The following is a 72,089-nucleotide window of genomic DNA, read 5'->3' as shown; positions in this document are numbered from 1 at the left end:
AGTTTATTTGGTTGATGTTAGAGTTGGTTATGTAGGAGATGTTGATCATTAGTTATTTTTGATCATGGGATTTATTAGGTTATGGCTCCTTTAAGCATAGCTTCTCTCTCACTTATTCCCAAATTTATCCTACCCTTTTACCCTAGCCTTACATTACAAGCTTTAAAGACCTTCTGACCTTTGTGCATAGAATTGTATGAATGTGAAAGTGTTGTTTATCAATGCAAGTTATGATTTGGCATATTTCGAGTCGACTAGTAGGATTGAGCGTTCATTGTTTTTATACACACGAGAGTGTGAGTTGGGAAGGCATTGTTCACATTAAAGGGGTGGTTGGAGAGCGATCGAGTACATCTTTTACTCGCCACATAAATGAGAGTTGAGTGTGTGAGCACTAGTCTTGAATTCTATATGCTCTTGTGGTTTGCTCTGTTTGACAATTGTTAGGGAAGAAAGGTAATTGGATGGATTTGATTGGTTGACTCTGAAGCGTGTTTATTTGATTTACTCTGGATCGTTTGTGCTTGATTTTACTTTTGGGGTGAAGCATATTTATTGGTTCATTGATGAGATATTTGCTTAGGGACAAGCAAAGGTTTGGCTTGGGGGAGTTTGATGTGTCCATTTTATATAGTATTTTACCCCCGTCCCTTGGTCATAATTAGTAGTGTTTTTGGCTCTTTGGAGCCACTTTTATTACTAATTGGTGTTTTCCAGTGTTTTCGTAGATTTTGTTGACTTTTGCAGGGATTTATGCTTTTGGAGTATTTTCCCGAGATATTTTGGAGCAATCACGAGCATTGGAGAAACACGACCAGATTTTATAGCCCAGGGCCGGTTAGAGCCATCGAACCGGTGATTAAGGGCTCGGTATAGGTGATACCGGGGCATTTGGACCAAGTATGCAAGACCCAAAGAGGAAACCCAGATTGGCCCGAAGAATATGAGCCCAATCAAAGTCCAAATATTGGCCCAAATGAGCCGCCCGGCCAAAAAGGCTGGCGCCCGGAGGCGCGCCCGGACGGGCGGGAGAAACGCCCGGTGACGCGCCCGACCGGGCGCGAGATTGCTATTAGAGATAAAAAAAAAAAGGCGCGACCGATCGGGCGCGTGTATTTTTAGGGGACGATTAGCGTCGTTTTAATTTGTTTTAGTTTAGGATTTTTATACGGAGTATAAATACTCCTCCGTAATACGATTTTAGGACTTCTTCTTCTTCTCTTAATCTTCTTCCTTAGTCTTTCTCCCTCTACTTAGACTTCTCTCTCTAAACTTTTGTTCTTAATTCTTTCATTAATTCCATATTTATTTCGGTAACGATTTCTCTTCCCATAATCTTAGTTATTTATTTTATTCCTTTGATCATGATTTATTCTATTACTTTGATTAGTTTAATTTTTAATATGTGTGAGTATTTTAATTTCTAGGGTTTATGGGGATCTAATAAATAATATGAAAGGGTAATTTATTGTTGTTGATTTTCAATGCTAGATTAATTTCCTATTGATTGGATTAATGCTCTGTGACTAGATTAGGCCTATCTTTTATACATGAGTTTGACAATATTGATTCAAGAATCGAGAGATGAGAATTAATGTTTAGGTCTAGTTTCAATAGGCAAGTTAATTTATAAATGGTTAAGTCAAGATTCGAGAGATGAGATTTAATACCGGTAAATTAATTGTGTGATTGTAATAAGTAGCGAGAGCCCTTTACAATCTGGTTAATTGATGCATTGATGATTGACTATTATTTTGTTTATTCACAGAGCCCTTCACATATTTTGCACTAAGCTTCCCTTTCTTGTCGAATCGCATCACACCTTTTGTTGGAGAAACCTTTAGAAATACTTTGTCCCCAACATTAAACTCATCATCTCTCCTCTTCAAGTCAGCATAACTCTTCTGTCTATCTTGTGTTGCCTTGATACGCGAGTGGATTAGTCTCACCTTGCCCACCATATCCTCAATGAAATCTGTACCCAAAGTAACCCGTTCACTGTAACCATTCCAGCAAACTGGGCTTCTGCACTTCCTTCCATACAATGCTTCAAAATGTGCCATCTTGATGCTTGCATGGTAATTTTTATTGTAGGAGAATTCAATCAAAGGTAGGTGATCCTCCCAATTTCCTTGGAAATCTAAAGCACAAGCTCGCAACATGTCCTCCATGGTTTGGTTTGTTCTCTCAGTCTGACCATCGGTTGCAGGGTGAAAGGCAGTACTCATCTTCAATACTGTCCAAAGGTTCTCTTGCACTTTTTGCCAAAACTTTGATAGAAACCTCGAGTCTCTATCTGACACTATGTCCTTGGGAACTCCGTGCAACCGAACTACATTCTTCACATAGACGCTTGCTAGCTGCTTCTTTTTCCAGGTTTCTTTGATAGGAATGAACATCGCTGACTTAGTAAGTCTGTCTACAATCACCCAAATCGTGTCATTCCCAGTACGAGTCTTTGGTAAGCCTGTCACAAATTCCATGGATATGGAATCCCACTTCCAACCTGGTATTTCTAATGGTTGTACCTTTCCCATGGGTCTTTTGTGGTCTATCTTCACTTTCTGGCACGTCAGACATTTGGATACAAACTCAGCCACTTCTCTCTTCATATTCGGCCACCAATAGAACTCCTTCAAATCCTTATACAACTTATCGCCCCCAGGGTGAACTGAATATGGTGTATTATGGCACTCCTCCATGATTTTCCTTTTAATATCCTCACACTTCTGTGGTATGCACCGTCTCTCCTTGTATCTCAAGCTCCCATCCTCATGAATCTTGAATTCAGTCTCCGCACCACTAGTCACATGATCCCTAATCTTCTGAAACGACTCATCCTCCAGTTGCTTTCCTTTAATCTCCTCAAATATGGAAGGTTGGATGGTTAAAGCACCCAGTAATCCCTCTAACTCTCCTTTGTTAATAAACTCAAGGTTTAATCTCCTTATATCTTCACACAACTCATTGGCCACAATCAAAGCATTGACATTATGACTCGACTTTCTACTAAGGGCATCCGCAACTACATTCGCCTTTCCCTCGTGATATTGGATGTGGACATGGTAGTCTGTAAGATACTCCAACCATCTACGTTGCCGCATGTTCAAGTGATCTTGGGTAAAGATGTACTTTAGACTTTTATGGTCCGTGAAGATCTTACAAGAAACACCGTAAAGGTAGTGCCTCCAAATCTTCAAAGCGAATACAACAGCTGCAAGTTCCAAGTCATGGGTAGGGTAGTTGACTTCATGTTTCTTCATTTGTCTCAATGCGTATGCGATCACCCTTCCATTCTGTTGTAGGACACATCCCAGACCATGCTTCGAGGCATCACTATACACTTGATCTTCGCAGGATCTACGGATACACCCTCCTTCGAAATGTAATGCCCCAAAAAATGCCACTTTCTCCAACCAGAACTTACACTTGGAAAACTTAGCATACACCTTGTTCTTTCTAAGAGTTTCAAGGGTAGTTCTCAAGTGCTCAGCATGTTCTTCCTCATTCTTCGAATACACCAAAATGTCATCAATAAACACAACTACAAACTTATCCAAATACTCATGAAACACTCGGTTCATCAAGTCCGTAAATATGGCTGGTGCATTGGTTAACCCAAAAGGCATGACTGTAAACTCGTAATGTCCATACCTAGTTCTAAAGGCTGTTTTTGGAATGTCTTTATCTGCAACCTTCAACTGATGGTACCCCGACCTCAAGTCAATCTTCAAAAACACGCTTGCCCCCTTCAGTTGGTCAAACAAGTCATCTATCCTAGGTAGAGGGTACTTATTCTTTACAATCACATTATTCAACTCTCTAAAATCAATACATAGCCTCAAACTTCTATCCTTCTTTTTCACAAATAGCACAGGTGCTCCCCAAGGTGATGCACTGGGCCTAATGAACCCCTTGCCTAACAACTCCTGCAATTGAGCCTTTAGTTCACTCATCTCAGTCGGTGCCATTCTATACGGTGCTTTGGAGATAGGTGCAGCTCCTGGAACTAAGTCAATGGTAAACTCAACTTCCCTCTTAGGTGGCATTCCCGAAATCTCTTCTGGAAAGACATCTAAAAACTCATTCACAGTGGGCACATCCTCCATCCGCCTATTCTCACTCATCCTCAAATCTCGAACACAGCAAAAGTACAATGGACATCCCTTATTCACTAGCTTCTTCACCTTCATCGCAGAAATGATCCCAAAACCTTTAGGCTTCCCTAACCGTCTATAGGACACTTTCTTACCCAAAGGATCACTCAGTTGTACCCTCTGCATCTCAGAGTCTATCTTAGCCTTGTATAAACTTAGCCAATCCATCCCCAGAATTACATTTAAGTCCCCTAGGTTAAACTCAATAAGGTCTGAAGGAAAGATAGCTTCTCCTATTTTCAAAGGCAAGCCTTTGAATATTTTATTACAATGAACAAGTTTGCCCGTAGGTAGACTGACTGACACATCAACATGACTCGATTCAGTTAATTTTAACTTGCGCACAACAGAAGTAGAAATGAAAGAATAAGCTGCTCCAGAGTCAAATACAGTGTTGACAGAGATATATTGGATAGAAAAAGTACCAGTAACTACATCCGAGGACCTCTCAGCTTCTCCCTTGCTCATCACAGACAAGCGGCCGGAAGTGTTGTTTCTTGCCTGATACCCATTGTTGTTGTTGCCTGAGTTGTTGCTGTTGCCATTGCCATTGCCAGACCTGTTGTTATTATTGCTACCATTCCCAAACTTCCCATTTTGACCATTTCCCCTATTCCCCTGGTTGTTGAAATTGTTAGGCCTCTGCTGGGTGTTCTCACCATTCCCACTATTTCCCTGTTGTCTCTGTTTGGTGTAACACTCATACTCCCTGTGTCCCTTTTTTGTTGCAGAACCTGCAGGTCACCAAATTCCCATCACAGTCTTTCCCAGGGTGGTTCCTTCTACACTTCTTACAGCGGTAGGTTCTCTCCCCATTGTTAGCATTGGAAGAACTGCTAACATTCTAGTTACCCCTATCAAACGAGTTCCCATTCCTAGACCTCTTAAAATTACCCTGGTTCTCAGATTTCCCAAAATCCTTCCTTTTCTCCCCAACTTTAGCACTCGCACTAGCAGTCCTAGTATTCAGATGGTACAGATGGGCAGCTCTCTCATACACCTTGTCAAGGGTTTTGAAAACTTTTCCGGCTAGGTCCTTCTGTAACTCGTCAGTCAACCCCTGCTCAAACCTCTGAGCCTTCAGCTCTTCAGTTGGTACTACCTCAGGAGAAAACCTAGAAAGGGTCATAAACTTATTATAGTACTCAGAGATTGACATGTCTCCCATTGCCAGGCTTATGAACTCCTGAGCCTTCTGTTTCTTCAGGAATGGGGGTAAAACTTGTCCCTCGAGGAGGTCTTAAACACTTCCCACCCAAAGTTAGGTTTGGCCCTAACGGTCACAGCATTGTCTCTCCACCATATATCAGCCTCGTCCTTAAGGTACATAGCGGTCTTTCCACTTTCATACCCTCAGGACAGTTGAGTGCCACGAACAACTTATCAAACTCTCGAATCCATTTTTCTAGGAAAGTAGGGTCAGCACCTCCCCTAAAAACTGGTGGTCTAACCTGGGCCAGCTTCTTAAACATTTCAGCTTGGGGGTCGACTTGGTCTCCCCGGTTTTGGATCACATTTTCAGCCAACAAACGAATAGCATTAGCTAAGGCAGCGTTCTCAGCCATTCTAGCTCTACGCCTGAAATAAAATAAATATGCACTCCATTTTAAACGAAACCCAAATACTATTCACACATATTCATTGAATCAAAATATTACATTTGTCACATAAATTGGTTCAAAAGGGTACCTTGAGATTGCACCCCCTTGTCCCAAGCAAAACCACACAATATAAGCACGATTCATACGCAGGATCAAATGAATTTAAGAAGAAAAAAAATTCCATCCCGCAACACTCTTATTAAGTTTGATTATAGACAAAGAGATTTCCCCAAAAAGTATATGATTACAAAAATTAAACTTGCTCTTGCTCACAAATAAAAGTGAAATGAAGCTCTTGAAAATAAAATATCGACTTCTTATTATAACTTATATAAAGGTATCAATCCCAAATAAAGACTCTGTAGCACTAGCTACTTATTAAAATTAATCATCCAAACCAAATTATAATGAGGTTCTAATAACTATTATCAATGGCAAATGCCTTATTCATGCTAACTCCACCCTAACAAAAATAATCCTCAAGGTATCACATTACTGTTCTTATCTCTCTTCTCATTGTAATTATTAACATCAAAATCAAAATCATTTTCATCATCTGAGTCTTCAATAATAATTGACTTGTAGAGCGGAATTGGATTTCTAGTAGCTCTCTTCCCAGCATTTGGATCATCTTCAGGTGGTGGTTGTAACCATTCAAGCTCATCTTCATCTGGAAATTCAATAAGAGTATAATCATGGAACATTCTTTGGTAGGTTTTAATCTTATGCTTCTTATTCTTTGCTGTTTTAAACTCATGTAAGTACTCGTAATCTTTCTCATCTGGATTAGTTGGCGTCATAATCTTTTCAAACCTCTCCACAGTATCGTCACTTCGAGTATCACTCTCATCCTCAGACACAACAATGGGGTTGTCCCTAATATCATTACTCACGCTTTCAGACGTGATTACTGAGTCGCTCATCCTTTTTCTACGTTAACCCAACGCAACGAACATTCAAAAAGCATAACACAAGCACATCATAAAAATAAATCAATTAGAACATAATTATAACATGTTAAATAAATAAGAAAATAACACTTCATGTGATAATTAAATACAAGAAAAAAAATATGTATGATGTATGCATGCATTCCCTTCTTAAGTCTACCCAAAACTCACCAAGTAGAAAAAATAAATTTCAAATTTGTTTTAAATAAAATGGTTTAAAACATACTTAGTTTCAAATGAATAAAATAAAAAAAAAATTTGTCATTAAAATTCAAAATTTAAATCATTGAATAGGCGCCTAAGTCATACTAAGCTAATTGGCTTTAGTGGTAATTAAATCTAACCTAAGCTCTGATACCACTTTGTAACACCCCAATAATTCTCTCTTAAAAACCTGTGAGAAACCTGTATATAACCTAAACAATTTCAAGAGAATTTCTGGTGTGCTACCGCCACGTGTTCAAACGTTAAGGCTATCTCAGAAATTAGCAGCGGAAAACCAAAACAGTTTTAAATAAACCTCAAAACAAAGGAATTAAATTAAAATAAGTATTACAAGTTGGAACCATTAAGACCCTTATTCAAAACTCAATAAAAGTAGTAAGTGATTAAATTCAGTGTTTAAATAAATTCAAACCCAAAGGAATTAGTGTCAAATAAAATCGAATTAAAATAAATTCAAACTTGCAAAAGAAATGAAATGCAAACAACCAACTCTCTACTCAAGATCCCACAACCCTGATGAATGTTGCATGTGTAAGAACCTGTGGTTATTCTGCTCCCCAATATTACAAGTGTAAAAATTGGATCGTCATAGGGTCATTGAAAGGCGAAGGCCATGACCAAAGAAAGACACACACAAAGCACGCAGTAAGCAAAGCTGAGTACATACAAGCTGCGAAAACAAATTAAGAAAATACCTAACATGCTACTAATATTCAAGCACAAGCATCATTAAATATAGACTCAATTCATGACTCGATTATTAAATTTATTAAGACCTCACTAATTAATATTAACTGACTCATTTATTTATTTCATTGGATTTAGCAATAAACAAGGTTGTCCAACCCATGTCCCATTTGGAACATCAATAAAGAAAAACCCCATGCCTCCTTTCGGAAACATCAATAAACATCCAACGACCACGGGCGCGACTCCGTGACCGTAGTTAGTATGAGATCTCACCTAACTCCTAGTTTTAGAAAAATAATATTTGAAATAGGAGACTCATAGATCAGACGGCCTCGATAAAAGTACACGGCTAATACCCCCATGTACCCCAACCCCCTGATTGTCATTACTCTAGATGTGAACCATTCCAGAGTTTTATTGCTCATCCATCTTGCACTTTACGTGATTTACAGGTTTAGACTCGGTGATGACTCATATACATACCAATACAAACATCCCAAAAGCAATTCAATCAAACATGGCAAATTCTCAATTTAGATTCTTGATTTATTAGTGACAAACAACATTTATTAATTATTCTATTACTACCTCGGTGTATAAACACCTTGAGTGCATAAGGCACCCCAAAACCTTAACCTCGTCTTACAAGACTTGAATTTCTCCTTTACTCATCCTGTTTACATAATCATGAACGAGTAATAATTTGATCTTTACACCAATCACATACCTTTGCCTTTAAGCGCACCTTGCATAATTAAAGCACAAATAATACTTGCATTATAAACTAGTGCACATCATTTGAAATTCACAATGTATAACCAGACAATTTAACCCAGTCAATCCTATACATGAAACTAAGTTCTCGATCCATCCTTAAACATGCACCTACAAGCAAGGTTTCGTAACTTGTACGTACCTTGTGTAAACAATCCGGTTGGCCACTTTAAAACTAGAAGTCGCCTTCTACAAAGTCCTCTCCTAAACCAAACAATTAGAAATAAATCAATACCAAAGCAATTAAAATTACAGCAATACTAAACTACTTTAAAACCTCTTAAATCATCAAAATAAAGCCTTTAAATTGTCCCCAAAAATCAAAGTTAGTAATATAACATCCCAACTTTAAGTTTATATGTTAGAATTATGAAAATATAGTGTTTTATATCAAATTACAGCAACTTTAAAGTGGGTAAATAAATCTGGAAATTTGTTTTAAATATATAAAATAACCTCATAAGCATAATTACTTGAATTAGTCATTATATAGCAAGTTAGTGTGTTAAAAACCCAAGGAAATATCAATGCAATGCAATTAGAGGCTTCAAAATAAAAGGTATGAAATCTGAAAATTATTTTTAAAGTTAGAATATAAAGTTCAAAGCTTTTTCAATCACAAAATACTCACAATAATTATTTTATAGGTTTAGAAGCATAAAAACATGAAATTAACACTACTTGTTCATAAAAATTGAAACTTTAATAAATCTGAAATTTTATTTATGATTAAGATAATTATATTTTAATGTAATTTAAACATAGTATGATTTGATGACTTGACTAATACGTTATCAAGCCCTAAAACATGAAAAATCAATACTTTAAACCCTAAATTCATACATATACCAAATCTGAAATTATCTACAATGATTTAAACATGTCAAAACTCATAAATTCATAATCTTTTGCAACCCAAGTATAATATTAACCCATAATAACAATCCTTTAGCATAAAAATTAAACAAAGATTGTAACTTTAAATCAATTTAATAAAATAAAAAGAAGTAAAGAAAAGGGAAGAAGAAGAAGAAGAAGAGGCGAACTGCAGGGGAGGCGTGACCGTGCAGGCGGCCGGAGGTTGGGGTGTGCAGGCGGCCGGTGGTTCGGGTGGTTGGTGCGGCGGCAGAAGCTTCAAGGAGTTTTTTTTTTTCTCTGTTTGCTGCGTGAATGAAGGAGAAGGAGGAAGAAGTGAAGCTGCTCTTTTTTTTCACGTGAGAAGGGGGAGAAGGGTAAGGGTTTTTGAGGGTTTTATTTGGGCTTTGGGTTTCCTAATTAGACTAGGAGTAATATTTGGGTTTTGGCTATAATGTTAAAATTGTTTGTAAATTAGTTAAAACATATTAGTTTACTTAAATCTTTTCATAAAAATTAACTTATTTAATGAAACTGACATAAAAATATTTGTAAGAATAATATATAAATAAATTATAATTAAGTTAAAAATATGGGGGATTACAAGTCATCCCTATACATGATACTAAATTCTCGATCTGTCCTTAAACATGTACCTAAAAGCAAGGTTTTGTAACTCGTATGTACCTTGAATAAACGAATTGGTAGGTCACTTTACTAACTATAAATCACCTTCAATAAAGTCCTCTCCTAAACCAAACAATAAGATCTCAATCAATACCCAAGCAATCAAATTTACAGCAATACTAACTTACTTTAAAACCTTCAAAATCCAATCAAACAACACTTTAAAACCTTCCCTTTAACTAAAATAAAAAGCTTATATATAGTTCTTTAAATTTTCTTCATAAAAAACCTTAAAATATACTCTTATACATGAAATTACAGCAAGTTTAAAGTTTAATAAAAATCTGAAAATTATTTTAAAACCCCTAATAATCTCCCTTTTTAATGGGTGATTAAACCCTTTTAATAAAACATCAAAAGTAGTACATAGAAACTATTTCCAGCACTTTAGATTAATTAATTAATTAAAAACACTTCAAAACTTTATCAACACATCACTTTTATACTCAATTAAAAGTCTCCTAGGAAATAATCACTTCCTAAAAAAACAACCAACAATTAATATTACTAACCCAAGTAATTTCTAACAATATAATATGATGAAAAACCTCTTAAAACTTCAATAAAAACATATATTTATGCTTAATTAACTTTAAACATAATTAATTTTATTAATCAAACTCAAGGATAAAATTTTAAGCATAAAAAACTTCGTTAGAAATAAAAAAAACCGCCTGAAAATCATATTTAGAGGCTGAATTTGGCAACGAGAGGGTGGTGTTCACTACCATAGGTAATGAGTCTTTTTTAAAATGTTGTTTTCACATGGAAAACACTACTTTTTTTAATCAAAATCGGATGAGTTCAGAACCTGATCGGGATTAAAACGGGATTAATATTAACGAACGAAAATCTAAAAATTAAAACACGAATTTATGTGTTCAAAATAATCTTGAATTAAGTTAAACTAATCATTAGTTATAATCACCAAAATTTCAAATCATCATTGCTATAAAAGCCCTAAATCAATTGTTCATAAAAACCCTAAAATCATGATTTTCAATAATTAAAAACCCTAGGTTATAAAATTTACAAAATCTGAAAATTATGACATTTATAAAATCTGAAATTATAAATTTTAATAATCAAAATAAAATTTGATACTAATTAAATTAATTTTAAACAATAAAATCAAAACCCATAAATCAATAATTATAATTACACAAATTAATAAAATAAAGGAGAAAGAAAATAAGACTAACCTTTTTTTGTGAAAATTTTTTGGGGATTCATGGGGTATTTATAGGAGATAATTGCAGGGTAAATAGGAAGATTGGGCCTCATAAAAAATAATGGGTCAATTAAGTAAACAAATAGGTTACGCTTGTTTGATTGGACATAAATTGTAGAATAAAGGTGCATAAAATAGTTTGTTCAAATAATTTTCTACCCAGATTAATAATTTGAAACTTTTAAAATTAAATTCCAGAAAATAACAAATAAATAGTATAAATAAAATAAAATTTCATTTATAAAGTATTTTTAAAAAAATACGGGGGATTGCAGCAATTGTTGTTGGTAATGGTAACAGGATTCCTATTTATAATTATGGTCATATTACATCTCACAAATGTTCTCCAAAAGCCCTAAATCTTATTATAATTCTATTAGAAAGTTTAGTACTAATAACAATGTCTCTGTTATTAAGTTTATCTTTTTGGATTTTTTGTGAAGAATTTACAAACGGGGAGCAAAATACTGAGGTGTAATAGTCATGGAGATCTTCATCCATTCACCGCAAATTTTCAAGCTTCTTCAACTTCAACTCCTTCACCATTTGCAACTTTATCTCCTAGTGCATGGAATTCCCGTCTAGGTCATCTCATAAATGCAATTCTTAGCTCTTTATGTTGAGACATCATTTTAATTGGGTAGATTATTCGTACTTGACTTTGATATGCTTTTACCCCACCTTCTTTTTGGCATCATGCCTTGAAAATGCCGACATACCTTCACAATATCTTGCCTACAAAACTCTTTGACTATAAATCTCCAACTCAAATTCTATATCAAAAGCATCCTGATTATTCACATTTTAGGGACCTAAATTGTTTGTGTTACCCTCTTTTCTGTCCTCAAAGTTTCACATACACCAATCCAGTTCCACCTATGTGTCTTTCTTAGGTGTTCTTCCAATCATCGGAGTTATAAATCTTTTGATATATCGAGTCGAAAAATTATAATAGTCAAGCATGTTTGGTTTGGTGAGTCGGTTTTCCCATTCTCTAAGCTTCATTCTCTTACTTCTCACACATAGTATTTTCTCAATGACCAATCCAGTCATGTTGAAAATCCTATGTTGAGACAACAACTAACCTCATATTTGACATCAATTCCAAGCCCTCCTCCTTCTCCATCTGCAAGCACACAACATGCTCCATAATCCCCTTTGTGGCAATGCCTCCCAACCCGTGGGCAGCCTGTGGAGCACACTACACTAACCCATTGGGTACCAGCAGCTCTGCACTCCTCTCCTTGCACCAGTTTCTCATATTGAAACAACCAATTCTTACATAACACCATCTTAATACATCATACCCTACTTTACAAATCCTCTCAAACCCTCAAATGACTCCATACTCACGTACCAAGTAAGATTTGATTCTAATGAGAAAATTTACATCTCATAACTATGAGACTTTAGGATGGAGATTCCCTTTATACCGTACTCCCAAAGGTCCTACTTCGTGGAAAATCCTTAGCTACACTCTAGTGTAACTAAGCTAGCTGCAACAGGTTTAAATATGAACATATAGTACAAAAAAAAATGAGCATACATATTTTTCTCTTCCTTATATTTTAACTATATCTCTCTTCTTCTTTCTTAGCTCAATTAATTTCCTCTCTCTTCTGGTTTATTCTCAATTCAAAATTTCTCTCTCCTCTTTTTTCCCTTTCCTTATAAGTTTACTTTAATACTTCCCTTCAATCTTTAAAGTTCTTTGTCCTACTCTGGATATTCTTCAATTCGTCACCACTGTAGCATTCTCCATCATTATCATCTTCGTCGCAATTATGAATCTTGAGGCAATTTAATTTAATATTTTTTTTTGTGTGTGTTTATGAATATGCATGTGAATGTTGTAAAATTGTTGATTTCAATCAATTTTGCATTTGTGATTAAAAATCTATCATGTTATTGATCAATAATTATTGTCTCTATGATAAATCAAGATTAGATTTATGGTGGATATTCAAATTTTAGAGCTAAAATAATTACAACTGAACTTGTGTATAATTTCTGTAAAAAAAATGAACACGGGGTACTTTAAAATTGAACAAGTTTGTACAAAATGAACATTTAGTAGACTGAAATTGAACATTTAGTAGGATAAAAATGAACATTTAGTACATAAAAATGAACATATTTTAACGATTTATTTTAGCTTTATTTTTCGTAAATTTATTATATACAACGAATTTGAACCTACATGAATATATGAAATTATGTTCATTATAATATATTAAATGTTCATATTATTATTTTACGTGTTCATTTTTTTTACGTTTTTTATACTAAATTATCATTTAATTAATGTTCTCATATATTTTTATGAAATGTTCATTTTATTTGGTATGGTCTAGCTATTTTATGATTGTATGTTGATGTTCATTTCTAATATGCTAAATGTTCATTTCTTTCTTTGACATGTTTACTTTTTATTACTAAATGTTCGTTTTGTTTACGCGTTCATTTTTTATTACTAAATATTCCTTTTTTTACATATTCATTTTTTTTACTATTTTCGTTTTTAAGGTCGTGGTCTAGCAAATATCTGATTATATGATAATCATGTTCATTTTTAATAAATAATCATTTTGTTTAATCACATGTTCACTTTTTAATATTACATGTTTATTTTTTTCACATGTTCATTTTTTATTATGAGATGTTCTTTTTTTCATGTTAATTTTATAGAGCGTGGAGTTGATTTGGGTAGGTCACAAATATATTATCTGGGTTATTTGATTTGCGCCGCACATTTGGGCCTTTCCTTGTTGCAGCTATAATAGCTACATTAGTATGTATCCAAGACTTATTCCTACTTCATATCCCACTAACCTAAATTGAGTGGACCTATATGATATTCCAACCTAATAGAAAAAATATATATATATCCAAAATAACCAAATCTTACAAAAACCGTCTCAATACATTGTATCCTCAAACCGTTCACAAAATTAGAGGCAGAGATACTAAGAACATAATATGACCTCAAAACAGAAGAAAATTTAGAGGCCAACCAAGTTCCACCACATACAGTGTCCTTCTAAAAAGCTGAAAAACATAAACTAAAGCTATAAGTAGAGATTATCCATAGTATGACAACATCAAAATCAAGTTGCTCGCATAGCAGCAATGGCAGCCTGTTCTTCTTCATATATCATCCTAGATCTTTCTGGGCACACCATATGAAGGGTGTGACCAACACTCATATCCAGACCAAAGGCAGCAAGTTCGTGAGCTAATGCATTGTTGTTTCTTTTAACATGCGTGATATCAAAGACATCAAAATATTTGATGATTTCCTCAATGTCCCTGATCACAGCAGCCAATTCATGGTTGATGTTTTTCCCAAAGGAGTTGAGCATGACCTGTAGAGACAATGCATCCACCACAAGCTCAACCTCTTTCATTTGCAGCCTCTTAACCATTGCAAGTCCCTCCCTAACCGCACGCAACTTAGAAGCAAATGCTGTAACAACATTATATTTGCTTGAAAATCCCATGATCCATGTACCATCATCCTTCCTCACAACACCTCCTCCTACAGCAACATTAATAGAGACCCAAGCACCATTCGTGTTGATCTTAACCCATCCTTGAGGTGGAGGGTTCCAAGTCTTTTATATCGTCAAGTTGCTTGGTAAACCAAAATCTATAGCTTTGCCCTGCATAATATGATTAGTACATTGATAATCCATAATAAATCTACTAAAAACTACTCTTGATCTGAACATTTTAAGATCAAAAACTGCAATGTTTCTATGCTTCCATATATGCCAAAGAGCAATAGTAAATGTCATTTTCCAATTCCTATTAAAAGCAAGATTAAAATTCAGCCAATCCATCCAATCCAAACTATAGAAAATATGGAAACTAAACCCAGATGGCAGGGGGATTTTAGCAAATATGTCTTTCCATAGAATGGATGAAGAAAAGCAGTCCCTAAATAAATGAAAATGTGACTCACTATAAAGATTACAACGAGCACATATAGGTGAAATAACAGGGAGAATGACAACCAATTTTTCAACACATAGGCAAAATGTTATGCACTATATTCCAGAGAAGCATCCTGTATTTTGCTGGGACAGATATTTTCCAAAGAGACTTCCAAGACTTGAAAAAAGAAAAATTGACATAAGAGGGAGCAGAAATAGAATGATAGGCAGATTTGATGGTGAATTCACCTAGTTTAGAAAGCTGGCCAACAAATGAAGTCTTCACAGTCCGAAAATATAGAGAAATGGGTAGCTAGAATTTCATAAATCAAGGAGAAGGGTAATAAACTCTTTATTTCATCAAGAAACCACTCACCATTCACAATGATATCCTTAACCAACCAATGAGCCTTAGAAGGTGGAACTATACAGTTCATTAGAAGGTAGATAGGAGCAGAACTTACCCAATGGTGATACCATAAAGAAGTTGTGGCCCCATTCTCAATACCAATTTTCAATCCTGAGGCTAGAAGGTGTCTACCCTTGAGGATATCCCTACAAATTTGAGAATGAATAGGCTTAGAATTACAGTCAAAGAAAGCAGAATTCTTCAAGTATTTCTCATTAAAAATCCTTACCCAAAGTTTAGATGGATTATTCAAAAGAATCCAACCTAATTTTTCCATAAAATAGACATTCCAGTCCCTAAGCCTCCTAATCCCCAACCCACCTACAACAAGGGGCATAGTAAAAAATTTCCATCCAAGTCTAGGCCTATAGTGCACATTATCAACCTTATTCCAGAGAAATTTCCTACATCTTTGCTCAATCCTATCCAAGGCAGAAAAAGGAATAAGATTCGTTTGCATATGATAAACCAGATAAGAACTTAAAACAAATTTAATCAAGGTGTCCCTCCTTGCCAAATTCAAGAGTTTAGCCTGCCACCCTTTGATTCTATCCATAGTTTTATCCAAAAGTCGAAAACAATGAGAAACTTTAAGCTTATTAGGACTTATCTCAATTCCTAAATATTTTCCAAAAGAAGTTGAACATTTGAAACCAAAGAATTGTGCAGTATTGGATCTAACAACATGATTCATCTTGGAGGGAAAAATCATAGATGATTTAGATTGATTAATTCTCAAACCAGACAAGTCACCAAATTGATTAAGAATACTCATCATTTCTTTAACATTCTCAATGGAAGAATTCCCAAACAAGAAAACATCATCAGCATAGAAGATATGGGAAATTAAAATCGAAGGGGTAAGCTTGATTGGTTTCTAGAGGCCGTTTTTGACATGGTTCTCAATCATGATAGACAATCTCTCAAGGCACTAAACAAAGATGTATGAGGAAAGGGGATCCCCTTACCTAATACCACGGCTAGGGGTAAAGAATTCACAAATCTCACCATTCCATAAAACCGCAATTCTTGGTGAACATATGCAATTTAGAATCAGCGTACTTAAGGTGACCGGAAACCCAAAGAAATTCAAAGTATCCTCAATAAAAGTCCATTCAAGACTGTCATAAGCTTTGGTGAGATCCAGTTTAAGAGCACAAATATTCTTTCCTTTTTTTGCCTTTTTAAAGGTGTGAGCAATCTCCTTAACCACTATAATATTATCCTCAATACCATGACCAGGAATAAAGCTTGATTGAAGAGGATTAATAATATTGGCAAGGAAAGTCTTAATTCCATTTGAAATCAATTTTGTGATTAATTTATAGCTAGTGTTGCACAAATCAATGGATCTAAATTCTGAAATTTTAGAAGGATTTTCTATTTTCGGGATTAAAGCAATATAAGAACAGTTGACATCCTTAGGAACCTCACTAGATTTAAAACACTCAGTAACAAAATCATGAATAGAATGACCTAAATCAGACCCAAAGTGCTGGTAAAATCTAGGCTGCACTCCATCCGGCCCTGGACACTTCATAGGGTTCATACTAAATATGCATTCCTTTACTTCATCAAAGGTAGGACATCGTGACATATCAACCCTATTAGAATCAGTTAGAATAAAATTGGCTTCAAAATTGAGATTGATGGAAAAAGATTGCACACGTAACTTAAAAATATTCATGAAATATTTAGTAGCTAAATCTTTTAATTCATTACAATCATTATTCAATTATCATTGTTATCTTTTAATGCCAAAATTTTACCTTTACTCTTTTTTATCTTAGCTAAAATATGAAAATATTTTGTGTTATGATCAGCATATTTTCGCCAATTAATTCCTGCTTTTTGTGCCCATATTATTCTTTCCTTTTTATGAATACTCTCCAGTTCCATTAGTCCAATCATGCACATGATAATAATAATATAAGTAATTTAATCCTTGGGCTATCATGTGTTACACCATGTGGCCAAATCACTAATAAGTCCAATATCACATCAACCCAATATTTGTACATTACCACTTTTGCCGTTTTGCGCGCTTTCATTATTACTGCTACTCGTTTTTATTTCCTTGTTTTATTTATATATATTATATTATATATACGTAGTATATATATTACCTTCGCAAATGCTAAGTGATTGATTGACTCTACTTCAATACTGTCTGACAAACGGCTAAAGTTGATTTGCAGAGAGAAATCTCAGTCACGAACTCCGCAATTCGACGACGTTAATCCAAGGTAAAGGTTTAATCGTTGTCTTTTTCTATCAATGGTTGAAAGTTTTTTGTTGTTTTTTGTTTTTGTGTAATGGGTTGATTGTTTTATTATTTATTTATTTTATTTTATTTTATTGATTTTTGATATTATGATTTAGATCTGTGTTTGGTTTTCTTGAATTATTGGTTTTTGTTTTCTACTAGAATTTGGGATTTTGGTAGAATTTTGAAGTGAAATTGAGTTTGATTTTTGTGTTTTGGTTTTGAATTTGATTCAATTGTAACGGTCGTTGATTTTGGAAAATCAGAATTTTTTTTTTTTTTTTTTTAATTTGATTGAACGTGTTACATTTGTTATGAGAAGTTTATGATTTTTGCTGAATTTTGATTTTTTGGTCGAGTTTGTATGAAGTTCAATTTTGTAAGTTAGAGGATTTAGGAAAAGGAATTACAAACGTTTAGTATAATTTGATGTTAAATTTTGTGATTAGGGTGTATTAAATTTTCTGATTTTTAAAAAAAAATTATTGATCGTCATATATATGGTGGAATGAGAAGTTTTTGATTTTTTCTGAATTTTGATATTTTGTTATGGTTTTTTTAATGAGGTTGAATTGAGGAAAAGATATCAGGAATATTTGATATAATTTAATGTTAAAATTTTCTGATTAGGGTGTTTTTTGATATAAGGTTGTTTGATTAGGGTGGATTGGTGGAATGATGAAGAACTCATTGTCTGATCATTGCTTTAATTACATTGAGAGTGATGAAGAAAATGAAGAAAAAGTATCAAACCTTGATGAAGATGAGGGTAGTTATTCAGATTGTTCGTCGCATTCGTCCATGGAAATCCAGCAGCAAAGCAAACCCAATTCATATACTACTTCTTGGCCTCAGAGTTATAGGTAATATTTTGTGTAAATTTATCATAAATAATTTAAGTCCCGTGCATTGCACATGATCATTTTCAGACCTATATACGTAGTACATATTTTTTAAATTTTTTTAACAATAATTAATTCTCAATTTTATCAGATCTAATTTTTGTTTTACAAGTTTAAGTTGTATGTACTACACTACTACCTATACTCTATATTAGATGGCATATTTGAATGTTTATACTAATCACGTAATCTACTTGACTATCTATGGTGATTTATCCTCAAAGAAAATAACAGTTTTATGAGATTTATTAGATTCATCTCAATCTCAGATACAAAATTTCTTAGCATATTCTAAAGGATTTTTTCAAGGCATAAGAATAATAAATATATAATAACAATACACAAAAAAAAAGGGATTTTGGCGGGAAGAAACACCAGAAAATGACATGTGTCATTCCTAGTGTTTATTTTGGTTTTATTTTATTGATTTATAGACCTTTGGAGACTGAAAGATCAATACAGAAGTCAAAATGGGGAGTAATCTAGAATTACCCTGCCTTTTGTTTTACTGTGAGGGTTATGAATATGATTTTAATTGATTTGTCTAATGTGATGCTTATGTGTCCTTGTAATTGATTTTCAGGCAGTCCATTGATTTGTATAGTAGTGTGCCATCTCCAAATATTGGATTTCTGGGCAATTCTCCTTTGTCAAGGTTTGGTAGTTCATTTCTGTCTTCATCATTAATTCAGAGGCATGCTTCTGACGTAACAAAACCTCTCCTACCAACAACAGCGGATGGCCAGCACCACCATCAAAAGCATAGCTCTCTCTCTGCTCTTCCTCCTGTCCCATCAAGGAAGTCTTCTTCTTTGAAGAAGGCAGATTCTGAGTACAAACCGTCTATCATATCACATGAGTTTCATGCTACTCCTGATAGCACATTTGGACAAGCTGTAATAAATGGTGAGTACTTCAATTGCATTGCCATCTGAGTTCATTTATTCACTTGTCTTTTTCTTAGTCTGTGTATGTGTATGCTGATGAAAATATCTAGGCATGGCTTATATGAGGATGAACTTGATTTTTTCTGTTTAATATCTAGGCGTGGCTTATATCATTGATGGTCAAAGGAGTTTGTGTGAATAGTGTAAATTTTTTAACGTTGCAGGTTAATAAAGAATGGAGGAAGTATATTTTTAAAGTTTAAAGTTGGAATTAACTCTAAGAGGATTTGTGTTGCGATTCATGTTAGACTTTTGATCCAACTCTTACTGATTAGGGGATTTTGCTCCCACCAATCGGAATGCGCCACGTGGGCCAATCAGGTCCTGCCAAGTGTCCCCCAGTTGGACATCTCAGGGCTTGCCACGTGGCACACGCTTATTCGTCCACCCTGGACTTATTATGTCATGACACGTGGCATACTCCATGCCTAATGGAGAAGCCGGTCACCTAGGCCCAACTTCCGAGGCAAGCCCAATCAGCCCAAGGTTAACCTAAACCTAGATTGGCACGTTTCCCGAGGTTATAAATACCTCCCTTAATCCTCATTAAGGGGGAGGACGCGAACAACGCAGATTACACACATTAAACACTCTCACCTAGAGAGACCCAATCACTTTAATTTCCGCATTAATTACTCCTTAATCAAGTACTAACTTGACCGTCGGAGGCGGATCTCCAACCATCCGGAGCATCCGTTTGTTTTGCAGGTACAGGCGTCCGGTTCCAGTCTCGGAATTGTAACTCTCCCGCAGGACATCAGAAAACCCCGAAACATTTTGGCGCCGTCTGTGGGGAGAGTACTTCTGAGATGGCATCCGCGTCTGTACCGACTCCTGAAGAGAGGCATCCCCTAGACGACCCTCAAGTTCAGTCGGACCGCGATACTGAGAATGAATTTGAAGTTGAAGCTCACACAGCTTCAGACGGGACCCTAAGGGCCCGACGTACCCGTCATACCGAAAGGAGGGAGCGGGAACATCTTCAAACTGGAAGTGAGCCAGCAGGCGCACCGCCTGTTCGGCAGCAGCCGACTGATGGGTCTGCTCCCATCACAAGGAACGAACTCATGACCTTCATGAGGGACTTCAAGGGAGAAATTCAAGAGTTGATCAACAAGAAGCCGCCTGCTCTGGACAAGGAGCAGTCGGCTAAGAAACCCTCCACTTCACGGAAGAGGAAGCCAGTTCAAGGGCAAGAGGCGACCCCTCATCCTAAATCTAGGAAGTGGGAGCCACCTGCCCTTGATTTCACAAAATACCGTTTTCCTACTCCAGGAAATAGGAAAGCTGTTCGTCATATTCAGGCGGACGGGTCGAGAAAAACATACACAGACGCTCGGCTACTGCTAGAGCAGAAGAAGAGTGACCGATTGTCAGAGTCGGCCTCTACTTCATACTTCCAAGACAGTCTGCGAAATACCTCGATGAGGCATACTCAGCCGTATCATGAGAGTCAGTCAGGCGGCACCTCCCGTCAGTCCGGCTTTCATAGCGATCAGGCGGTACCAAACTTACCGTTTGTACCGCAACAACAGTATTTTTTACAGCCACCTCCGTTTGGTGGACATGGAGCAAAAAATGTCCAACCTATGGACTGACAGCTACGGTTGCTTAGTCTTGGTGAACAGCCGTCGGCCTTCTCCAAGGAAATTACTGAAGCCGCTCAGCCGGCCAAAGTGAAAAATGTATTAGTAGGCGCCTATGACGGCACTACTAACCCAGAAGACCATCTGATGGCATTCACCAACCTGATGTACCTTCAAGGGTTGGATGATCCTACTTGGTGCAAGTGTTTCCTAGCGACTCTCAAAGGAATCGCACAACAATGGTTCGGCAACCTGCCGACTGGTTGTGTAAATAACTTCAAGACGCTTGCTTACTTATTCACCTCCAACTTCGCCATGAACATCCCTGCGAAGAAGACGACCCTTGATTTAGGAACAATTCAGCAGGGCGAGAAGGAGGGGCTTCGTTCTTACATCAGGCGGTTTAACCTGATGAGAATACAGATTCAAGGGTTACCGGATGGAAGTAGCCTATACTGACTTTTTCAGAGGTCTCAAAGACGGGTCGACCTTCAAATTTGATTTGGTCCGAAAGAGGGTGACGACTCTTCAAGAGGCCTTGATTGAAGCGGAAGCCTATATACAGGCGACTGATCTTTGTAGTACGGTAAAACAGTCAGACGGGAGAAGGTCCGACAAAAGAGAAGGACGACAGAAACAGTCGTCAAACAAAGACGAGAAGAGAAAAGAGGTCTGGGCGGCTGATTCCTCTAAACAGCCGGCCCAGAAAAAGAAAAAAGAATTCAAACCATACTCCCCAAAGTATGCGTTTAACAAGGATAGCCAATTTATCTTAAAGGAAATCAAGGGATGGATCTCAATTGAGAAGCCGGTCCCCATGAAGGGTTCTGCAAACAACCGGAACCAGGAAAAATTCTGTGATTATCATGAAGATGTTGGTCATCACACCAATGAATGCATCAGTCTCATGCGGTATCTGGACCGCCTGGCTGAGCAAGGTGATATTGACACTTATGTCAAGAAATCTACGGGGAACACTTCCTCGAAAAAGCAGTCGGCCAAAAAGAATCAACAGGCCGACAGCTCCGATACAGATGATGCAGTCGTCTACACCATTGCAGGCGGCTTCTCAGGAGGCGGCCCTACTATTAGGGGCAACAAAGACAATATCAGACAGTTAGATGTAAATTCCGTTCACCAAGAACGGCCCTCCAAATATTCATTTCCTGAGATTTTCATCACTGAAGAAGATCTAGGAGGGGTAAGAGGGCCGCATGACGACCCTATCGTTATTGAATGTAAAGTGGCCAACCAGAGAGTTGGCCGAATCCTCATAGATACCAGAAGCTCCTCAGATCTCATCAGTAGCAAATGTCTGTCGAAACTAAAATATCAGACTGATTGCATACATCCGGCATCCCACCCTTTAGTAGGGTTTGGAGGAGGAGTCGTCCACCCAGTGGGACGAGTGGATTTACCCATCCGCCTGGGCGAAAAAGGGGAAGGACGACACATGGTAGTCCGGTTCCTGGTGGTAGAAGAACTCTCGGCCTACAACATGATTCTGGGACGACCAACCCTGAATAATTCCAAGGCTGTTATAATCCCATCTCTTATGTTGCTCAAGTTTGAGAGGGATAATGGAACAGTCGGGTCCCTAAGGGGAGATCAGAGGATGGCCCAAGAGTGCTATCTCTCGGATGTCAAGCCCACTGTTATGGCCACTGAATCGAGAGGTGGAATAATAGACCTTGACAATGTCAAGGAGAGTGCGCCTGTTCAAGAAGCAGGCGGCAAGAAGAGAAAGGCATCCCAGACAGGGGCCGCAAGAAAAGATAGAAAATAACAATCATTGGCAGAGGAGCGGTCGGATGAATTCCGCCCTCAGCCAGCTGGTGAGCATACGGACCTGATCTTAGATGACTCGCGTCCTGACAGAACCATCAAGGTTGGGACGACTGCTCTAAGGGACCTGGGTGACGACTTGCACAAACTATTGAAAGAATACTAGGACATCTTTGCATTCGAAGTCCATGAAATGCGAGGCATTAATCTGGCGGTACATAAACTGGCCATGGATTCGAAAAAGAAGCCGGTACGGCAGAAGAAGCGGAACCATGGCGAAGAAAGAAGTCAGGCGGCAGCCGCCGAAGTTAAAAAATTACTTGATGCAGGGTTCATTCGGCAATGTTACTTCCCAGACTGGGTTGCAAATGTGGTGCTTGTTAAAAAGCCGAATGGCACCTGGCGAATGTGTGTAGACTACACAGACTTAAACAAGGCGTGCCCCAAAGACAGTTACCCTCTGCCTAAAATTGATAACCTGGTCGACTCAACAGCCGGCCATGCTTTGATGAGCTTTATGGACGCCTACTCTGGTTTCCATCAAATTCCTTTATGGAAGAAAGATCAGGAGAAGACGGCCTTCGTCACTGATCAGGGGTTATACTGTTACACGGTCATGCCGTTTGGTCTTAAGAATGCCCCAGCCACTTTCCAACGAATGATAAAAACTGTGTTCTTTGATCAGATTGGGAGAAATGTCGAGGCATATATTGATGATATGATTGTCAAGTCTAAACTTCAGAAAGATCATCTGTCGGACCTCCGAGAAACTTTCGCCACACTCAGGCGGCACCATGTCATGCTCAATCCCAGGAAATGTTTCTTTGGAGTTGAGTCTGGGAAATTTCTCGGATTCCTTATCAATCAGAGAGGAATAAAGGCGAATCCTGAGAAGGTGCAGGCGGTCATCGACATGCAGTCGCCTCGTACCATCCGAGAGGTTCAGAAGTTAACAGGTTGTCTGGCGGCCTTGGGAAGATTTCTAAGCCGATCAGGCGACAAATGCCTATACTTTTTCAGGCAATTAAGAAAAAGGCAAGGTTTGAATGGGGGCCGGATGCTGAGGCGGCCTTCCAGAAATTGAAAGTTCACTTGCATTCCTTGTCGAGGCTGGTCAGCCCTTTGCCCAAAGAAGTACTCTACATGTACCTGGCCGTCTCTGATCATGCGTTAAGCGCTGTTCTCCTTGCTGAAAGAGACGGCTGTCAGCTCCCGGTCTACTTTGTCAGTCACGTACTGAAAAAATGCCGAGTTGAGGTATCCCTTAGTGGAGAAATTTGGTCTTGCACTCTTCATGGCTGTTAAAAAATTGAAGTCCTACTTTTTGGCACATGCAGTCGTCGTGTACAAACTTACAAAATATATCATCTTTCATTTGCATTATTCATTCCAAGGCTATCAAAGGTTTCATTAGACACTCAGGCGGCACCATGTCATGCTCAATCCCAGGAAATGTTTCTTTGGAGTTGAGTCTGGGAAATTTATCGGATTCCTTATCAATCAGAGAGGAATAAAGGCGAATCCTGAGAAGGTGCAGGCGGTCATCGACATGCAGTCGCCTCGTACCATCCGAGAGGTTCAGAAGTTAACAGGTTGTCTGGCGGTCTTGGGAAGATTTCTAAGCCGATCAGGCGACAAATGCCTATACTTTTTCCAGGCAATTAAGAAAAAGGCAAGGTTTGAATGGGGGCCGGATGCTGAGGCGGCCTTCCAAAAATTGAAAGTTCACTTGCATTCCTTGCCGAGGCTGGTAGCCCTTTGCCCAAAGAAGTACTCTACATGTACCTGGCCGTCTCTGATCATGCGTTAAACGCTGTTCTCCTTGCTGAAAGAGACGGCTGTCAGCTCCCGGTCTACTTTGTCAGTCACGTACTGAAAAATGCCGAGTTGAGGTATCCCTTAGTGGAGAAATTTGGTCTTGCACTCTTCATGGCTGTTAAAAAATTGAAGCCCTACTTTTTGGCACATGCAGTCGTCGTGTATACAGACCAACCTATCAAGTGGCCACTGACCATCATGGAGTCGTCAGGCCAAATGATCAAATGGGCCATAGAAATACAGAGCCTCGAAGTTACCTTCGAGCCTAGAAAAGCAGTGAAGGGGCAAGCCTTTGCTGACTTTATTGTTAAGATGACTCGTCCTCCTGACTCTCAAGTTCCAGACCAAGTCTGGAAGGTATATGTGGATGGAAGCTCTACTTCAAATGGTTGTGGAGCAGGCGTCATATGTCTACGAGTATGCTCTACGCTTCAGTTTTCAGGCCTCAAACAGTTCTTGATTCAACACACTTCCACTGAAGTGTCCGAGTAGATACTCTTATTTTCTCTCGAACCATGAGGCAGAATATGAAGCTTTACTAGCCGGAATCCGCATGTGCAAGGCGGCAGGGGCAAGAAAAATAGACGCCTGTTCCGATTCACAATTGATAGTGAGTCAGTACAATGGCGAATACGAAGCAACCCATCCGGCCATGATCAAGTATTTACAGGCGGTCCGACAAGCAGTCGACTCCCTTGAGGATTTCCATCTGACCCAAGTGCCGAGATCAGAAAACAACCAGGCGGATGCACTTTCAAAATTAGCATCATCCGCCTCCTGTGATACTCCTCGAACTGTTTTTTGGGAAGTAATGGAGAAGAGAAGCATCGAGGAAGACCCTATTGGAATCCTAGACAGAAGCTCAACCTGGATGGATCCAATCAGGGCATATCTGACAAACGGTACCCTGCCGGATGATCATCAACAGGCGGCAGCACTGAAAAAACGAGCAACCAGTTTTGAAATAATAAAGGGAGAACTTCACAAAAGGGGGTACCTTCAACCCTTCTTAAAGTGTGTTACTCCAGAAAAGGGACGAGAGATACTAGACGATCTTCACTCTGGTTACTGTGCTTCCCATATAGGCGGTAGGACGCTTGCTCAACGGGCAAGGCGGCAGGGCTACTTTTGGCCTACTTTAGAAGCAGATGCAATGGAGATGGTGAAAAAATGTGACAAGTGCCAAAGGTTTGGCAAGCTAATTCACCGTCCGGCTACTGACCTCACTACCATTCATAGCCCACTACCGTTTGCTAAGTGGGGCATGGATATTCTGGGTCCATATACGCCTGCTACAGGCGGAAGGAGGTACATACTTGTTGCCGTCGACTACTTCACTAAATGGGTAGAGGCGGAGGCTGTAAAGGGAATCAAGACGAAGGATGTAATTTCATTCATTTGGAAAAATGTCATCACTCGGTTCGGGGTTCCCATGTCTATGGTTTTTGATAATGGTCCCCAATTTGAGACGCCTGTTCTCAAAAGCTGGTTGGGTGACCAAGGAATTGCACACTACTTTGCATCTGTCGGCCGTCCACAAGCAAACGGCCAGGTAGAAGCCTTTAATAAAATCATCTCAGACAGTCTCAAGAAAACGATTGAACGAGCAGGCGGCCTATGGGCGGATGAATTACCACATGTTCTCTGGGCCATTAGGACGACTGAAAAAGGGGCGACTGGAGAAACTCCATTCCTCCTAACTTATGGTGCGGAAGCTGTTCTTCCAATAGAACACTACGAGCCGACTCTTCGAGTAATGCTATATGACGAAGAGGCAAACTGGGAAGCCATGCGCCTGGCATTAGACTCACTTCCTGAAAGGAGGGGCAATGCTGTCTTGCGCCATAAAATTTACCGCCTGAGAATGACTAGATCATACAACAAAAAAGTACACAGGCGTCCACTCAAACTGGGGGACTTTGTACTTAGAAAAATGGAAGCAGTTGGAAGGGCTAATGAGTCTGGCAAACTAACTCCCAACTGGGAAGGACCCTACCGAATCTGTGAAGAGGTCAGGGACGGTACCTACCGTCTGGAAACACCAGACGGCCAACCGTTGCCTCGAACTTGGAATGCAGATAATCTTAAGAAATATTTCTTTTGAATGATATAAATAGTCAAGGGCTACTTAATAAAAGTTTGCATACTTAATATTCAATTTTTACTTAAGAGGGGCTTGCCTACTGACAAACAGGGGCTACTCTCCATGTTTAATTTTTATTCTTACTTATGAGGGGCAGGCCACCTATACATTTACAGTCGCCTACTCTCCATTGAGTATTTTACTTTATCATCAGAGGGGCATGCCGTCTGTACCTTTACAGTCGGCTACTCTCCATTGGGTATTTTACTCTATCTTCAGAGGGGCATGCCGCCTGTACCTTTACAGTCGGCTACTCTCCATTGAATATTTTACTCTATCACCATAGGGGCATGCCGCCTGTACCTTTACAGTCGGCTACTCTCCATTTATAGTCGGCTACTCTCCATAGAAGAGGGCCGACTGGTTCCAAAGCACACAGCCACCCTTATACTTAGCTAAAAATGATCAGGGCCTGGCCGACCCTGTGCCTAAACAGGCGGCTACCCTCCTCTTACTTAGCACCTGCGTTCACCAAGAACTAACCAAGGCCACAAGCCGAATGATCAGTCCAGGCGCCAAACTAATACGACCTGTCCCAACATCATAGCAGGCGTCCGGCGGCATCCCTCCGGATGAAATTCGTCGCAGAGAGCAGCTCCCTTTTGGGTGGAACATTGCTCTATAAACTAATTACACGGCACCTATACGACTGTCCCCAAGGGCAACCACGTAGCCGTTTTTGAGACAAGGATAACTCTATCACTAACCAAACCAGTGGTAGCAGTTGACATCTGAGTCAGTTGACCGCCTGTATTACTGGGATAAATGCAGGGGGTACCTCTTGAGTTAATAGCCAACAAACATTGGCGAATCAAAAGGTTCAGCCGGCCTCCGCCGCCTGGTGCCTTTACTACTCAAGCAGGAGTGACGGCGACTGAGTAACACCAAAGTTAACTCATAGTCACTCTCTCAAACTTAGTATGGAGCCTAAAAGGTATGAGTCGTCCGCCTGTTTTTAGCAAACAGGGGCTCTCAACCACTACTCCTGCTAGGTTAACAACCTATGAGTTAAAAGCCAACAAACATTGGCGAATAAAGGGGAATAACCGGTACCCACCGCTTGATACCTCTACTACTCAGTTACTTGGCGACTAGGTAACAATCATGTTTACTTGGTCACTCCTTAAAAATTTAGTATGAAACTAAAAAGGTGTTCATACAGCACCTGTTCACACTAGATTAAATATGGCGGGGAACAGTCGGCCTAGACGGCCTAAAGTCTCTAGCCTAAAAGCAAGACAAGTAGGAAACCACTTTCCTACTTGGTTAACTTTACAAATGACAGGACCGCCTGCCTAAAGGGGATCCAGTCTTTAAAATGGTTCGAATACCGATTGGATAAATGGCCGACTGATCGTCTAGCCTGGAAACAGACAACCAGTCGTCCAGGGGCATAGGCGGCGTGACTAACTATCCGTACCTGTCTGCAACTATCGGCCATGTAAAACAGTCGGTATAGTGTACAATTGGATATCAGAATATTCAATACTTAAACAAATTTGAAGCAAAACAAAAATATTCATTAAAAAGAAGCCGGTCATTAAAGACCGGCAAAATATTCAGAGCCCCGGCCCCCTGGCCGGGTAAATACAAACAAACGGCACGCAGGCCGGGGAAAGAAGACATAAAGCTTATGAAGGGGGCAGATCTTCAATATTAGCAGCTGCCGCCTGGTCAACACTCTTTTTGCTAGACTCGGCTTCAGCTGCATCCTTCTTTGATGTATTACCCCCAAGCGGCACAAGCGCCACCACCGGCTGCTCCTCCTCCTCCAGTGCCTCTTCCTCAGCAGCCGCCAGGATCTCTTGATTATATCTATTAGAACACTGGCGGTACGTTTTTTCCCAGGAGGCAAAGTCGGCATTGGGGAAGAGGCGGCCCCAAGTCATGCGCTGGATTTGAGCAGAGTCTTCCATCATCTCCCGGACCAGCTCTTTCTTTTCTTGCTCGGCCTTTTCCGAGATCTCCTGAGTAAGACTCTTCTTCTGGGTCACCAGGCGTACCTTTACGCTCCCCAAGGATTTCTCCAAGGTTTCGTATGAGGACATCTTTTGGCGAAGAGGTCTCAGCTCGGCCTTGAGGTTGTTGATGGTCGCCTCCAGCTCGCTATTCCTCTTCTGGGCCGCCTCTAACTGAGCCCGGATAGCGGCGGTAGCCTGCGCCTGATAATAAAGAATATCAATGGTCAGAACTTCATTTTGGGCAATTTGAAACATTGCCTTATCACAGTCAGAGGCGACCATAGCTTTTGCAGCCTTTACCTCTTTGTTCTTCCGGTCAAACGGCTTGCGAAGGCCGTTCACTCGGAGCAGGGCCTAAGTAAAAAGGGGAACAGGCGTCAGTTTCCAAACAAAAAAGAAAACAGGCGTCCTGAAATTCAAATACTCAAAAATATGCTAAGTGTACCTCAGCAAGGACCCCTACAATCCCGTCTAGGTCAAGGGTGCCGACACCCCTGACCGCCTCCCTTTCAGTTGGAGGAACGGTTTTGATCATAGACTTGGCCACTTCGACCAAGTCAGGCTCCTGAGGGCCGGCTGCATCAAGCATAAACAAACGGATTAGACCTAGTAAAGGAGGGAGCAAGTCTAAAATTTACAAGGACAATTTCATACTTCTAGGTGGCCCAGCTGGAGTTTTAGAAGAAGTGGCCGGCTGTTTCTCAGCCGCCGCATGTTTCCTGGCAGAACCAGGAGAGCTCGCAACAGTCGTCCTCCGGGCCTTGGGGTCCGGCTGTTGGGAAGAAGAAGCTCTTGGAGCGCCCGTCTAAAAAAGAAGAAAAGAGTCAGTATATGCATAAACACAACTCCAAAAAGAGGATGAAAGGTTCGAAGCCCACCAAGGGTGCCCCCTTGTTGGGGGAGTCGGTTGAAGACTGTTGCATGATGGAGGCCCGCAACATGGCCGCCGCAGTCTTGGAGGCGGTAATTTTGCTCATGGCGTCCGCTGCGAAAACAAATAGCAAAGTTAATAAAAGTCATAACAAGAAATGCACGGAACAACAGAGTATTCGACAGGCCGGCTACCTCTTGAGCACCGAGTGTTGAGGCCACAGGCGGCCAAAAAGTACTCGTCGTAGAGCCATTTGAAGCTCGGGACGCAGTGCAGGGGTACTTGCTCTCGTACCCCTGAAGTAGAGTTCACCTTCGACTCTACTTTGAAGAGTCCTTTATCTAGGATCTCTTTCTTAGCCTTGGGGGAACAGGCGGCATGCTTCGGCCGCCTGCAAGAAGGGGCAGATTCCTGTTCCACCTGTTGAAGCGCTTGTTCAGCTCTGTGTCTGAACTCTCAATGATAAGGAAGGTGCTCCGCCAGTCCTTCCATTTGTTTGCTTTACCTCTCGTCATGAGGTAGCCCCTGTGGCTCGTCAATTGATACCAGCCGGTACCGCCTGCCTTAGGGGTCCGGCTGAGGTAGTTCATGTGGGCGAAAGCCTCGAAGTTCGGCTTCACCCCGTGCAGTTCGCACCCGGCCACATAGCCGAGTACGTTGACCCAGGAGTTCGGGGCTAACTGCCATAACCCCAACTCATACCCATCCAAGATCCGCTGAACAGCCGGATGTAGTGGGAAGCGCAGCCCAGCCTTGATGGCCGCCTCGTAGCAGCCAAAGCAGGCGCCATCATAACTGGTACCAGCCGGCCAGACGACTGTGTCTTCTGGATCCGGCACGAACACTAAAAAGCCGGGGCCCATTGTGTGGTTTGCGATAAAGCTCTCCACTTTCTCTTGCATGGCCGTGATCCGGCCCCGAGGTACCGTGCAGTAGTAGGGGGTATTTTGCTCTCAGTGAGAGGCGGATGGCTCCGCCCAATCGTCCCCCTTCTCAACTGCGTGAGAAAGCCTCGCCTCTTGTAGGCGACTGTTTTTCTCTTCTGTGTCCAGAGAAGCATGGCCAGAAGAGCTAGACTCGGAATCGTCCTCTGACGAATCCGAAGAGGACGACTTCTCCCCTCTCCCGGAGGGGCCCGCCTCCTCTCCTTTAAAAGGAGCAGGAGAGAATGTAGAATTGTCAACTGTAAAATGGGAAGGGGTCACTTTGACTCCTCCCTCAGAACTGCCGGCTTTCAAGCCGCTTTGTTTCACTTCCACATCTGGCGCCTGGTCAGATGTTTCACTAATTGGCACCCTGTGGGAGGAGCCGTCTGAGTTTGAGATCCTGGCAGTCTTTTTTGTTCTGGCCATCATGCTCTGCATAGACACAGATACAGTCGGACTTTGTATAAAGGGCAAAGATGGGTCCAGAAAAGGGCAGGCGGCACTCCTAGTCCTAGATTCAGCCGTCCCCGGTGACCGGCTGATCACTAACCTAGGTCGTGTCGTGTGCTTCCGTGGTGCCATTTCAAAAAAGAATAAAGTAAAGAGAAAATTAAGAGTAAGAGAACCGACGGTTACCTGAACGAGTGACGATTGATGAAGTTCTGAAAATCCTTTGCAGTCGGCTTGTCAGAGCAGGCGGTAGGCAGAAAGGGTCCAAAATGTCAGAGCAAGTTCAGGGGTCCGAATGTTCTCTCACAAAGTTTTCAAGTGTGAAAATGACCGAAGTCAACACTCCTTTATATAGGCGAAGTGAGAAGGCGAAGGGTCACTTCCAGAATTCAAAATTTTGGCGGGAGAATCTCTCGGCCTCTCGCCGAGTGACACCTGTAGCAGGCCGTCGCCTGTTACAGGGCGATACGTGTCACAGGTAACACGTGACGAGTCACGTGCCACCTATGAGGGGCAAATGATTAGGGGATTTTGCTCCCACCAATCGGAATGCGCCACGTTGGCCAATCAGGTCCTGCCAAGTGTCCCCCAGTTGGACATCTCAGGGCTTGCCACGTGGCACACGCTTATTCGTCCACCCTGGACTTATTATGTCATGACACGTGGCATACTCCATGCCTAATGGAGAAGCCGGTCACCTAGGCCCAACTTCCGAGGGAAGCCCAATCAGCCCAAGGTTAACCTAAACCTAGATTGGCACGTTTCCCGAGGTTATAAATACCTCCCTTAATCCTCATTAAGGGGGAGGACGCGAACAACGCAGATTACACACATTAAACACTCTCACCTAGAGAGACCCAACCACTTTAATTTCCGCATTAATTACTCCTTAATCAAGTACTAACTTGACCGTCGGAGGCGGATCTCCAACCATCCGGAGCATCCGTTTGTTTTGCAGGTACAGGCGTCCGGTTCCAGTCTCGGAATTGTAACTCTCCCGCAGGACATCAGAAAACCCCGAAACACTTACAATGCTTAGACTATGTGATCTAATTTGCTTATAACTTGTTTTTAGGTATAATCTATCATTGGTACCATTGGTAATGTTGTTGTCAGGTCTGTCAATATTAATTAGATATCAAATCTTTGGTAGGATCTTGATTCTTTTCCTTATTCTGACAAATCCTGTTGGGATGCTTTAAAATTGTTTTGAAATTTATTTAAACACTTATTTCTACAACTAATAGACGTGGTTGTCAAATTTGGCAATTTTTCTTTGTATGGTCACGAGATTTGTATAAATCCTCGGTTATAAAAGTCTTGCTATCTTCTGCTTACAAACATTGATGAACCTTAACCAAATACTGAAGGCTGCACATCTTCTAGTCAACTCTATTCTTGATGGTTTTCCTATGCAGGTAAGGTGATAAGATCTGAAGAGTAATAGTCTTTTAAGATTTTCACGTACTTTATTGTCACAAACTATATAAAATGTGCGAATCAAATGTTATATGTTTGAAATACTATTGAAAGTCATTTATTCTGATACTTTAGGATAGTTATTCTAAAGAATCAAGAGATGTAATAATTATTTCTTACAATGTATACGCTGTTGAGGTACATATAGATCCTTCTAACAGTATGTTTATAGAACATGATTATCATATTGGGTAAAGCTTTATTGGTGGTGACTTCAATGAATCTTATTTATCATTAGCTCTGTTGAAGATTTTTAGGCATATATTCAAGCTGTATACCTGGGATATTAAAGAGCCAGTAGTCCTTTTCTTTCATGTATTTCAATCTTTTTTCTGTTGAAGTGCTTTATTTGCATTCAGTTGGTTGAAGAGTATAGATCTTATTTATGTTTCCCACTTTGACGATCTAACCTTTAAACAAAATCACCTTAATAGCAAATACTTAAGAAAGTTAATAACTTGAGGGTATAACGATGTTTTACAGGTGTGAATGTTTTATGTGGGGTAGGAATACTTTCTGCTCCTTATGCTGTTAAGCAGGGAGGATGGCTTAGCCTTTCCATACTACTTGTCTTTGCTATTCTCTCTTTCTACACTGGACTTCTTTTACGTCATTGCTTGGACAGTGCTCCTGGATTGCAGACCTATCCAGACATTGGTCAAGCTGCATTTGGCAGAACAGGAAGAATTGTAATCTCGGTATTAATCTTTTTCCAGTCTCTTTCCTTTTTGAACTATTGCAACACAAATGATCCGTGAATATACCAATGTGGATGCATGGAGAATTTTCTTTAAGAACATATTTTCTTGTTAGTGATGATTAAAATCGCAAAATGGAGCAGTAAACACAGCTAACTTTGAATCGCAACTAACAACTAGACTTGTTAAGAATAGACCTAAGTTGACTAAATCCTTAAAAATATAAAATCAGAAAATAACAGGAATTCAAGAAAGATGAATTAAGAGCTCAATGTCATGCAATAACTTCTTTGGTTATTGGCAAAGCAACCCAACTACCATGCATCACTCAACAAAACCTCAATGCTAAGCTCATTGAGGCTTTAACCAAAAAAAAAATAAAATTGAGGCTTTCTCCACGCTTGACACTACCTTGTGCCCAACAACACACAAGCAAGCACACACCTTTGTTATAGCTAATTATTCAATTCATTTCAAAAAAATATTATGATATTTTCTGACTGTTTTCCTTACATTTCTGGCATGCAGATTATATTATACATGGAATTATATGTAAGTACAGCTGTTCAACCACAATTCTTTATTATCCTCCTTAAAATATAAGTTGCACATATTTTTATTCGCTGCTAGCTTTTACTCATATTGTCTTCTGATTGATGTTGCTATCCATCATGGTTAGGTATTCCTAAATTTTCTGTAGTAAAGTATTTTATCTATCCTAGTTACAAGTAAAACTACTTACTTTGAACTTATGAATTGTGTGTCTACTTAAAACTCATACAAAGCAATTAAATGTATGGGTTAACTAAAAAATTGAATTTGATTTTTCTTTTACTTTTTAGTATGCTAGTGGATTTAAAATTGTAGAGTAATCCCTCTGTACAAATTTAATTGTTCCTCTTTGACTTTCATGTTTGCCTATATGAAAATTTGACAATTTATATTTTAATATACATATACAAGTAAAAAATTATAAAAAGTTGATGGATTAAAATTATATATTGAGACAAATCTAATAACATTTTACACAATAACATTTGTTTATATATATTAGTAGAGTTATTATTGTCAAGAGTTGTAAATGGTCAAAAAGTTAACATGAATTATTAATTGTGGGTGGAGGGAGTATTTTGTATGGGTGAGGACGGGGTTGGGTTTCTTTGTTTGCATGGAGTTCCAATGAGTAGAAGTGGAAAGCTTATTATATATATGTGTTTGGTTCTATCGAAGAGATTTGATGCATAATTGTATTTATTTTTGTACAGGCATGTTGTGTTGAGTATATAATATTGGAGAGTGATAACTTAGCATCAATATTCCCAAATGCACATTTGAATCTGTTTGGTTGTGAGCTGGGTTCCCACCTCCTATTTGCATTAGCAGCCACTCTTGCTGTGCTTCCTACATGTTGGCTGCGTGATCTTAGCCTTCTGAGCTACATATCAGGTTAGATGTTAACCATATCATTTTTTTTTTTTATAAAATGTTTATACTATTTTTGAAGTCCATGCAGTGAACATGTTATAAACGATATGATTATGTCTGAGTTATCAATCATAATTAGGCCTATATATAAACAATAGATCTCTATTGATCATTTGCTCTTAGCCTTGATATTTATAAAGCGAATTTTATGTATCTATGTCAGTAGTGGTTGGGTGTCATGCTGTCTATATACCATGTTTGGTTAAGTGTTGAATTAGTAACTTCCTTAGATTAAAGGATAAAAAGAGAAACAAATCCATTCATTAATGAATTGTATAGCAAAAACTATGTTTTTTTGTATCAATGATTAACATGTGGTTTACCTTTTTCAATATGTCTAAATATACTTTCAAATGGGAATGTGTATAATAAAAGAAATGAAACTTGCTTTGGCAGTTTGGAAGTAAGACTCCTAATTGCTATAGGAGCTATATGGCTCTGTATCAGTTATGGTTTTATATTAGTCTCATAACATTAAAATATATTTCTCTTCCATGCAAACTTGACTTCTTTAGTGCCTGATGTGTCCTCAAATGATTGTCATGCATTAAAAAAAAAAAAAAAGTAATAAAAAATATGAAGTAAAGATTAATATCTTCGCTAAAAACCTTGTTCACTTCAACTTTAAAAAATATTCACTAAATATAATTTTAATTCAATAAAGAATAAGTTAATTTGAGTTCAATAAAAATAAGTTCACTTTTGTAAAAATCAGTAACTTCAAAGAAGAAATATAATAGAGAACCAATAAAATTAAGGAAAATTTGACAAAAATAATCAAGTTAACTTTGCCTCATTCACCAAAAAATAATCCCAGCTTTCGATTATTTTTTAATAATTTGAACTTTAGTATCAATTTGCTTTTAATAGTCCCAAGAGCAGGTTATTTTTTTAAAAAAAATTTTAATGTACATGTGTCACTACATAATTGGTCAAAAAAGTTAAAATTTCATTTAATTACTAATTAAATCTTTATTAATAATCCTTACTACCTATTGAAAAAAAAAGCTAATTTCCTAAAAAAAAATATTAACTTTGCTAATTAAAAAAAAACCACCACAGCACTGCAGCACCACCACAGCACTACCAGCGCCACCACCGCCCAGCCCGGTGACCCGTCAACCGCACCGCCTCTAGACCCACTCCCCTGCGCCGCCCCCGCAGTTGACCTTCCCACTAAACCACCAAAGACCCACCACGAAACCCCCTCCCTTACCCCCAAAATTAAAAAAATAACCCTTTCTTAGCGCTCAAACCGCCCATCGCTCCTCCCCCAACCCTCAAAACCTCTATTCGCTAAGGTTTCGGGGGTGGGCAAGGTGGAATTCGGGGATTTTTGCTGGTGGGTAAGGTTTTTTTAGGGATTTTGTGGTTGTGGGATTTCAAGGGTTTTGGTGTGCTGAAAGGGAATGCAGGTTGTTGCTAGCGCAGGGGAGGGGGTGGGGGTCCTGGGCTGCGCGGGAGTATGCTGCCGGAGGATGTCTGCAGCTGTCGGGGGTGGCTGGAGCTGCGAGGGAGGGGTGGTGGGTTTTAGTTGATTAATTGAAGTTTTTTTAATTTTAAATTTTGTTTTATTTTTTTTTACAATTTCTTTTTTTTTTAATTATCTTTTTGACCAATCCCGTCTTGGCACGTGTTTGATAACTTGTTATAACAAGTTTTAACTTGTTATCTTTTTAATGGTCGGGACCATTAAAAATAAACTGATATTAAAGTTCGGATTATTTTGGGCGAATGCGGCAAAGTTGGGATTATTCTTGTCAATTTTTCCTAAAATTTATTTCAATGCATTAAAATTAATTTCAGTAAAAGTAAAAGTAACTTAAGTTAGGTAAAAATAATTTAAGTTAACAAAATTAATTTCAGTTCAATAAAAATAATTTAAGTTGGTGAATTGAATAGGGCCTAATTCTCTTTATATCTCATGTGATGCGGGATTTCCATCAACTCTATCTCCTTCTATTAGATTTCTTCATACATTTCTACTACCTATCAAAATACTACACTATTACTCTTAATTTGCGCACCTATGAGCATTTGTGAACATTTAGGCTTGCATTACTTGAAGTCTACCTTTTATTTTAAAATATTGTTGGATGATTTTTATATTTCCTCCGTTCTCTTTTAACTGCAACGTGGAGGGGATGGACGGTCTTTGAGAGAGGAGAGAGATAGAGAGTAATAAAAGGAAAACCCATCTAATGAGGAGAGGATAGAGAATATCTATTCAAAATTTGGAAAATAAGGTTGTCTCAATACCTTCTTAAAGATTTTGTGCCCATGTTATTTGGTCACAACCCTGCATCTCTTGTCTAAGCATCTAATCAAAACTATGAAGTGAACATTTCTTAATAAACTAATGTCTCCTAATGCTGCGATATGTGCTTGTGACATATTGATTTGTTCATTCCAGAAAAATATCACCGTTTCTTTTCTTCTTGGCTAGATCCACACTCAATATGCCTCTAATATCGAATTGGAAGGCCTTTGCTTGGTTTTTTTTTTTAGTCATCTTGTTTTTTTTAGTAAGTTGGTTTATTGATCTTTTAATATTTGTATGGAAACAGGTATCTAGGGATGAAGGAGGACTATGTATACTGGGATGCCTTTATGATGTCTATTAACTTATGAAGTTGCCGATGTATTAAGTGTGGATCCATCAAACTTATTCACTATTTACTATTTCATGGTTTTCAGTTGGCGGAGTCATTGCATCAGTATTGGTAGTCCTATGCTTGTTTTGGGTTGGCTTGGTAGATCAAGTTGGTTTTGTTGGCAAAGGATCACAACTAAATCTATCAACTCTTCCTGTTGCAATTGGTCTTTATGGATATTGCTACTCAGGACATGCTGTTTTCCCTAACATTTATACTTCCATGGCAAATCGAAGCCAATATCCCGCTTTTCTTCTAACCAGGTAACTTTCATTGACTGAGACTTTTGCTTACATTTATGACCTGCTCAATTTATGTTAGCAGATTGATTGGATGAGGACCAGGCAAGCGCTTGTGTGGACTTTTAGATCAATGCAGCTATTTAGTGGTTTCCTCTGTTTTTTAATCTAATTTTAATTTTAATTTTAATTTTAATTTTAATTTTAATTTTAATTTTAATTTTAGTGCATGATAGCAAACAAGAAATTGAATTTCAGCTTCGCATAATTCATGAAACACTAGTTAACTGAAGTTAGAATAATTAAATATCATCAATTGCTAGCTGTTACATGATCACAGAAGCTATTATTGTCTTTTACTATATTCGTTATGCTTAAGAATGTACAGTTCCCATCTTCTAATCCATTGTCATTGTTTTCTTTACTTGGCGATTTTGTACTCATTCAACCTTTTACATCTTTAAGTTTTTCTTCTTCTTTTTTTTTTTTTTTTTTTTTGGGGGGGGGGGGTCTTATTAGTACTGATAAATCAGTGTATTCTAATGTTAGAATTAATTATGGTATTTGGATTGAAAGTCCAGATATAAGGATTTGAGAACTCACAATTAATTACATTCTTTCTAGGTATAATATAATTGAATGTATCCTGCTAGAGTTTAGATAGAAAGCTTTGAATATTATTTTAGGACCTTAAACACACAATATTCTTAATATAGTGTACTCTTTGCATGAATTTCAAAGAATATCCCCCATCCATGGACGTTTAGTTAGTGTTGGTCGAGTCAAGTGCAAATTTAATTTAGGATATTGCAATTAAATGCTTTTCATTGTGTTCATTAATAAATGTTTTTTTTTAATTTTTTATATAATATATATATATAAATAATATTATTTGGCAGTGTTCGCTTCATTTTGGCTTCAGTACCTTAGACTTCATTCCTTTCACTTGAAAAAACTTCGTCTGAATTTTTCTAAATTTATCAAAACTTATCTGAACTTTTGTGAACTTCTTCGAACTTAATTTTAGATTAGTTTTGGGCAACCTTTATTTGAATTTTGTGGATTTTATCCAAATTTTTCATAATTTGTTAATTCTTATCCTTTAACTTATTATTTTGAGGTGATAAGAACAAAGTCCTGATGATGCAAGCATGATAAGCTAACTGTAATAAAATTCCTCATCAAACATTTATGGTGGTCTTATTGATGGTGACCATATGCATTGTTTGCAAGATGTACTTGTGTGACATCATGACTTAATCTTCTTTGTGATGTAAGTGCAAATGTCTCTATGAGTTTCAGCATGTAAATGTCTTATTATATTTGTGGTCATGTGAGAATCAATTTCAATTGTTTTGTAGTAGTATATTGTTGGGCCAACAGATCTGCATCAAGTGGGGTGCAATGGAGTTTAGTCTAGCCACTGTTGTTTGCTGTAATAGTGGCCACATTGAGCCAAATTATGTTTTATGTCGATTGAATAGGATTGATGTATGTAATTAGACTAACCAAGAGACTTTATGGCTGATGCAGCTTTATGATCACTACTTTAATGTGTGCTGGAGCTGCTGTTGTTGGATACCTGATGTTTGGAGAATCAACAGAGTCACAGTTCACCCTTAACATGCCCTCAAATTTGGTTGCATCTAAGGTGGCCATTTGGACTACGGTATGGGATTTATGCACTCTATCTGTATTTCTGTTACTGATGTAGTTTCGAAAGAGGACTAGAAACACATAATGGAAGGATCTAATCATGTGATTCACCAAATTATTATTCTATGCTTAGGTATATAGTAACAAAATCTTTAATTATAAGAAATTTTGAAGCAAATAAGATATTTACGTGAATCACTTTTTTCCTAGTCTTTTTTACAAAATAAATTCTGTTTTGTGATACTTATGTAATAGTCCTTCATGTAAAACTATTATATAATTTAATAATTGACATTATTATGTCCACAAGCTATGCACATAATTGAATAGAGGAAATGAATAAGTGAGGGTGAAGGATAGTGGGTTAAGATATAATAGAGACAAGAAATTAAACGAGGGAGATTGGGAAATAGGCATTTAACAACCTATTGATGGTATATAAAAGTCCAGAAAAATAAAAAAATAAAATAAAAAGAAACTTAAACTTCAGAACAAAGTTCAGTTTTTCTGGATTTGAGACGTGGTAGATAAGCAGCCTAGGTGAGGACCACATTGACCCCAAATGACCCTATGAGAAAGCCAATGAAATTTGTCTAAAATAAAAATACAACATTTCAGGTTCCCCCAACTCCAACCAACAGAAGCAAATTAAAATACAACGTTTCAGGTTCTTTTGTACAAAAGTGATTCCTAAAAATTGATCCTTCGAAATTTTGCTTCATTTTCTCGATCCAATAGATTGGTCACTAGGAGCATCTTCCCGGTACAGAAGGATAAACCCAATAATGAATACTAAATGTCTTGATAATCTGGCCTAGAGGCACATACTTTCAACCTTGAATCTTAGGCAGGTATATCAAGAGTTGCTGACAGCTGATTTGCCTACTAGTATGTGAAGACTATGATGGATCTAGCCATCTTTATTCTTCAACAGAGTCATTAAGTTGCTGTTAGGTAAAATTCTCTAATTGAATGAACTAGTCGACCAAAAGATCTGAACACCATCAGCCAATTCTGTAAAACATAAAACATCAAATTTCATGCAAGAAAGGAAGAAAATGTTTGAGAGGAATCTCATTTTATATGAAATCAATCTCCGAACCATATGAACAAAAACAAACAGATACAAACGGAAGATGCATTTCATAAAGAAATCGCAATGAAATTTGTCTAATATAGCTGTATTTTAAACATGTTTAAACAGCTACAAGTGTTACACAGATCTGAGAATAGACTTGTGGAGATGGTGAAAGGGGGGGGGGGGGGTGGGCGGGCAGAGTCGAAAATTTTGTTTCTCTCTTGCTTTCCAAAGAGTCAAACTAAATTATATGCTGTACTGAAAGATCCATCTTAAGTGGCTGGTATATTTTGTGGAGAAGGATAGTTGTTTATTAGTATTTGTGCATTGAACACTCATTCATCTCTGTTTAGAGATGAAGCAGCTTTTTCCATTTTTGGAGTGCTCAGTGGCCAGATGGCATACTTGTATTTTTTTTCAACTGATGCTAATAGAAGATACATTGTCACTCTTGGCTCATTTTTCTTCACTTGTCACGACATCCTGCCCCTCAATCAATATTGGTCCCATCATTGGGAATTTAGCAGTGAGTGTAATTTTAGTATTCTATTACATACGCTTCGTTCATTTCTTCAGTGTGTTTGAAATTGTTATAATGCTACATTAAAAACTCCATTAAACTTTCCGAATCTTAATATATTACTCTATATTTTTTAATCTGCAATCTATGCAATTAAATCTATGCAATTGATCGTAAGGGATGGAGGAGGAAGATTTTTGTCGATGACTACACGGAATAATCACTTTTGGTTCATGTAGCCGATCCGACACCACTTATGGGATTAAGGCTTTGATTGATTGAATCTATGCAATTAAAGTTTGAGTCATTTTATCTGGGGAGAGGAAGTACATAGATTAGTATAGTGACAAAAAATAAATTTCCTTAGTTGTCCAACAGGATTGGTGGATGTAGAAAATCTATGCATGGCCTTAATAGTTAAACTTTACTTAGATACATATTTCACTACCTTACTCAATTTTTCAATAGCAGTGCTACAGTTTAATTCTGGGAAGTTTAATATTATTATCCTTTTTCTATTCACCTATTGATTCTGATGTCCTAATCAACATTCTTTTTACATATTTATTTTTATTAATTATTGTCGTTATACTGTAAATTATTCCTCAATAAGAGTATTGACAGTGTTTCCTATTCTTATTGCAGGTGGTCAATCCATTTACAAAATATCCTTTGCTTTTGCTATTTAAAATTTAGCATAGTGTTTTACCCTACGGAAAGAGACATCTTTCATGGTTATTTTCTTAATTATAGCCACATACGCTTTGACCATGTCACCCGTGGCTATGTGTCTGGAGGAGTTGATACCATCTCGCCACCAAAAATCTCATATATACCCAATCCTTATCAGAACTGCTCTGGTGATATCAACCTTATTGGTTGGTCTCACTATACCCTTTTTTGGTAATGTTCTGCCCACTGAAGTTATATAGTTTCTGTATAAGATCATTGTTGCTCTGTTTCCAAAAAATATCATGAAATAAAATGGAAATTCAGTTATTTAGGAATCTTTATCTACTGGTAATTATCTTCCGGGGATAATTTTGCTTCTCTTTATACAACAATATTGCAGGTCTTGTAATGGCATTGATTGGATCCTTACTAACAATGCTTGTGGTAAGCCCTTTTACAAACTTTTTTATTTTCTTTTGTGATGCTTTATTTCGATCAATCTTTAGGACTCTTCCAAATTATAACAATAAAAATCCTTTATATGTGTCATATGTCATTTTTGAACTTCTTTTTCTTTGTTCTTTTAGCTTGTTCCATATTTGGAGGTCATTTAATGAGAGTTGGACTCTTAGTTGTATGAGAGTGGGAATCTTAGTTGGAGAGAGGAAAAAATATTTTGAAAGTGAGAATCACGGGTATCTTAAGATAGTAATATTTATGCTCTATATTAAGGACTAAACAGAATAATCACTTTTGGTTCATGTAGCCGACCCCACTTATGGGATAAAGTCTTTGATTGATTGATTGATTGATTAAAGACTAAAGGAGAGGAACATAATAAAAATATGCTCACAAACCTAAACAAACGTGAAGAGTGTTGGTAGTAGATATTCGTGTTTGATGTTCAGCGAATGAAAAAATATGACTACAATATGCACATTACGAGTTCATACAATTTTTACAACCTATTAATGTCTCACAAGTTTTATCATTTGTTCCCTGTCATGTATAATTATTAATTAACTGTAGGTATGAATATGTCAAATTTTAATGTTACATAATAAAGCATTAAAATCAAACTTATTTGCATCACACGGGCTTGATAACTAGTTTTTATAATTGTTGATCATAATGCGCATACTGTAATATTTCTCCATGAAAGAAGGAATAGTGGACAATCAAATGGTTAGTACCATGCCATATAGATTGAATAAAAAATTAACACAAAAATGCATCAAATGATTAGCAATTGTAGGTTTCATGTTTTGCTCAGATTATTTACTAATAGATATTTTTGGCAGACTCTAATATTGCCTTGCGCATGCTTCCTAAGCATCTTGTGGGAAAAGGTGACTTACCTTCAGGTATGTTTAATCATTAGTTTGCTTCCAGTATTTGATGATTAAGTTTCATGATTGTATAAATAACTTGATGTAAAGTTCTGGCTCCTGTCCTGCTCAATTTCTATCTTCACTGTTAAGATTTTTTTATTTTATTTATTTATTATTATTGTTATTGTTATTATATAGAGCTTTCATGTAGTCTGCCTTTCCTAAATAAATTTGAACCCAGAAAATAATTAATTTCTTCTATTGGGTGTTTTATAATAACGGTTGTTTACTTGACTACCCAAAATCTGTATATTTAACTTCCCAAATCTCTATGTTAGATTTTCAGAGACATTGGACCTGTATAATAATAATTTACTAGTATAAACAATGAACAAAATCACGTTAACAAATAACAAGCATAAGTACAGGTACAAAATGGAATGACTTCTAATTGGCTACACAAAAAAGTAGTCTTTCTTACTGTTTCAATCCGACCATCAAAATTTGAAGGATCAATCTTGTCATTTGTCTAACTAGGTATAGATCAATCAGTTCAGTTTCAAAAATCTTATGAATCATTGAAACATTGGTTCTCTGGTACTACAATGAACAACTTTTGCTCTGGTATTTTTAGAATTGTTCTGAAAAGATTTTGAAAAATATAAAGGTGTGTGGGACTTCATCCCCTCTCTACATCTATTTGTGTACATTCTTTATGTTCCTTAATTCAACCATTTTAAATCCATGTAATAAATATAAGCCTATAGATATATTAATTTGCTTACGAACTTTCTCAATCATTGGAACGGGGGGTTTTAGGTACATATATTGTTAGCATGATAAAGCTCTATGTATTGGATACACATCTATAATTACTCTATAATACCGTTTGAGACTATAGTCAACGTTTGTGTGCTCACTTTTATAATAGGTTAGTCCCACTTGGGAACAGTCATCTGACTAACTACCTAAAGAAACCATGCAGACCAACATTGAAGGCTGATAGATATCTGGGAACTCTTTTTTGACTTAAAAAACGTTGTAGTACAATAATTGTTCAATGATAATTACCATCTCTGATTTCCTGAGTATTATGTTCTGGGTTTGAAAACTTCGAGAAATGATTTCAACTGAGATTTACATGTGTATGCTTGCTCACAGTAATGTGTATATGGCTGTATTTTTTACTGTGTACTTGTGTGAGAACACGCACTTGCCCGTGTATGTATATTCTTTCTAAGCAGCCTGAGGAATGTAAATTTTTGACAATCTATTTAGTCTAGTCTTAGCTCTGGTTATATTCTTAGTATCCCAAATTTGCTTTTTTTTTTCTTCTTTTCCTTCAGTAATCATTTTCCATTTTTCAGGTGTCAGCTTGTGTTGTGATTATTGCTGTTGGCGCGGTGTCATCGGCTTTTGGAACATATTCTGCTCTCTCTAAAATTATTGAGAGCTTGTCATGAATTATTCAGATCCTGTATAATTCAATCAATTTTGATTACAAACTGCTAAGCAATTTTGTAACTTATATCTCGTTAACTTAACTGTCAAAGATACAAATCTTCCCCGCCTTAAGTGGGTCTCGGGTGATTTAATTGTTATTTACCTATTTGAGGTGGATAGCTATTTAAATGGTGAAAACTTGACTCTGCTATCGCAATGTTCTTGCATATTGTTGCTTTCCCCTTTAGAAAAAAAAAAGTTCTTGCATCTATTTAAAATCATATCATATTGTTAACACATACTTCGTATGAAGTATTAAATATGCGAGTTTGTCTTTTAAATCTTAATTAATTTTTAAAAAACTGTGTAAAAAAAAATTGACATGGTTCTTTATCCTTTTAATTTATCCAGTGTATAGTGTATCTTGATGTGTGCTATTTTACACTAACTGCTATATATTGAATATATATGATGTTATTTAACGATGTTTGAAAAATAAGAGACAAACCTAGTTAATCTTTATGATTGACAAATCTTGTCAATTTGTTAGCAAAATTGTAAATAAATGCACTTTTTTTCTTTAATGTTTTATGGTGAAAGACGTTACTTATAATGGATATATCCTAATACTGCTACTTGAAATATTTCGTAGCAGTTTTGCCCATGAACAAATTAAAAAAACTATCAACAAGAATAAGAAAACTAAGTAAAGCATTAATAATAATAATAAGCTAAAGTAAAATAAATATTAAAATAATAGAAATATTAGAAAATTAAAACTAAATAAAACAAAGATAATAAAAAGCATTAAATTCCAAAGTTATAAAATTTTAAGTATCAAAATCCTTAGCTGGGAAAAGCAAATTTTTTTTGGGTAAAACAAAACAAAACTACAAAAGTGTAACACCCCCAATTTACTAACTGAAAATAAATAAGAATTAAAGGAAAAATAAACAACCTTTAAATAAAATTGTGGAAGCATACTCCTAAATCGAGTGTTAAGGCTTACAAAAAACCCAATAATTACAACCCAACAAACTAGGTGAGCGATTTATACAACTTTACAAACTTGTTATAACAAACTAATCGAAACACTTGAGCTCCTTTAGCTACGACCACTTGATCAACCTGTTTAGACAAACTTGACTGCTCACCATTAAGGACAAATTCCAAAATAGATCGTCGCAGGGCCACCATAAGAAAAAGACATGGCCGCAAACACAAATATCACAATAAAACAACACACACGCCAGCAAAAGCTGAGTAATCACCACGTCACAGAATACAGAGTATAACAAAATAATCAACATTACTAGCTCAATTAAACAATGTAGTTCAAAACTACATTACACATTGTACTCTGGAAGTAACCTTTGTCAACTCAACCTCGAATAATAATATGAACTTTTACTCAATTAACTCATCTATCCCATAAGTGTGTCACGCTCTTTGTTTTATACCTAGCTTTGGACATGAGTAATTCGAATAACAAACCAACAAGTATAAAAACTTGAATACTCTGAATAACCAGAAAACATCTTGAACCAGACCACATACGGGTCAATTCTCACTGTAGGGAAACATAGAAAAATAAATAATAAAGATTGTACCTCATTCTTAACTCATGATCATTATATCATTACCAACATGCCAAGGACTAAGGTCTATAAAGTTGAGCCTCAAACCAAGAACAAAATAATCATCTCAACCTTTTGATCTCATACATCGATCAAATAATTATTCGCAAACTAATTTATAATAACTCAACAATGGCACATGTTCCCAAATAATATAACAAGATCAACTCAATTCAAAAACCTGTTAACTCTTAAGGAAATAGTACTAGCACCCAAAAATAATTAACTCACAACTCAAAAATAATACTCTGTATTAGTAACCCTAAACCTCAAAATATATCAATACTCCCTATAGCAACAACATTAAAACCATAGAAATAATCAATCATAAACAATAAAAGTATACGATACTCATATCCAATCAAATCATATAATATCAATATTCAATCATATACATATACTTTTTTAACACATAAAAACGAAATATATTACTTAATTAGAGTTTTACAATTAAAAAGACCCAACCTCATTCCGCACGACAAAATGTGAGGTTGGTAAATAGCTGAAGCCATAAGACCATATACAAGAGTAAAAATTAATGGTCTTACTACTAAACACACTGTGCCCCTTCGAAAAGCAATAAAAACAAAGTTGAAGACAACAACTAAACTAGAGAATACATACACCAGCAACAGATTACTCCTCGTCAGAGTCTTCATCAGCATTCAGAGCAGCTACAGCAGCAAGCTCTGTATTGTAAATAGGCAGGACAGACTCAGGACAGGTAAGATACAATCGATGTCCAACACTCATACTCATTCCAATTTGAGCTAATTCATGAGCAACAGCATTGTGAGTTCTCTTCACATGAAGGATTTCAAAGGTGTCAAAATATTTGATATCCTCCTCAATATCCTTCACCACAGCAGCCAATTCGTGATGGAGAGTACTACTTGCGGAATTGAGCATGACACTGAGAGAAAGCGCATCCACTTCTAATTCCACATCCTTCACCTCCAGCCGTTTAACCATAGCAATACCTTCTCTGACTGCTAGCAATTCGGTTGCAAAGGCTGTGATTGCATTGTACTTGCTCGAAAAACCCATTATCCAAGACCCATCATCCCTTCGCACGACTTACTTGATAGATCACACAAATTACAATTATAAAATTTACACATATAATAATACAATTCTAATAATTTAATAATAGTACAATTAATAAACAAATTATAACCAAACAATTCTAATAATTTAATACAATCACATTATAATCAAGCAACTCCAAAATATCGATAGTGTGATTACATATAATAAATAATACAATCAAATTATAAACAAACCATCTAAAGATTGATAGTGTGATTAGTGATTACCTTTCGAGAGTAATAACCCACGCACTCAATTAAGAGTACTCCGATCTCACAAAATCCACGGACAAAATTATATCAAAAGTTGGCTTATGGAATGCAAAATTCATCACATACATTGGAAGAAGGTTAGATAACAATAAAGGGTTGACTTTGGTTTTAGAAAATCCAATTGATGATTTGCTTCACAAAACATCAAGAAAGCTCACGAAAGTTTTTTTTTGTTTTTATTATTTTTTTTTTTTTGAAAATTGGATTAGCAACATAGGATAAAACTGGAGTACATAGAGGCAAAGATGATAACTATTAGGGTATAAATAATATTTATAGTTTGGTAAACAAAGAGTCCTTTTAGATAATAATAGGGTTTATAACTTTCCAAACTCTAAAATAAAATATATAAGATTAGGAAAGTTAATTAATAAAAATAACTATTTTTTTTATACAATATAATATATAAAATTATAAAATATTTGGGTATTACAAAAATCCTTAAATGAGTCCATGCCTAAAAAATTTAAACTAAATTCAAATTAAAGTGTGAATTTGGATATCTATATCAACCCATTCAAGAACCAAAGACCGACATCAGGCTCGAATTAGTGCGCCGAGATGGAACACTCCCACCCGATCTAGCATTGGGCCCGGTCAGCCTTCACGCCAACTGAGAGCTTGCTTTTGCTTGGAATCGGGCTCCTCTTGCTTTGGGCCCAAAAGTCTCTCTACCAACTACTTGGTTCATTCTAGTAAAATTGGATCCACTTTTTTTTCAACTTTTAAACACTTTTTTTTTCCAGCTCACAATTAAGAACACTAAACTTCTTTTTCTACACCCAACTTGATATTTAACTCTCTCACCTCACTTACTAATAGCTCCTCAAGCCAAGCTTGGGATTAGACCTGGCAATCATTACCCAGACCCGATGACCCGACCCGAATGACCCGACCCATGATCCGAAATCGACCCGAAACCAGTGACCCGAAATTGACCCAAAACCCGAATTAACCCGACCCGACCCGAAGTGAAACTGACCCGACCTTGACCCGAAACCCGAAATGACCCAACCCGAAACGACCCGACCCGAGATGACCCGACCCAAAGTTGACCCGAAACCCGAAACGACCCGACCCAAAGTTGACCCGAGACCCGAAGTTGACCTGACTCGAAAATGACCCGACCTTTAACTTCTTTTAGTAAATAATTATATAAGTTATAAAAAGTTTAAATTAGGAAATTATACATTAAAATAGACCCAACAACATCTTACATGACTACATTGACTTTCATATAATAGCTAAAAAAGATGGTCAAAGTGAGATGTATGAATAGTGCAAAATGTCAAATCGTTAAGAGTAATTTGGAACGGAGGGAGTATAAAAATAATTTAAAGAAATTATTACAACAATGACAATGATAATAAGAGTACGTATTAAAACTAAGATCAATAAGAGAGTGAGGTATAACTCAATTAGTTAGAGCATCCCTCTTAGTTTCAGGAGATCTTGAAAGTGATTATCAGTCTAAAGTTCTAAATACACACACAAAAAAAAAGGTTAATAATAGTCAAACAATTACTATAATCCATGAAAAAATAGCCTTAATAAATATAGTGAGTTTTTCATCAATAAATAAATAAATATATATATATATATATATATATATATATATATATACAGAGTTGAATTTAACCCAATGAATCACCCGAATATGACTCAACTAGAAGTTGACCTGACTCGAAGTTGACCCGGAAATTGGATCCGAAAATTGACCTGACCCAAACTGACCCGACCCAAACTTGACCCGACCTGAACTCGACCCGAAGTGTTGACCCGATACCCGACCCAACCCGAAATCAACCCGAAACCTAAAATGACCCGACCCGACCCGAACTTGACCCGATAATCTTTTGACCCGAACTTGACCCGACCCGAAATGACCCGACCCATACCCGACCCAAATGACCCATTTGCCAGATCTACTTGGGACTAGTAAACAATGGGGCAAATTAGACTTGTAATACGACTGAAAACAATGAAAAGGGTGCAAGCAACTACATGGGTAGCAAGAAGGGAACAAAGTATCTAAAATCATGTGAAGGCTACCTAAAAGAACAAATATTTCCGTTCTCCTCGATGTGTATATATGTGAACCATACAACATTACTAATAGTTGCAAACTAATACTCAAATTCAATGATATACAAGAAGGAACTAACAAACAACCTAACCAACTCAACTAGCACTAGTAGAAAAACAATCTTACAAGTAAATCTAATTTGAAAGAAGCTTATTAGTCTATTACAAAGATTCATTTCTAATGATCCTGCTGAATATTCAAAATAAACGGTCCTAAAAACACAATTTTAAAAAATGAAACACTCTCATTGTAAAACAAAATTTGTGGGTAATTTGAAGAAAATAAGATGTTAAAGTATAATAAGAAAAAAAATGGTATAAAATGCATTGTTGCAAGCCTTACTTCTCTTAAAACACAAATGCAGACATGCTCCAAGTTCCTAAGATAGACAAAAACAGCAACTGAAACCAGAAAATATAGAGGAAATAGTGAAATTTCTGCTACAACTAAGCATGTCATTACCTTCTTTGAGGGCTTTAAACTAAACCAATTTGATGTAGGCGGTGACTGTTAAGGAGATCCTTTAGCATTAGCAATAAAATAATTAGTAATAACTTAGATGAAGCCTATTTACAACTTATGCCAAATGAGCAGTCCTAACCATTTAATTTAGGCTCAACATATGTCGTCGTGGTCTTCTTCTTTTTCTAATAACAGAACAAATACATTAGCTATATATTGATAATAGATAGATTTAAATCAGTTAAAATTCCAAGAGAAAATACTCACAACAAGTAACACATCCAGCCCTTCCATTATAGGGAGTTGAATGTCCTCCATAGCTAAAAATCACCGTTAATAAAATATAGTAAATTAATTATGTAATAGATAGGAATAAAGTATGACAACAAGAGCATACAAATTTGCAGTCTATCAGGCATATATAGCTAAAATAGAAGTATGAATTGTCCTACTCAAAATGCTTTCTTTTAGTGCAAGAGCAATGGATTACAAAATAAAAAAATTAAAAAAATCCAACTGCAAGAAACATGCCTAAAAATCACTACCATTAATGACTTGTCAACAGGACAATTCGTATCATTAATAACTGCACATTTTTTCACGCTTCCAATTCCCTTGAACCCTTTTCAAGGGCAGCTGCCTCAGTCAGGTCTGGAAGTCTAGAACTCTGGATCATGAGTTTGAAGATGGTTTCTTAGGCATAAGGGGAAGACAAAAGAATTCAGGATACTATTGTAGAACATGTAGATTGGTTCTATACATTTAAGGTTCAGATCCCTATAATCCCTTTTTCTATACACTATATATCCAATATGCCTGATATACTAGAGTGATGCAGAGAAGATACTTGACAAGCAGAATAAACCACATTAACCGCCATTGGTTACTAGCAAGCATACCCCCATGAAGGTTAAATTATCTATAACTCCTTTGTAAATTAAAGCATAATCCCACATCTCCAAAAGGAAGCCCAAAATCAATATGTCAAGAGTCAAAGTGTTGTTATTCTTACTTAAGAATCCTTCATTATGCAGATTTCTTAGTATGTTCTATCATTATTAGATTTCATGGTATAGTCTGAATGAAGTTTTGTAGATCCTAAAAGCTACCTGCACTAATCCACTAATAACCCACTTTAAAAATCCAACACTAGGTAAAACCCCCAATTCCCCAAACCACCTTTATCAATAAATTAAAGCCTTAGTAAAGTGAAATTCTGATAGAAATGCAGAACAACAACAATAATCAATGTTAAGAACGTACAAGCTAACACAATCAGCTTTGTCCAAGACATAACTCATAGTCAAGAATGCAAGTTACATTATCATTCATTTCATACAAGTAGAGATAAATGTACCAGCGAAATATAAGTCATTTCCACTACATCAATACATTGAAAAAGATACTATTGCCTCGCAAATCGCGATTGCGAACTCAAGGCATAAAAGTAAAACAAAAGCTCATAAAAGTGAATAAGATTTTATTTAAAGTAATTATCCAAAAGTAAATTATTATCCAACCACCCAATGCATATCCCTGATGATAATCAAATTCACCATTGAATTATCCCCTGGAAAAAAATAGAAATGCATTGAACTTTTCAAAAACTCAAAAATAATATGTCATTGCACAAAGAATAGCAACAGATCATAAAATTGCACCAAAACAACACGAAATTATTGATCTAATTATAAATTAAAGAGAAAACACAAATTAATCACAAATACCGAAATAAAACATTGTAAAAACTCTAGTTTTCGCAATCGAAATCACATAATATCAAAAAATCGAATTAAACCAAATTCAAAAAAAATAATCGAAATTAAATTAAATTAAATTGTTCATAAATAACCAACAACAAAGATCCAAGAACATAATCAATGAATCAAATATGCGATAAATAGGGAAAAAAATAGCGAAAATCCTAATTTCAAATTCAAAATAATCGAGAATTAAATATGTAGTAACTAATTAAATAAAAAACAAAAAACAAAAACAAAATAAAATAACTTGTTCAAAATAACAGGTGATGACAAAGATCGAAGAAAAAGATTCAAGAATTTGATATGGGAAGAACAATGAAAAATCGCATCAGGGAGAATTTGAAGGAAGAAAGAGAAAGAGTGAAGAAGAGAGAGAAAGGGAAAAAGGAAACTGATGAGTTTTTGGGTAGTCATTCAAAAAACCGAATTTCTTATTTTACCCTTAATGAGGCGGGTGAGATCTCGCCCGTTAGATGAAGTGTAATCAGCAGTGAAGATGAGTTCCTAGTTCCTATTATTCACCTTGGTTCTCACATGATCTCATTTCTATATACATATATTATTCACCTTGGTTCTTACATGATCTCATTTATATTATAATACACACACACACTTTTTACTATAAAAAAGGAGATTACTCTTATCCAAATCTCCACTCACCACTTATTTCTTATCTCCTTCTACCTTCCTTCTTAACCGGAAAAACAAAGTAAAATCATCATTAATTCGGCCACCATGATCCAAAATAGCCAAGAAGATCAACCTATGTTCACCTTCAAAAAAGACATGAGGATGATATGGGTGTACTTCATGTACATTGGTCTTCCTAAAAGCCGCATTAATTTACCTACTAATTAACAAGTGAAGCTCGAAATTAGTTCGGTGGAGCAAAGCAAAAATGTATGTGGTGTCAGACACACTTCAATTATAATATATTTCTTTATTATTTAAATAATTATTTTATCTCGTTTTCATTAAATAAAGCTTTTTATGTGAAACTTAATTAAAATCTATTAAATTAATAGTCACAAACTTAATTTAAATCTCTTTTTCCTATACACCAATATATGTTACTGTAGACACCCAATTGTGTCTCCCCAAATCCAAACACAGTGACGAATACCTTTCGCGTTATTTGATTATCGAACGAAGTGAAAGTGTGAAAAGTTTAGTGATGAGGATGTTTTTATTAAAATATTTCTCTTTCTGTTTTCTAAAAATATTTCTTTTCTTACTCCTATTTTTGAGAAATAGCCAATATAATTTGATTTGGTCCATAATAAAGGTTCAATAATAGTGTAGTTGGATTGGGCTCGAAAAGAGCTTTCCAATGATATATTATAGGCCCAATTCCGATGACTTATGAGGAAGTTATGGATTAAGTTAAATTAGGCCTAGTGATTTTTAAAGGTGGCCCGATGATTTAGAGGAGGGCCTATTAATTATATTTTAAAGATGTTTTATTTAGAATAAAATATATTAAATCTGATTTCGAAAACTACTTGGACTCTTTATTACTTGCAACCGGTGTTAAAGGTAATTACGCGTGGAAAAGCGCGTTGATTTTTGGACCAGCACAAGACGACAGAGTCGTCGCTAGGCGCTGACCTTCGTCGCCTGGTGTCGAGCTTGTCGTCTAGCGCTGGCTCCTATCGTTTGCGACGGGAGGTATTTTATTCCGAATATGATTTTCTTCGATCCCGTGCTGTTTTTCTTATAAATAGGGGTCGTGTCTCCCTGTTTTCAAATCATCTACATCTACAATCTTCTCTCTCTCTCTAAAAGCTAGAAGCTTTCCTTCTCTCTCTATTTTTTTTTCTAAACCTTCCCTCTCTAAAAAAACCTCATTCATTAGTTCTAGACACACCTAGCCAAGTTCGAAGTTGCCTTCGCCCTATACGTGAAAGGTTTGATATTTTTGAGGGTTTGGTCCCTAATCTCTATTTCAATTATTTAATTGTTTGTTTTATATTTTCCTTGAAGTTACTAACGTGTATTTTGTTATTAGAAAGAGGTACGAGGCATCGAAGTAAGTACTTTAATTGTTTTATTATTATAGAAATCATGCTTAGATTATTATTTTGCTTCCTAGTATCATGTTAGGATGTTTTATTGCTTCCTAGTATCATGTTTAGGGTTAATTAATATTTCTAATATCATGTATGATTAATGTGATGCTTCCTATTCTTTTCTTATATTATGTTGGTATCATGTTAGGGCTAAAGCTTTGATTTTTAATGTTTAGTGACATGCTAGGGTTTGTTATTAATCTTGTTAGTATCTTGCTTAGGATCTTGCTATTATATTTTAACATGATTATTTTAATTATGATTGTTGTTTCGGTTATGATTATGATTTTTATCATGTTGCTTGTTGTATATTTATTGTTATGGCTTGATCACGCCTTTTATGCATGTTTAAAGGGAATTTGTACTTGTAATCACGCTTAATAAGATAATTAATAATCTTGTTTAGGCTAATATGATTATAACTTAAGTGATCGCCAATAATAGTTTTGTTTGTGCATTAATATTCAACCAGCATAGATTAAATAGGTTTAAGGTTAACTTATTGATTACATGTTAGTCAGAAAGCGCACATGAATACGAGAAAATAAAGTAGAGGCATATTTTTAGGGCAAGTTCAATCTCTTTTAGGTTGGATTTGTAACTTCATCCCCAAACTTCCAGTCATGGTTCCAGATCTATTGGAGTTAACGATCTCCTGGATCGTTAAGGGGTGTAACCTTCACCATATGAACGGTTTACAAGTTCCTAAAACTTGTTGGCGACTCTTTTACTCTAGCTTCCTTCCCTTTGGACGCCCCCATGCTTAAGTGTATGATCATAGTGGGGCTCAAGTGTGGGATGAATTGAAATATTCCCTACAATTTTTTGGCGACTCCACTGGGGAGGATTTTTATTTTAATTCCTGAAATTTATTTTGGCAATAATTTAGAATGAGTGGATGAGACTCGAAAAGTTGTAATTATTTCATGTGCGTAATTTTGATTGACATTATTGGCATAAGCATAAAAAGGTTCTCATTGGAAAGACCATTCGTAATGAGTAAAAATCATAGGATTTTTACACGTAGGAATCTAGGGAAATATCTTTCACAACTAGAATAAAAAAACCGGAAAATTCAAGAACATAAAGCTGCTGCATGTAGGAATTAGCGCTGAGAAAACAACGTCAGCGCCAAATGATGGCGCTGTCCCCAGGCGACAAGGTTGTCGTCTGGCGACGGTGCCAGCGTCTGGCGACGACGCTATTTTCTCGCGCCAAATTCTCCCATTACCGAGCCAGAAATCTACCTTCTTGTTTCGACTAGTTTTCTAGTACTGTTTGCTCGATTTTACTTCTTGATTGATTTTTTCCCTATTTTCTGAAACCCATATGTGTTCTACATATGGACATAATCCTCTGGGAATTCATGCTCCATCTAGTAATCGAACGCTCCTGGCAACGAAGTGTACATCCGAGAATGTTGAATTCACCAAACCATGGAAGCGAGTTTAACTCGCGGGGTCCCATCAACACGCGCCAACCCTTCCAAAGGTAAGGCTTCCGCACGGTGCATCTGGACTCATAATCATGGACCCTCTTTACTAACCCATATCTCGAACTTTAGAGAACTAGAGCCATGGTTAAGTTGCAAACTCATTGCATCATATCGTGACTATATGACTAGTTGTGCATTATTTGTGGTGTATACTCTATGTGTTTTTCCTAACCGTTTGTTTGATTTGTGTATGAGTTAAATAAATAAAAATAATGACTAAAAGGTTTTTTTCTAATTTAATTTTTTAATTAATTAATAAATGATTAAAGTTTACTTAATTAATCAAACTGGACTTAGTACGACTTTTAGGCTAATCCCTTTAGAGCAAAATACTGGAAACAGTTTCAGGTCGATGTTCCATAAAGGCGCAAAAATTTGGGCTGTGGCTCCATACGATAGTATCCGGCGCCAGGCGAAGATCTCGTCGTCTGGCGTTGGCTGCCATTGTCTGGTGACAGTACTGTTGTTTGACGACAGCCTGTAAATTTGCTCGAGTCTTCATGATGTGTCAGTTTAATCAATTTGCTAATACAGTTTAATCAATCTATTAATGGTATTAATTAAATTTAGTCCTTAATCTAGTCTAGGCACATAGTCCCATGGTCTCACAAAAAGAGTTAAAGTATGTCACTCACATTCACCATTAAAGCACACGTAATATGTCACATCTTGACCATATCTAGAGAGTCTTCTATGTGTGTCTTTTCGTCATTTTTTTACGGGGGTAAGTAGGATACTAATCCTCCATTAAAACCATATTTGAACCCTTATTTGGTCTCCAAAAATGTACCCATTTTTTGTTTTTTTTTTGTTTCTAAAATCAATAAAGTCAAAGCCAAATTCGAGTCAAGTAATTAAAATAAATAAATGGTTTAATTTACAGTGCTTGGTCAAGAAAGGAAGGGCGGCTAGTCAAAGACAACACTTTCGTTCAGATACTCCTTTTTTACAAACCCATTACTCGGAAAAGGAAAGCTAAGAAGATCATGGTCTCTCAAGAAGAATTTAATGAACTTAAGAAGGATGTAGCAAACCTAACTCACTTAATGAAGAGCATAGCTCTTCAAGTTAATGATCCTATAAGGCAACAACAAATGGAGCTCATGCAAGAAAGCTTGAGCAAGATATTCAATGATTACAAGTTCCAAGGCATTAGCTCACAAGGGGTTTTGGTGCACAAGGAACTTCTTCCGCAAAAGTTCAGTGCCACTGAATGACATCCCTAAGTTCAAGGCAACAGACAATCCGTACTTACATTTAAGAGAATTTGAAACAATAATGAATATTAAAGGGATAGATAAGAAAATTTTCCATACATTGTTTCTTTATCACTAGAAACGGTATGTCAAAATGATTCTTTTCCCTTGACAAAGAGAAAACCTCTACTTAGGACGCTATTGTGAATGCTTTTATCGATAGATACAAGTGCAATATTTAAGTTGAAACTGATCATAGGGAACTTGAGATACTCAAACAAAAAGAGAATGAAGGGTTTACTTCTTTCTTTAATATGTGGAGGAAAACCTCTGCTAAGATGATTGAGGTCCCTACTGAAAAAGAGTTTGTGAGAATGTTCATCAAGAATCTCCAGGAAAAATACTCTAAGCATCTCAAACATCAAAGCAATTTGAACACCTTTAAGGCCGTCTATGACATTGGAATTAATATTGAAGACGACCTTGCAAAACAAAAAGCTGCTAACACTAACTCCAACAGTGGCTGGAAAGGAAAGTAGAACGACAATCCTTCTTCTTCCAAAATTACCCACTCAAAAAATGTTAGCACCTTTAATTTGAATGAAGTCCTTGCTTTGAACAATCAGGGACAAAAGAAACCATTTAGGAGGAACTTTACTCTTATTGGTTTGGGTTATGACACCGCATTTGGCCGTCTTCATGCAAAGGGTCTTATAACTCTCATTGGACCATTTGGGGATCCCCTTGTCGAAATGAGATCACCTAATTGGAACCCCAACGCATACTGAAAGTACCATCAAGGCAGGGGCCATCTTACTGAGAACTGATGGAGTCTAAAGGAAGCCATCCAGGACTTAATAGACAACAATAAAATCCCAGTGCCTCCTGCAAGTAAGAAGCCAAGTATCAACAATGCATCACTTTCTGATTCCTTGGCGATCTCTAATGAGGAAAACTCTATCGATCCCTCATCTTTGATCAAACCAATTAGAGAAACTCATGCCCTTGAAGAAGAAGTATTCTTCGACGCCATGAGTGAACCGTCCCCAATGCAACAAGCGCCCACTAAGGAAGATATATTGCTCCTTGTATATTCAGTAGAAAAATTTGTAGGCATGTGTAGAATGATTCTTGAACGCACTGAACAAGAACAAAATAAACATATCGGCAAAGAGGTAGCACCGACTACGAAGAAATCATTCTCTCTTCAAGTAGTTGAAACACCTAAAAGGAGCCATAAGTCCTACACTCCAATTGGGACCACCTATGCAAACATGTTCAAAATGCTCTTCGAGGGTGGCAAGATTAAACCTCTCGAACCAAGACCATTTGAATCGCTAAAGAGGGTTGATAGATTTTACTGTCCATATCACCAATCAGGGGGGCATACAATAGAACGCTGTTTTAAATTTAAAGATTTAATTCAAAAATTGATTGATGATAAAAAGATAGTCCAAATTCCAAAAAAAAAGATGCTACCGTTAATGGAGTTTGGGACAGTGACGACGAGGATGTCTACTTTAAAGATTTGGAAGAGACTCCACTCTCTACAATATATTCGGTAGACAATATTTGGGATAAAGAGGATTCACTCATAGATGTCCTCACAAGGTCCGGGAGGATGCAACCTCCCATTACTGCACAGCAACCTATCGCTACAACTTAGCAAGTTCTCATACCTATCATAGAAGACAACGATGTTTTCAAGCATCTGAAGAAGACTAAAGTTGATATGAATGTATGTAAACTCCTAGCTACATCCCATCAACATAAGTTGGCAGTAATGAATGCTTTGGACAAGATAGGAATAGATTCTGAAAACCACTCCTGAGGGTTTGGCTAAATTTCTCACGAGCGATCTCCCTAGTCCTATAAATGTAATCAAATTTTCTGACAAGGACTTACCTCCAGAGGGTGATAAACACAATAAATAATTAAACCTCACGATAATTTGCAAGAGAATGAATGTCCCAATAACTCTTGTAGATAATGGATCAGCGATTAATGTCTGTCCACTCCGAACAGCGAGAATGTTAGGGATAAAAGATGAAGACTTGTCCCCGTCCACAGGAAATAAGAGCCTATGACAACACTTGCCGCCAAGCTCTTGGGACCATCACTATAAATGTGACAGCAGGATTCATAAAACATGCCACTACGTTTCAAGTGGTAGACATTAAAGCTTCTTTCAACCTATTGTTGGGACGCCCTTGGCTTCACGACCTAAAGGCCGTCCCTTCATCCCTTCATCAGCAAGTGAAGGCTATAGTTGGAGGAATCCTTATCACAATTGATGCTTCACTAATGAGGATCAAATCCATTGAGAATCCCATAATAAACGTGGAGCATGATGAAGATGACGAGGACTTGTAGGGCTTTAAGGAAGAGGTCTCCTTGATCGAGGAAGATGAAAGGACCCCTCTTCGCTATGACCTCCACTCCAACATGACAGTAAACGCTATCCTTAAGAAACAAGGACACTTTCTTGGAATGACCCTTGGAAGAAGAAAGGAATAGAAAAATAAACGGGACTACCCGACCTCCCTAAATTAGACACTTTTGGACTTGGTTTTGAACTGACTCCAAAATATCTTAAGCGAGCCCGGGAAAAAGAAAACGCACGTAGGAATGCTCGTACCTAAAAGCAATCAATCCCAATGGATCGTTACCCTCTTACTCTAAAGGGACAATTCATAAAAGAGGGAGAGAATTATCCATGTTATGAATTCCCTGAACCCTTTGTCAAAAATGGGATAAGACAACCTGGGTTCGAAATATTTCTGGATTGCAACTTTATAGACGATGTCCCAACTCCCATCCATAAAGAAAAAGCACCCCCATGCTTTGACTTTAATGTCATGGGACTCTTCTTTGGGACCCTTGCTCATTCAAACAGTACTACAAAGTGATAACTTTGATCCTTCCAAACTTATCACTCCGGCAGAGGGTTTAATTCAAGGATGGCGAATGACCGTGAAAGTAACTACTCCAAGCGGAAGAAAGATTTCTATAACAACCGGACAAGGGCCAATGTTTGATGAATCGTCTGAGTCAGAGTCTGAGTTAGAGTCTTCCCCTATCGAGTCTTCAAAGTCTTTAGTCTTAGCACCCTCTCCTAGTTCTTCTTCTTTAGTGTCTTCCCCTAGGATAGTCAATAATCAAGTCCCAATGGACGTCTTTTTATTTGATGTAATGATTTTAGAATTCAATAATATGTCTTCTTCTGCTTACTCCTCGTGTCATTCTTTAACTCAAGATGATGAGCATTGCTTAACTAACAATGAAAGTGACAAAGAAATAATTAAAGCAATGGAAACACTAGAAAATAAAACACTGATAACTGAGGATACTGAAACGACATCTCAAAAGATCCAACCATTAAAAGAGAAGTTAAAATCGGACTAACACTTAATAAAGATGAAAGAATTGATTTTATTAATCTATTAAAAGAATTTATCGATGTATTCGCTTGGTCATATGAAGACATGCCAGGCATTAATAGATAAATAACTCAACACACGATTCCACTAATTCCAGGAATGAAACCTGTAAAACGAAAGTTACGTCGAATAAAACCCAACGTAGCTCTTAAAATAAAAGAAGAAGTACAAAAACAAATAACAAAAAGTTTTATCAGGGTATCCAAATACCCCAAATGGGTTGCAAATGTAGTCCCAGTTCCAAAGAAGGATGGAAGGGTACGAATGTGTGTCGACTATTGAGATCTAAATAAGGCAAGTCCAAAGGACGACTTCCCTTTACCACACATCGATATTTTAGTAGATAATACAACGAATCACGCACTTCTCTCATTTATGGATGAATACGTAGGGTACGATCAGATCCTCGTGGCAGAAGAAGACATGGAGAAAACAACTTTCATAACACCTTGGGGCACTTAATGCTACACAGTAATGCCATTCGGGTTGAAAAACGCAGGTGCCACATACCAACGAGCAGCGACTGCCTTACTCCATGACATGTTGCACAAGGAAGTCGAAGTCTATGTAGATGACATGATTGTGAAATCAAAGGATCGACCAGGGCATTTGGTAGCCCTAAGAAAATTCTTTAAAAGAATAAGAAAATGTAACATAAGGTTGAACCCATCCAAGTGTGCTTTTGGAGTCACCTTAGGAAAACTCTTGGGATATGTCATTAGCTCTAGAGGAATTGAGATAGACCCAACCAAGATTAAAGCAATCATGTCAATGCCACTGCCCAAAATCGAAAAGAAAATTCGGGGATTCATTGGCCGGTTGCAATACATAAGTAGGTTCATATCAAAATTGACAACAATATTCAAGAATGTGCCGGTAATATGGGACGATGAGTGTCAAAAATCCTTGAGAAGATCAAATCCTATCTTGCTAACCCTCCTGTATTAGCACCAGCACTCCTAGGAATCCCTATTAGGTTGTACTTAACATTCACAAAAGAGATAATGGGGGCTATGCTCGCACAAGAAGTAGAAGGAAAGGAAAATTCCATCTACAACCTAAGCAAAAAGATGCTCGAGTATGAAATACACTGTACACCACTTGAGAAATTGTGCCTCGCATTGGTATGGGCCACAACCAAATTAAGACATTACATGCTCGTTCATACGGTCTTTGTAGTATCTCAAATGGATCCACTCAAATATCTCTTTGAGAAATCTACACTAAATGGGCGGATATCAAGATGGATAGTTAACCTAGCCCAATTCGATGTAAGGTTCATGCCTGAAAAGGCTATTAAAGGATCCGTGGTTTCAGATTCCTTAGCGGATTTTTCGATAGAAGATTCCACGCCTATACATGAAAATGATTTTCCAGACGAAGTCTTGATGGTCACAGAAGATGATACTTGGACTCTCTACTTTGACGGAGCCTCAAACCAAAAGGGATGTGGTATAGGAGTGATATTGGTATCACCAAAAAAGGAACACGTTCCAATCTCCATAAATCTAGATTTCAACGTTACCAATAATGTTGCAGAATATGAAGCATGCGTGGTAGGTCTCGAAACAGCATTGGCGTTGGGAGTAAAGAAACTTTGAATTTTTGGGGATTTTTCATTGATCATAAATCAATTTCCAAGAGATGGAAAGTAAGGAGTGAAAGCTTGGCCCCTTACCAAACCTACTTGGAAACTCTTACAAACCAACTGGAAAAGGTAGAATACGCATATCTTCCTAGAGAGGAAAATAAATTTGCTGATGCCTTGGCGAGACTAGCCTCAATGGTCAGAATTCCTATGGAAATTGAGCAAATGCCCTTAACAATAGAAAAGAGGCACAAACCGGCTTACATCCAAGCAATATAAGATGATGAAGTAACCCAAGAGGAAGAAGAAGAAGAGGAAGAACCTCGGTATACAGACATCCTCAACTATGTCACAACGGGAGAATATCCACCCCACGCTGACAAAAGGGCAAAACGAGCCTTAAGAATTTTGGCTTCCCAATATGTGCTCATTAACGACGAGTTACACAAAAGGGTACTTAGAGGTCGAGCTCTTTTATGCGTAAGGGTAAGAGAATAGTCCACGAAGGGGTATGTGGAACACACGTAAATGACAAAATGCTAGTCCAAAAGATAATGCGCGAAGGAAAGTAGGTAGCCTCCAACAAGATAATGCGCGAAGGAAAGTTGGACTACCATGAATAGAGAATTTCATCAATACGTCAAAAGATGCCCTAAATGCCAAATATATGCCAACTTGCAACTCCCCCATCTCCCCTTTACACCTATACATCACTGTACACATCGCTCGAATTGCGCCTACGTTAAGCATGTTGTGAATATGCTTGGCACTCATAGGAAGTGGGAATTGACATATACAATTAGGGACAAGGAAAGTAGGTAGCCTCCAACAAGTTTTTAAGGAACTTGTAAACCGTTCACGGATCATAAAAGACAACCACGATTAAGGGACAACGATAGGCAACAACGATTGACCCGTGAAGGTTACACCCCATTCATAATCCATGAGATTACTAATCCATATGGTTCGGAACCACAAAAGGAGGATCGGGGATGATGGTACGAAGTGATTCATGGAGTCACATTCGCCCGTATTGGCCTCTAGTCGATTCTTATAGTGAAAAGTGATTCCTGCGATCTCAAAGGCATGCAAACAAAATATTCAATTTGCTCCAATCTATTATTATGCTAAATTGGTTGAATATTAATGCAACACATAATTCTAAAATATTGTGATCACTTGAATTAATAACAAGATTAAAAGGAACCTAAACAGGCTGTCCAAATTATCTTATAAGGCGTGATTTTCAATTATATATTCCCTTTAAACATGCAATATGGTGATCAATAAATAATAATAGAATAAACATTAATATTGGAAGCAATTCAACAATAATAACATTAGTCAAATCAAATATAAATAAACCTAATCATGATACTAGAAACAAGAATAAAAATAAGAGTAATTAAGTGAATCAATTACTCACTTTCCGCGTTTTCTTGAATAGCTACATCATGAATAAACTGTTAGTAACTTCAATAAAAATATAAATCAAATTGAAACAATTAAATTAAAGTAGAGTTGATTTGGTCCAAACCCTCAGTTAATTATACCTTTCACGCCTTAGTTTAAGTATAGAACTTTGGGTATTGTATGAACTCCTTGGAGAGCTTAGGGGAAGTATTTTGAGAGAATAAGAAGACTAGAAATTAGACTAAAGAGGGAGAAGTGAATGATTTTATGATCAAGATTGTTGATGATTCAAAAAGGGGAGATATGACCTCTATTTATAAGGAAAAAAGAGAGGTCGAAGAATCAAGAAAAGATAAGAATTCGAATCGGATAAAACTCTTGCGATAGACAGCAGTTTCTGCAGTTTTTGTTTTTATCATATCTTTTGATCCAGAAATTGAAATAAGATAAATAATATGTCGTTGGAAAGCTGATGAAGTCAAATTTCTAACTTAATTAGAATCAAATTAAAATCCCTTGTAGAAAAAAAAAAGATATGGACGAAATAGAGGGACGATATCAGATTTGGATAGAGTTTGATATTTAATTCATATCTTATCCGTTATAGCTCGGAATTGATATTATAATATTTCATTGGAAAGATAATTTCAAGGGCTATCCAACCATATAAAATTTGGATAAAAACTACAAGGCACAAAAATAATATCTGACTATGTTTGAACATCTTTCAATTCGAATAGAAATAGGACTTTCAAAAAGAAACGTTTTATTCAATTTCAAACTTTTTAATCTTATCTTTTCAAAAAGGATAATTAAGATTTTTTAGAAACTTATAGAAGTTTCCAATTAATCCTAATTGGTTTAGGAATGGTATTAAATAATTTGGATCCTCCACATGATCATTGGGTCGTAGGTAAGGTGGGTTTAGGTTCGGTTTGGGCTCAGTTTAGTATTTTGGCCATAACTTATTCGTTATAACTTGGATTTGGGCTTATGATATATCGTTGGAAATATCTTTTTAATCCTCTTCCAATTATTCAATCATTGGACCCATATTATGGACCAAAATAAACTGGGATAAACTTTTTTATAAAATGGACACGAAATGAATGATTTTAAAGGACACGAAATGAATTATTTTTGGTTTAAAGGCATAAAGAGAGGAAAATAAGTTATGGTTTGGGGAAATAGGCTAGGAATTGGGTTGGTTTATGAAATGGAAATATGGATTTTAGCACTTCAAGATTAAATACTCAACCCGACCAATAATGGCGGTGAAAGGTTGTTCATCATCGGGTTTGGTTTTGGGGAGACATTTTAGGTGTATACAATCACCATGGCCATTCTCAACATGGGGAATAGACATCATTTGAAGAATTACTCCTCCAGAAATAGGAGGCCATGAATATATATTAGTAGCAATTGATTACTTCACTAAATGGGTTGAAGAAAAATCATATGCCAAACTCACTGCAAAAAATGTTGCACTCTTTATTGAAAGAAACAACATTTGTCAATATGGAGTCCCACATAAAATGATCAGTTTAAATGGAACTCACTTTCAAGCAGAATGTGAAGAATTGTTACAAAAATATGGCATTAAACACCATCATTTTTCTCCCTATACACCTCAGGCAAATGATGCCGTTGAGGCATCTAATTAAAATTTAAAGACAATCATCGAGAAGATGATAGAAAACTACAAAGATTGGTCTGACAAACTCCACTTTGCCCTGTGGGGTTACCGCACGTCAATTCGGTCATCAACAGGGAATACACCATTTTCCTTAGTCTATGGAATGGATGCCGTACAACCTTTAGAGCTAGAAATTCCCTCTTTACGCATCGCGTTAGAAAGTAAACTCGATGAAGTAGAATGAACTAGAGCTAGATATGAAGAGCTAATTCTACTTGATGAAAAGCGACTAGAGGCTCTAAATCATACTCAATGCTATCAAACCCGTATGGCTAGGCACTTTAACAAGAAAGTCAAGACAAGGAATATAAAAGTGGGAGACTTGGTCCTAAAAGCATTAAGGAAAAATGTTTTAGACCTAAGAGGCAAGTTTAGACCCAATTGGTTTAGACCATATATTGTCAAAACCATCTTATCAGGAAGAGATGCAAAACTAACTGATATGGATGGCAATGAGTTCTCAAACATGAAAAATCTTGACCAACTTAAGAAATACTACTCATATTTACTCGAGTAGGACACTCAAGAGAGCTACATTTGGCCTGATTCCTTAAGAAAGGATACGTAGGTAACCCTTACAGGGTGCGGCCACTTTAATTTTTATAAACCTCGCATTCCAGAAAGTCAACTCGGAGAAATTAGCGCGAAAATTTACAAATGCACCCAGTAAAAGTTGTCGTCTGGCGACGAGGACATCGCCTAGCGACGAGCAGTAGCGTCTGGCGACGAGGACATCGCCAGACGACAGGGACCAACGTTTGGCGACGGACATCAATTTCGACGCCAATTTTTCCGCATTAAACTAGGCAAATTCGATGTAATTCGGAAATTTTCGACTTCTATACTCGAATATTTTCAGAAAAAATAAATAAGTGTTTTTTGTGCTTTAATAAAGAGTGTAATGTAATTATCGATTTAATTTAAAAAGCTAAAAATTGCATTAATAAAATAAAGTAAAATTACATTATTGATGGAATTTAAATAAAAGGTTAATAAAATAAATTGACTTAAAAAAATTAAAGTTGTCTAATAAATTGAAAGTTAAGCAATGATTTAATCTTTCTTCTCCTTCTTTGCTCTCTTCCAATTCTTTTCATCATCTTCTTCATCGTCCATTACTTTAACAAGTAAGCATCTTTAGAGGATCTACACTCAATTTTGGAATAAATAGTTTCTCCTTTAGCTAGTACACCATGTTTTTTCTCTACCCAAATTTTCTTTTCTGTAGAGTCAGCTTTCCTTTTTTCTTTGCCTTTAATAGCGTCCTTCTTCTTAGGAATCATAGGTGTTTTAAAGTCAACGCTTTCACCTTAGTGTTCCTTAACAGGAATTATCTTGTCACCCAGACGATTCTTCACATTGGTTCTACTTTGATCTTTCTTCATGTCATTTTTAGGCTTATTAAGAAGCCAATGCTTCACATACTTGGACAAAGAAAGAGGAACCTTTTGGGTAACCACTTCCCATAAAGGCCTAGCACTCCAATAAGTGTCAAACTTCTCTACTTCTTGTGAAATAGGGAATTTATAAGGACGATGAAGATCTCCAGAAGGAATTGTTTGATTAAGATCGTACTGTCTTTTTACCCTGCAAGGATAATAAAAAGTGATCTTGGTTAAGCTTGGAAGACATCAGAAGGGTTGCTTGTTGACACCAACCATCTTCTCAATTTTCCACCATGGGATGATCCATTTGATGGCAAAATCACGAGAAGCAAATATTTTGATCCACTCATGGTGACCCATCTTTATGGAAAAACGTTTCTTTCACCTCACAAAGCAGTTTGGAGTGTATTTTTCAATGTTGTCAGGAGGACTAATTAATTCTAGTCTCTCCATTAGCCATATCTACAAAACAATTCAATGTAAATAATTAGTATTACTATACAAAAATATATGTTTTTGATTTCTGTAATTAAAAACATTATTTTTCTACCTGTAATAAAATTGGAGAGCCTCGAAAAGGTGCTTTTGGATTTTTCTTTAATTTATCCAAACTAAGCATTGTTTCTCCAACAATTAATGGTATTGGATTCCTCCCTAATTCAATTTTTTCCATCACAGATACTAAAATTGCTTGACTCTCACGATTATTACCACTCGTGAGGAGATATTGGCTAAGCATGCAAAAGAGAAAAACCCTTCTTCTACAAACATGAAAAGACACAAAATATGGTTTATCAAAGTAGTGGCGTGCAAATTCCTTCAGATTAACTACAGTACCATCTACAATATTTGTTAGATCTCTATCTTTCAAATTAAAGAAGCGCTCAAAATCTTTATAATAATATTCACTAATATTAGGAATTACCGCAATATCCATGGAGGGAAAGCCTGGAATGGTACCAAATTCTTTCGGTAAAGGACTAATTTCATCATAGCCTAATCTAAAGCAATGTGTGTCTGGATCCCAATATTCTAAGGCGGTATGAATAAAGCCTATATCTATATCTACCCCCTTAATACCATAAATACCTCCCATATAAAAGAAATCAAGCTCTTTTCTCTCCCTAGAAGTCAAAGAACGGCACCGCTCACGAGTAAAATCACTAAAATTCTTAGACATGATTTCTTAAAGAGAATTAAAGCTATAACTATTGTTTTTAATCTGCTCAAAATATACAAAATTCGGCAGATTTGGAGGATATTTATTGACAAAACTGATGCCGTTTGTTTTTCGAAAGAATTCGGAGAAAAAGAGTCTGTCGCCAGACGACAGGAACATCGCTTGACGACGAGGCTTGTCCCCTGGCGACGAAATCAACGTCCGGCGACGACACCAGCGCTTGGTGACAGAAAGTTGGTTTAACGACTGCCTATTCGCGCTATGCTAACCATATGATGTTTTCGATTACGACTCGGTTTTTCTGCATTGACTTTATGCTTTTAACTTCTTTCAAACACTTTTTTCGATTAATTTAAGCTTAATTAATTTTAGGCTTATGTTAGTCAAAATTTTATTTTTTATTTTTTTCTTTTGGGGGAGAAATTCGGATACTCCATTAATAATAAAAATGACGGATATTTTTTGCGCAAAAAATAGTCACAATTTTTTTTTTCACACACTCACATGCACATAAAATAAAAAATAAATTGCAAAGATTAAATAAGCATAATAAAGTCGTATATACAATATGTCTAATGTAGAAGTAATATAATACAAATTAGCGAATTCCTATCAGTTATATAAAATAAGCACAGGTACAACTATGGTGCCGGAGGATGCAAATGAGGAGGCACTCACAAGGTATCAAAGAACAAGGTAGATCGTGGAGCATGCCCCTCATCGGCCCCAAGATCGCCAAAAGTCGGGATCGACATAGTTGGGTCAGCCCATCCAGGCTCACTATGAAGCTCAATAGCCAATGGCTGAGGCTGCGGCGGCTACTGTGACGACGGGCCAACGTCATACGTCCTAACACCCCCTAAAGGAGTCGATGGCATGCCTCCTTGGCCTGCCGGCCTAGCATGTGCACCCTCAGATGAAGATTCAGAACCATTCGGTCTCTCAGGAGGAGCCGTTTCCGATTGACCACCCTCACCCCTAGAAGAGGTACAACGACGCCTTGAGTTGGACCTCTCTCTCCTATCCTCAGGTCTCGGCCGGGTATGAGGAAGAATAGGATGTCCATGCAAAAGTAAGTCATGTCAGATGCTAAATCAAATCATAAGAAAAGGATAAGAGAGATACCTTTGCAGTGTCATCACGACGACAAGAAGCACGATCCGTCCATCTCACTAGCTGGTAACGAAAGGCGTCTAAGCCTCTCGCCATAATCGTCACCACCTCGTGAGAGAACTGTCAAAAGACAAGTCAGTAGCAATCAACAATATATGTGCAAATAAAAAGGCAAATAAATGACTCACCCAAGTCTGACGATGTGGTATCGACTGCTCGATAATGATCCGGAGGGGCTAGAGGAATCATTTCCTCAACAGGGCCATATATCCCCTGATAGGTAATGGACACAGGAGGAGCAACAAACTTTGCGTGCGCATCCTACAAGATAAACTGAGTAGTTAGCATCTACTTGGGGGCTACACAAGAGACGAATACACAAAATAAAGAATACCTCCTTTCCTCCCTCTGGCAAAACCGGTGGTGGAGCCAAAAGCGGTATCAAGGCCTCCGTATAACACAGCTTCGGACAAGCGTGCGTCTGCCAAGGCATGCCCTCTGGCACCCTACTCGCCAAGGTCTTCAATATCGCCTTATCGAATATATGCCGAGGTAGGCGAGCCGGAACAACAAAGGCCTCCGAGGAGTACTGAATAGCCACTCTCTCGCCAAGATACACCGCAACATCATACGTCTTTGAAATAGCGACGCTGAGTGGTGTATTGCGCTGCAAGCGCTGTAACGTCAAAATCGGCCCATGGCCAAAACTCTACGGCCGGCTCCTACAAAATGAATACTCATGAGACAAAATCCTACTAAAGTTATAAAGAGCAAGCATCTGAAAAAACATACCGAGAGGATCAACTCTCAAATGCGCCTAGAAGTGGCATCTGCACTATGACAACCTCCCCAACTGGCAGCAACAGGGAGCTCGCGAGGTAAAGGTCTCGCTTGTGCAAGGGATGGAAAGTACGCGTAGAACCAGATCTACGAAGATAAAAAAATGTGTCAACATATGCTAAAATAGGTCTAAAGCTAACTTTAGAAGGAATAAAGTGTACCTTTACGACTCTCCGAAAGATGGAAAGTGCGATATATCCCTTGACGGAGCTATGAGGACTAGAAAGTCGCAGTCCGACTAAGAAGTCCGCATAGGCCAAGCTGGCCTAATCATACGTCTCGACTAAGGCAAGGTCGTGAAAAGCAGGTAGGTAGTAGAGTAGCACTCAACTACCTCTATTAGGAGAAAAGGTCCCTCAAAACAGGATAAGAGCAAAAATGCACACCCGTTGCTCTGGGTGGTTACAGGATCCTGAAATGCCACAACAAGAGTGCTTCGGCGAATGCATCTAGTGCTAAGCTACGTCGGGTCAGCCTCAGCACGAGCCCGAATAGTAATGGGGCCCAACAGCTCTAGCACCTCTGGAGAAAAGACGGTGATGTCGCTATCAAAAGGGAGAGGGACCGAGGTGAACTCCAATCCCGTAATGATATTGAAGTCGGTAGAGGTAACAGTCAGCTCACCCCAAGGAAAGTGAAAAGTGTTGGTGGTGTCCCAAAAGAACTCCACCAAAGCTCGGACTACAAGGTGGCTATGTCCGAAAGAGTACATAGCCTGGGTGGCTCGCAGCAAAGGAGTCAAGACACATGATTCCCGCAGAAGGCGCAGACCGACGTGGTCACTGAAGTAAGTGTCGTACAAAGAGATGATGGTCGTGTTGCCAGAACCATGGCTATGGACCCTCCCGCTGAGAATCCCTCGACGAACACGCTCTGAAATGTGGAACTCTGGCGTGAAGTACAAAGTGTGCTCATCTCACTCTGGAAACCTCTCTAGAGAAGAGGAGGTGCCTACGGGGTCGTCCTATATTATGAAAAATACCAAAAAATTAAGGCTCTATAGTATCTAAGGTTCGCCTAGCCGCATGAACTATGTTCGCAAAAAAGAGTACGTAGTACTAAAACAGAGCACAATTTCAATCCAAGCATAAATGGAAAATTTCAGCAATAAAACAATTTCTTGCAATATTGTGATAAATATTGTGACAAATTTTGATAAAAATGGCAAGAAAAAACACGAAGAACAATCCACATTGTTCTCATGAACTCAAGAGGGTCAACAATGGCAAATTGCTCATTTCTTCACCAATTGGGTAAAACAAGTCTCAAAATGCTCTAAACATGATATACAAGTATAACCCAGCAGTTTCAAGGCATAAAATTTGATAAACAAAGAGAATTAAGAAAAATGGGTTCGATTATTTCAAATACCCGCGTAAGAACATCTCAAAATTCAGCAAAAATTGAGTTAAGTTTGAGAAAAACTTACATGGATCCGGAAAATAGATGAGACAAACTTTGATTTGCAACAAACTTGAGTGAATTTGGTGGACAAACGAGCGATAACGGATGATTTGAAGTCCCGAGCGAAATGCGAATAGCAGCAGTAACATCCACGGCAAATGGGGAAGAAAGGGGTTTTTTTTCGAAAACCCGACTCCATCGCAAGGTGCTGGTCTTCGTCGCCTGGCGACAGAGCAAAATGCGGCAACAATGCTTTCCAGCGTGCGCTGGTGTGGCGACAGAACACGTGGACCTCATAAATGATTATGTGGACCTTATGCAATAATTTTGGGTTCCTTGGTACGCCAGTTAGCCCCTATAAGCAATTTGATATAATTAAGTAATCGACTCGATTACAATCACAGAAAGTGATCGACAAGATAAAAGATCGTCTCACTTAGCTTAAAGCGCCTAAACATTGGCTCATCGTAAAGGCACCGACATAATGGTTCATAAGCAGCAGAGGCACCGTCATAATGGTTCACAAGCAACAAAAAGCGCTGACATATTGGCACTGCGGAATTTTCAACAAATATCACGACAGCAAAGTTCAAGCGAGCTTCAAGGATCGATAGGCGTTGATCTTAGGTAATTTTCTTCGGAATATTATTGAAACAACAGAGGATGGCTTCAGGCGGAGCAATCTTCGATCATATTCCCTAGCTTGCAGAAGATGGTCACAAAGACAGTAAGAGATCGTTTCAGGCGAAGCAATCTTCGATAGTGTTCCCTAGCTGGTGGAAGATTATCACATCGAAAATTGGAGGCAGTTACAGGCGTAGCAGTCTTCAGGCGCATATCATTCAAAGCTCTTTGTTTAGAGACGCGTGGACATGTCTTTCAAGCTCTCCTGCTCAGAGACGCGTGGGCATCCTATTAAAGCTCTTTGTTCAGATACGCGTTGACATTTACTACAACAGCTCCATTATTTAGAGACGAGTGAATAATCCTAAAAAAGAAGCTCTTTTGTTCAGAGACGAGTGAACATCAACAATGGCAAAGCATGACCATAACATCAAAACTGCAAGATGACATTCCCTAGCTTGTGGAAGGTTGTCACAACAACAAATGGAGCAACAAACTGATTAATCTCAGAGGCGTGTGCTCGACGGTGCAAGATACACGTTTCTTAACTGTTTTAACTTATGCTAGTTTGCAGGTATCGTCGTTACAAGAATGATTTAGGATCACAGAACGTTCTAAATCATTCTCCGTCCCTATCGTTACTTTGACTTTTGTTTTCGAAGCATAAGTTTCTCCAACTCAATCAAAGTGGGGGCTTCTATAGACACCCAATTGTGTCTCCCCAAAACCAAACCCAGTAAAGAATACCTTTCGCGTCATTTAATTATCGAACGAAGTGAAAGTGTGGAAAGTCTAGTGATGAGGATGTTTTAATTAAAATATTTCTCTTTTTATTTTCTAAAAATATTTCTTTTCTTACTCCTATTTATGAGAAATAGCCAGTCCAATTTGGTTTGTTCCATAATAAATGTCC

General features: G+C 37.4%; 2 protein-coding genes across 4 annotated transcripts; one reads left to right on the top strand and one right to left on the bottom strand.

Moving 5' to 3' along the window:
- The first annotated feature begins 17,644 nt into the window (after window positions 1-17,644).
- LOC110712646 (amino acid transporter AVT1C-like) lies at window positions 17,645-44,633 on the top strand. 2 transcript variants are annotated; one of them, XM_021891119.1, is made up of 13 exons: window positions 17,645-17,760; window positions 18,442-18,643; window positions 19,266-19,588; window positions 33,132-33,346; window positions 33,875-33,898; window positions 34,612-34,792; window positions 37,529-37,748; window positions 39,258-39,393; window positions 41,624-41,643; window positions 41,736-41,881; window positions 42,051-42,094; window positions 42,952-43,014; window positions 44,349-44,633. In XM_021891119.1, the coding sequence occupies exons 2-13, from the start codon at window positions 18,456-18,458 to the stop codon at window positions 44,442-44,444; spliced, it is 1,656 nt and encodes a 551-aa protein (XP_021746811.1). In that variant the 5' UTR covers window positions 17,645-17,760; window positions 18,442-18,455; the 3' UTR covers window positions 44,445-44,633. The 2 variants fall into 2 exon arrangements, with proteins under 2 accessions (XP_021746811.1, XP_021746810.1); XM_021891118.1 differs by having other exon boundaries at window positions 17,647-17,760; window positions 18,429-18,643.
- Window positions 44,634-46,457: 1,824 nt separating this feature from the next.
- LOC110712685 lies at window positions 46,458-48,373 on the bottom strand. 2 transcript variants are annotated; one of them, XM_021891149.1, is made up of 2 exons: window positions 47,378-48,373; window positions 46,458-47,141 (listed from the first exon to the last, which is right to left on the bottom strand). In XM_021891149.1, the coding sequence occupies exon 2, from the start codon at window positions 47,106-47,108 to the stop codon at window positions 46,698-46,700; it is 411 nt and encodes a 136-aa protein (XP_021746841.1). In that variant the 5' UTR covers window positions 47,109-47,141; window positions 47,378-48,373; the 3' UTR covers window positions 46,458-46,697. The 2 variants fall into 2 exon arrangements, with proteins under 2 accessions (XP_021746841.1, XP_021746842.1); XM_021891150.1 differs by having other exon boundaries at window positions 46,458-47,137.
- Window positions 48,374-72,089: the final 23,716 nt, after the last annotated feature.

The sequence above is a fragment of the Chenopodium quinoa genome, unplaced genomic scaffold, assembly GCF_001683475.1.
Source record: "Chenopodium quinoa cultivar QQ74 unplaced genomic scaffold, ASM168347v1, whole genome shotgun sequence".
NCBI classification, from domain to species: domain Eukaryota; kingdom Viridiplantae; phylum Streptophyta; class Magnoliopsida; order Caryophyllales; family Amaranthaceae; genus Chenopodium; species Chenopodium quinoa.
The sequence above is the reverse complement of the archived record's forward strand: the minus strand, read 5'-3'. Positions and strand labels throughout refer to the sequence as shown.

Excerpts from the sequence above, each read along its gene's own strand:
- LOC110712646 (XM_021891119.1), top strand. The coding sequence starts at position 18,456 with ATGATGAAGAACTCATTGTCTGATCATTGCTTTAATTACATTGAGAGT. Across the intron at positions 18,644-19,265 it reads TCTTGGCCTCAGAGTTATAG|GCAGTCCATTGATTTGTATA; the intron begins GTAATATTTTGT and ends ATTGATTTTCAG. Across the intron at positions 39,394-41,623 it reads AGGTGGCCATTTGGACTACG|GTGGTCAATCCATTTACAAA; the intron begins GTATGGGATTTA and ends TTCTTATTGCAG.
- LOC110712685 (XM_021891149.1), bottom strand. The coding sequence starts at position 47,108 with ATGGGTTTTTCGAGCAAGTACAATGCAATCACAGCCTTTGCAACCGAA.